Raw genomic sequence first — 60,948 nt, 5'->3', positions numbered from 1 at the left:
GAGCAAAGGTGACGTGAACTGTGATTGCACCAAGCTGATGGGTTTCCCAATGGCTTACAGTTCAGCCTCAGTTGTGATGTCATGATTTGATAAAAACATTCGCTCATTCGTTGTCATCATCACACCCTTACAAAGCATCACAGCCAATTCTGTTAAAATCACTTTGCAGGAAGCAACAGTAGTAAAAAAAAAAAGCCACTGCATTACAGTGTTCATCTGCCTATTTCTCAAATTAATTGTGCCCAGGCTTCAAACAGGGTTTTCTGTGGTGTTTTACAAGAGACAGCTTGCCATGAATAATGGTCTCTGGGCTGTGTAACAGGCGGCTCGCACATAGCAGACTGTATGTGTCACAGGGGGATAGGAATAGCAATTTAGATGGTGAAATTTATAAAGGGAAAGCAAAGTTGTGACGTTTTTCATTCAATGGAAGTGCATCAAATGGGGAACGGATGAGGAAGGTCGATGAGAGACAGACGTGGATCTGGACCTGCTTTGCTTAATGTTCCTGTTTTTATGAGAGCTGTTAAATTGTCTATGTAGAGTGGTTGGCAGGCCTGAACATACACAGAGTGCTACATACACTCACAACTCTTTACCTGTCTACTTTTAACATTCGACTGAATGCTGGAGTTGGAATCGGTTATTTCCCCGAGTGCCTATTTGTCAACGGCAATATTTTTTTTCTGTCTGCATCAGCCTCGATCAATTACACACAACTACATTTTAGCTTTTAATTGCTCTAAGGTTGGGTTTTATGACTAATAGTAGATTTTTCTTGCCAGTGTAGGAATTTCCTCTTTGGAATAGCTGGCTTGCTTTGATATGTGGGTCAAAGGAGGTAAAGTTATCCTGTATCGGGAAAGAACACCAACTGTTTTATTTGTTCAGTCTCCATGGAAATGAATGCACATCATTGTGTACAGAATCAAAAGGGTCCACGGGGCGAATCACTTTACATGGCATCTGAGTTACAATTCAATCTCCAGTTTTAAATATGAAGCTTTGTTTGTTCTGGACCTGTCAGTTTGTGATTATGTCATGTTAAAACACCTTTGCCCAAGTGATTTGTGCCACCAGGGAGTTTGATTTAGTTGCCCTGCATGTCTCTAAAGAACAATGACTCCAGCGGGACTTGTCTCACTCTTTGGTTTGTCAGACGCAGTTCATTCGGGTTCATCTTATTTCTAGTTTAAATTAGTGGAGCTAAACTTTGTTTTCTCTTCAGAGCAGCTCCCCTGGGCTCTCTGTTGCCTGGATGCTTTGGTCTCCCAGAAACAGCATGAGGAGAGGCAGTAAAGCTATGCTAACATCATCATTATTGTTATCATGATTATTACTAACCCGCTGCAGACAGCAAATGGCCAGTCTGAGCTGGGCACTTCTAACATTTCTCTCATTTACCAGCCTGAACAAACAGATCTTAAACAGATGGTCGTTTGTGAGTGACAGCCTAAGCAGATGAGAGTGGGTGTTAAGTGTTTCGGACGGGCCTTTAAAGGAGGAACTTTTTAGGGGAATCTGGGGCAGTTCTGTTCTCCCTCTCTCTGGTCTTTCCACCCTGCCCAGGAGGATGGTTTACAGTGTGGAGTGACAGGTCCCACTGCAAGAGGCTGGAGATGGGTTCAGCATAGTGAAAACGAGTAAGTTTGGCTTCTAAAAATAAAATTAAATAAAAATACTGAGTTCCCCCCTTCCTTCTATTCAACACAAAATAATTGCTCTCTCTCTTTTCTTTTATTACAGTATTGTTTCTGTCACTCTCCAAGCACTTTTCTCAGGGGACAGGGTTGGTGACAACTGACGCAGACGAGAAAGAAACCCAGTCCCTATACCCAGACCAGAGGGAGGGGGGGCTGAATGTCACCTTCAAATCCAGCAGGCGGATTGATTCAAGGCCTTCGGGGAGCAGCGGGAAATACCTCGGCCTGACAGGAGACACTAAACTAAACAACCGGCGTTCCCCTGGGAGAGCGTTAAACTGCAACACACTATGAGTTATGGGCTCAAGGCAATTTCTTTTTACATCGTACTTTGTTTTATATGGCAGAAAATGTGTTTATCTTTGAAATGTACATTTCAATAAACAAAACACTTACCCTTCTATATGAGATGTTTCCTTCGGATTTCTGGGACAAATCTAAAAATAGTGCAGATGACTGATGTGGAAATATATCAACACAGGTTTTTATGGTAACACATCGTTCATCACATGAAGGTCGTTTCAGTGTGTCTGTTAATGTATATGTTATATTTTGATCATATGGTAAGTACGTAATGGCACATTTATTTGATACAGTGTGACCTCTATTTATTATTCACCTCTGTCACTATCTAGACTTGACAACCCTGACCACGTACTCACAAACAAGACTAACAGACTAGATCCATGCTGATCACTATGTCAGGCTGTACATAGACAAAGCAGTGCTTTGAGCTAAATGCTAACATCGGTTAAAGTTACATTTTCACAAGGAAGATTCCAACATGGTGAGGTTTAGCCAGTAAACCTCATTTACTAGTTAGTACTAAACACAAAATACAGCTGAGTCTGATGGCAGGTAGGAATTTGGTCCAAACAATTCAACAACAATTTTTGAGAAGCTACGGGATCACAAAAGTTCATAGAATTTAGAGGTTTCATTGTCCGGGACTCATGAATGTCAAAATAAACGAACCAAAGCAGATTGTACAACCAACATTTCCAAACTTTGACCTTTTAGGGTGGTTACATTTTTAGGATCATCCTCTGGGTATCATGAATATTATTTTATGGTTGTCCATCTAGTAGTTGTCAATATATGTCACTTAAAGCCACATTATGTAAGAAGCGATTTAGTGATTTATTATGATTAGGTTAATTATAATCAAAAACCAGCAAGTCAAAAACTTTGCTAACAGCCAACATCAGCCCTTTTTTCACAAAACTCTTGCCAATGACTTCTCATCTGCTGGCCTCTTACTTGGTTATTCTCTTCATCTCCATTGACGTCCTCTTTAGTTTCTTTGCCTCTGCCACGCTCTGCCACTAATAAACCTGGTTCTGGTGCCTATTTGACATCAATCGTCATATGCTTTCCCCTGGCCCTGAAGTCCCCTTCTTCACTGTGGTCAAAACTACCTGTGGTACCAGTGTAAACACTAACACTCCCCTGGTACAGTCCAGGCAGCACAGCTAACTAATAAGCTGACATTAGTTAACAGCAGCTACGCATTAGTTACTTTACTGTCCATCAGGAAGCTCTGAAAATCATAGAGTTGGGCAGAGGAGGAGGACATCAGAGGGAAAACATATGATCCAGTTTTACCAAAATAAATTAGCATGACTGTAAAACGTTACATACTTCTCACAGAACATCGTGCCTGGAGCCCAAAGTTACAAATAGCAAAAACAGGTGTACAGGGCTCAGGGTGGATAAAGGTCAAAAGAGACAAGATTCACCCAATTACAGGGCAGTGTAGCATCCAAATGATTTAGTTTAAGGTAGAAAAGTTGGACAACTATGAAGCTATGAAACCAAAAATGTCAAGCTCTTTGGGGTTATCAAAATCAGAACGTTTCATCCACTTGGGACCATGAATATCTGTACAAAATGACATGCTAATCTATCAAATAGAAATCTCTAGAGCCATGCTGCTAACATGGCTAAAATATCCATGCAGTGTATATGTGAAATATGTGAGAAAGAGAAGAGAGCATGTTTAAGTGTCAGTTCCACATGTATCCAGCTCACCTGCAAGCACATATATATATTATGTGAGATACTATACGTGAGTGTTTGAGAATGGGACGTAGGCCTGGTTTATGAGCGGTTATTCGTTTCATGAAAGAAATTTGGAAAGCAGTCAAACTCCTCTCAGCACACAGCACTTTTTTACTTTCACTCATACTCAGTTGCGTAACTGAAAGCAGACTCTGTTTAATATTAAATATTTACTCTCATGTTGTGATTGCACGCTGGAAACAGTCAGATGATACATAGTGTGTATCTGGATGCACAAAAGACCTCAGGCAGTTTAATTGTTCAAGCATCTCTATAAATAATCATTTCGATACATCGATATACAGAGTGACTTGCTTAGATTGTTTTTTTTCTGTTCAGTCCTGTTCTTTGCCAAAAAGATCTGATCCCATCTTCCGTTTCGGTCTGTCCTTATATGAAAAACTAAGTGCAATAAAATGTGAAAGTGCTCTTCTTATTCTCCAGAAAGAGGCCACAAGGGGAACAACGTTCAGAGTTTTCCCTCTGGAGATTACAGTGTCAGTGAGTTTGCACGAGATCATTACTTAGTCGTGTCCTGTTACCCAATACACTTGCTACGTCCATCTTTCATTTCACTCCATACAAGTTTCACATGTAAATATCTTTTACACATAAAAACAGCAGCATACTTGTGCCTGTGCATAAATCATCTCAGTGGGAAAACCTTTTTTTCCCCTTGTGTTGCTCATATCTAATTTTCCAGATTTCCGCAATTGCAAGACAGCACTGAACATCTATGACCTCTGATTATTCATAGCAAGAAGTATTACTTCAGGGAAATTCCTCTTGCCACAAACAGTAGTTGGAAGTCTTTTAATTTAATCAACGTACATGAATTTGTCTGACCAATGTCTACAGAGAGACGCTGTGTAGAACGACACAAAACCACACCATAGCTCAAAGCTGAGGTAACCCATTAATGAAAATCAATCAATTGTGCTCTGTTCGCAAGGTGGGTACTGTATATACAGTTGAGTTGATGCATATTGCTATAGAAGTCATTGCTATGCTGAGTGATGGGGCCACACACTGGGTTTTAAAGCTGCTGGATCATTAAGTGTCCACACAAGAGCGGCTGTGTGGAATGCTCATCATGCTTGGGAGATAAGGGCTAAAACCACATAAAGCAAGATTAAAACTTTCATACTATACACTTGTATCCTAATGCATTATTAACATGGGAAAAAAGTCAAAAGAGCTCAGGACGACAAAAAGAAAATGTTGAATTTGAAAGTCTAATATTGGGTTGTAGCTCTTTGGGAGTATTGATCACAGGAAGCAAACAAACAGCTTTCATGTCGCTTGTGTGACAGGCCAACTTCCTCTCTTGTTATCCTTTGAGAGTTTTTATTTTGCTTGTTTGAGTCAGTGGTACTTGATCACTGTCACAGGAGAGTATTGAAAAGGAGCAGGATGTATTAAAAGTGAGTTTGGTCACCGCAGTAACTATGTCCATTCAGACTATGATTAAGTGGACACTCTGTTACAGCGTGGACTGAATGTTTTATAGCACAGCGAGAGATAAGACCAGAAAGACATTTACGATGCATCAGAACATAGTAGCGATATGAATAAAACAATAATCTTGTAGATGGAGGAAATGGAGAGTGATTGAGAGGCAGGTTTGGCTGACAATGTGAGAGAAAGAGTGAGAGAGAACATCCCCAGAGTCCACAGAAACAGAAGAAATAGGTGATGCCAAGCTAAATTAGGCCAATTTCTAATTTTAATGAGAATCTGGAAAAGCAATAAAGTTCTATAAACACTTAAAAGGCACCAAACCCAACTCCTACCATTGATAACGTTGTGCTGGCAACAAGAGAAGATAGAAAAAAAATCTAATCCAGCTGGTCTTGATTGTCTGGTGTTGACAAAGTTGAACTGAAATCAAAATGTATTTTTGCTATAAAATGACTACATGTGTCCTTGGTCGTTAGTTAAATTAGTGTTCTGAATGACAATGTCTGTACTCAATTTAATTGGCACAATATCTATGTGCATAGCTCACTAAAACTACTAAAAACAAAAAAGATAACTGGCTAGGAAAGTGACCTTGCGGCTGCTATAGTCACATCCTTGATTTCAACACCCCGTACATTACGTGATTATCTGAGTCATGATTCTGAACACGGAGTGCTAAGGTTGCAGGGCAACATTTTCGATTATTACAACTGAATCCATAAAATAGGCACAAACACAACGCAGCAAGCGGGAGCTGGACAATGACTCAGCAAGTGTTAAAATAGCCTAAATACTTGACATAATGAGAAATGGTTCCTTCCATTTGCAGAGCTTTGTAAAGAGACAACTTAAATTACTAACAGGTGACAATAACTCAATAGGTAAGCATTGCTTGGGGCTGGACAATGACAATGACCCAACTAGTTTCAACTTTCTGAGTAGAAGCTTGTTAACCCATTTTGCAAGCTTCGACGTTTTAAATTGATTACAAACATCACAATAAAATGGCTCCTGCCAGTCGCAGAGTTTGCAGAGAGACAGCTTAAATTGCTAACAGCTGATGGCCAACACTATATGGTCTATTCAGTCAACAACAAGAGGAAAAGACAGAGTGACACATATAACACAATGCAGCCTGCATGTGTAAAAACAGAACAAAGTTCTTCACCATAATAAACTCCAGTACCAAGAATTTGATGCATTTTCATACAAAAAAAAAACAAGCAACATGAAACAGCAACTTGTGTCAGAGCATGTAACAACACCTCTTCCTACCTGCTGTTTTTTTTATTTATTTATGTTTCCTTCCATGGCTCTCACCTTTAATATTATATTATAATTACAATCTTATTATAATCTCACAACAGCTAAGAAGCTTTTTTTTCCCCAGCTTTCAGCAACATCTCACAGCCTTTTCTGAATGATACAGTAATAACAAACATGTTTTAAATCATCATACTTTCATTATTTTACCTTTTTAAGGTATGACATGATTTTGCAGAACTGTACTTTATGCAATTAATTAATGCTCATGCCAATAAAGGAAATATGAACTGAGAGAGAGTGTGTGTGTCTGTGTGTGTGTGTGAGAGAGAGAGAGAGAGAGAGAGGATGGGAGGGAGCAAAAAAGTTGTCAGAGAAAGTTTTGCTCTTGTGGTGAGCAGTGTGTATTTTTGTAGCTTCCCTCGTCTAACCCCCAGCAAACAGGAGTAAAGAGGGAGGGAGAAAGTCAAAGAAGGAAGAGTGCTTGAGTGATTATGTGCTAAGGAGGTGCAGTCTGTGTATATGTGTGTGTGTGTGTGTGTGTGTGTGTGTGTGTGTATGTGTGTGGAGAGGTACGCCACACTCTCCCTCTACTTTAAGAGCTTTACCACTTCAGCCAACATCCTAAAGCGGACCACTCCACCCCTCCTCTCCCCTCTCCTCTGGACCAACGCATGGACTCCAGCAGCTTGAAAAGAAGGCAGTGAGAAAAGCAAGTTTTCAGAAGAGAGATAAATGGTGGGAGGGAAGTCTGTTTTTGGTTTCCTGTACCGAGCTGCATGTGCTGGCTGTTGGAGTTACAATAGGAGGCAAGCCCCTTTTCCTGTGTGTGTGTGTTTTCTGTCTGCCCTCACGAGGAACAGCGGGAGCAGGAACTGGCTCAAGAAGACTTCTGGATGCAACAGCAAAGAGGAGGGCCAGCCAAAAGAGGAGAAGAGAAAGTGATAAAGCAGAGAAAGGAGCAGCAGGGGTTGGACTGAGAAGACAGCAGGAAGACAGAGTCAGAGTCTTGAGGGACACTTTGGCAAGAGACGGTAAAAGATATAGGCAAAGTAGAACACCAGAGGTGGAAGCTCACCTGACCCACTTCTCTGTGCTGCCAGGTGAAGTGACCTTCTTCCTCCCCTCACCTCCCTCCCTCCCCATTCCCTCTCCTTCCCCTGACATGGGCCGCCTGCTGGCCCTTACCCTTGCCTACCTGGCCTACCTGCTGGCCACCGCGATCGGCTCAGAGCGCCAACAGCACCGTGTGCAGCACGGCCCCTGCAGCTACACCTTCATCCTCCCCGAGGTGGAGCACTGCCATCCCTTAAAGGACTTCCAGGTCACCAACACCCTCCAGAGGGACTCTCCACCTGAGGCAGTGCCGGATCCAAGCCAATCCAAGCCAGGCAAGGCCCAAAAGGAGAGGCCTTCCTGGCAGGAGAGGAAGCTGGAGAGTCTGGAGAGTGCCATGGAGAATAACACCCAGTGGCTACAGAAGGTATAGTTCCTCTTATATGTCATAATTTAGCCTGCACACCTTCAAACATGAGATGTCCATGATACACTAATAACATCTGTTGGCAAGCCCTCACTATTGTTTGGTGTTTGGTTTGGTGCTTAGTTGGGATTTCCTAGATGTTTGCTGTTTGAATATCTGGCTCCATTACAATGCCTAGTGTATGAGTGTGTCTGTATTTAAGACCACTGGGATGCCAGAACTCCCTGTTGCATGCGAGAAGAGAAAGACATGGTGCAATAAGTTTGCTAGTATCAAACGGTTCCAAATATATCTCTCACTGTTAAACTTGCTAAATTAGTATCCTCCCCCCGCTGGCAACAAGTACACAGAAATTCTTAAGTTATAGCTCATTTAAAAACTCTACCAAGCTCTGCTGATCCAAAAATATAACACTTTCCTCAAAAATGTTTATCAGCTGGAGACACATTTCAGCGTTTCTCTTCTCCAGGCCCGGTGGCCTTTGCAATTCCATTTATCCCGGATTATGACTAAAATGAAATGATGCGATTAAACGTGGCTTCAAAATAGTGCTTTCATTGCAAAGGTCATCAGGGCACATAATCAGTGTTGGCCCATTGTCTAGGAGAGACTGACTGACATGCCACCCCTCTCCACCCGTCTCTCTATTCTTGTCTGCATCACTCAGAGAATATTTATGGTATACACTAATCCTCTGATTATAAGATTATAAGAGTCTGTGTTGAGTGTTTAGATTGGACTTCTGAGAGCAAACATGATTATATATTAGGATTTTAAAAAACGGGGCATTATGAATGCTGTGCTTATGTCACTTCCCACTCTCACTCGCCACAAAATTATCTTCCTTTCCTTTCCCCGGCCTCCTTTTTTCTTATGACACCCTGTTCCCTTCTATCCATCTCCTTTTGCTTCTATCTGAGCCGCTGCACCTCTGGGATGATGAATGTGTCTCATCTCACACCTTGACTTGTCGACCATCAGATCTCGAGCTCTTTGTCTATCTTGCTCACGCTCTCTCGACACGCACATATGAAAACACGTACACAGACACACGCTCAATTCCCCTGTGCACACTCTGTCTGATGCTCAGTCTGTGAACTGGAGACCTAGCTTCAATGGGAAGCATCCCATGAGGCCACACTGTATGTGTATTTGAGAGACTTTGAGGATTTGAGAGCGAGGAAGAAAGAGTGAGAAGGTTCACACACTTTCCCTTATGCGTGTAGTATATTATTAAGGTATAGTCTGCAAAGCGCAGACAAACTTGAGCATACAGAATCATCACGTATTGCACATATTCTGGGTATATTCTCGTCTGTACACTCTCCACTAAAGCTGCGATTCGAGTGGTCATAAGACACAGTTTAAAATTAGAAATAGCTCTGCTGACACATATCTTGCTCTGTTGCCAAACTTCTTTCACATAACTTGTGGAATGAACACAAAGATCCCACCTTTCAACAAGTTACTCCCACCAGGCCGTAGTGATGCATAAACGATCACACTGTAGGTGGGATTTCCATGTAAACATAGCACGACCCTAGAGAGCTCTTTTAGATGTGCGCAAGGGTTTAATGACCTTTGACCCCAGATGGCAAAACCTTTTCAGCACCTTGTGGAGCTCATTAAGCCTATCTGCATAAGCCCGGGGAGAAATTTGGTGACATGCATGCGGAAGAGCTTGAGGCAAATGTGTGTCAGTGTGTCTGTGAAACTTTATACGATCTCACTGAGAGTTCCCCTGGAGTGGTATGACTCTTTCTGTGAGCCTTCCACCCAAACCCCTTGAAAGAAAACACACACCCACACACACAAATTTAGGAGCGCGCACACACACACACACACTTATCCAGCATGTTCTGCAGAGGAATCTCCAAGCAGACGAATGCAACAGGCCTGTATTAATGCTCAGATTGCTTCTACAGTGTTTCCAGGAAGAAACCAATGTTTGCTCTCTTTTGTTCTAACCCACCACACAAGCCCCCTTCTAATCCCTTTCACATTCTGCTGCCCTGTGGGGTTGGCAAAAAAGGATGTGAGCATGTTCTTGTTTGTGCTTTTAAGAGACTGTGTGGTTTATGCTAATGCAGAAATATTGCACAGAGATCAAGGTGGCTGGGTTACCCTTGGTGACCCGGTTTCCTGGCCCAGTAATATTTCATCAAGCCACTACTTAACCACGTCTCGCATTATTCAATTATTCAATTTATCAAGCCAGGGTTTTGTTATGTTTGCATCTGAAATGACTGGGGTGAATGGAATTTTGTTTGCTGCGCTCACAGCATTGAAAAATTATATTTACATAAGTCCTATCTTACACAGCACAGTGCAAGTGTCATCACTCCAACCAACACAGTTGTCACTTACCCAACGCCCAAATTGTGTAAGTGTTTTAACTCGTCTCTGCACCAGTGGGCCTGAGGTGTGGTCAGGCCAGAAGCTTGCAGCTTGAAAGTCATTGCACCACTGACCAACAAAAAGCTGGTCTAAGCTGACTGAATTAACACATAACATTATTCATAGTTCACATCAAGTGTACACTCAAATGGACTTGTGGATGGGATTTCTGTGCTGCATGGTTGTTTGGTGCTACGTATAACAAGAAGCATGCAAGTCATAGATGTATGAGATGATGTGTAAAGTTATTTTTACAGTGAGCAGAGCGGTTTGTGCAGCAGTCTCCAGTGTTTTAGGCTTTTCTCTATCTTGCAGTGCAAATTGGTCCAGAAAAACACAGCAGTTTGAACTCATTAAGTGAGCAGAGGTGTGCACAATCAAGCAATTTTTATTTATATAATCCATAATTACTACACACAGTTTACCTCAGGGGGGCCTTACAATCTGTACAGTGTGCAACACTCTGTACTTATCCTTGAATGGGGTAAAGATCAAGTGGGTCCTGACCCCTCTCCAGCATGGAGACCTGGAACAGGCTGTGACACAAAAGTAAAACCTTTACCTGCTGGTGATACTAGATGAAATATCAGGGATTTTCAGTTCAGTTTTATTGATATAACGCCATATCATAACAAAATTGATCTCATGACACTTTTCTTACAGAGCAGGTCTAGACCGTACTCTTTATATATTCTAAAAACTTTAGGATCTCTCTGGGGGACATGAATTGTCTGCACAAAATTTAAGAGCATCTACTATTTTTTTTTTTAGATGTTTCTGTATAGACACTGCCATCCCATGATTTAACCCCAGATGAAAACAATTCCACAGTAATATCTTTTTTCCAGAAACAATGTCCTGGTTACTCTGGATAATCACTAGAACATGCAATCATTTTCATTGGGACAAATTCTTAAACAGAAAATAGGTCCAATGAAAACCACAGTGATAAATGTGGATTAGCCACAAACAAAATTTCATTCTCCACCATTGTTTTGCTGTGGAGACAGAAATCCAAATAAAAAACAAACACTATGAGAAGTAAGTGAGAAAACATGTTCTTTGACAAGTCACCATATTCATGGAAACAAGTACTGTTATATTATTACTGTTCCTCATAATAATAACCACCCTAATGCGCCTCAGTCCATCGCTGTCTTTTGCCAGAACACCAGATATGTTCCCGCACGTCTCTGTAATTTAACTGAGAACAAATATGTCCATTGGCCCAACAATTAAGATATCAAGTGATACAATTCCTATGATTTTTCTCAGCACCGAGGCCTACTCTGTCTCTTTTAAATACAATAAAACAGAATTATATTACATCCCGGACTCGATTTATCTGGCTGCATGGAGTAGCATGTGACAGATCTGCAATTAATGCAATTGGCTGTGGGAGATAGAAAGCATCAAGACCTCTGGATTGAGCTCTTTCACAGAAGGCTGTAATAGGAACAGTTTGGACAGGCGGCTGATAGCAGCTTCAATACACGAGGCTATTATGATGCAGGGATCTTTGGTTCTTCCTCTGGAGTTGGCTTTAATCCGCTTGGTAATCTCTTCATAACCTTCGTTATAAGGCGTTTTTTTTTCCCCCTTTTTTTTCTGCTGTCTCAGTTGTCCTAAAGCAGCAAAATGTGAGGGATGGATTTGCAGAGCAAGAAAGAGGAAGAGGGAGATAGAGTGAAAGAGATCAAGGGGAAGTAAGAGACAAAGAGAGAAAGATTACAAGGAGGCAAACAATTTAATTGCCGATTCATCTCTATTTGGTCACTTAGATCAGTACTGCATGAAAAAATAGACAAAGCCCTCTCCTGTGGCAATGCATTATCATAATCGCATTCCTCACTGAAATGGGCATTTGCATTGAAAAAAAATAAAATATAACAAACAATCGTAGTGTCATTTGAATCCTCTTCGATTCTTGCGAATAGCTACTCATTAGCTGGATCATTTTGAATGCTTTCTCCTTGGAGACTTTATTTTCCAGTCATGTGGTTTAATGAGTGAAATCTGAACTCTCCAAAGAAAAGTCATGAATATTATTGTTCGATATTTCCCATTTGCTTTATTGCGAGGCACAGGCCATTGCCCGTTAAACATCAAACACAATTCCATCGTTCAAAGGCAAAGGAAAAGCCTTATTTGTCTTCCACATGGCGTTTTGCTCAAACCAACTGCATTAATAAGAAAATCTATTTATTGGAGCAAGATGGATGTCATCCTATGTATGCCCCCGCTGCAACGTGTTTTGCCAATTCCTCTTTCTCCAAGCTTGCGATTGATTGTCCCAGTCTAGGCGACTGTCCCTGAAGTCTTGCACACGGATATCATGATGTCACCCTCTTGGTGTGTATCATTACTGTTACTGAAATCCCACTGAGACGCCTATACACTGCATATTTTATTAATGCAAAGATTTGTATTAGCCTAAAGCAAACCTGATGATAGATAGATGAGTGGCGCAACACTGCAAGTTCCACAGGGATACTAAATTCAATTATTCCATCACAGTATCTGAAAAGAATGAGCTGAAAAAGACCAAGATTGCTACTTTCACACTACAACAAGATGTCAGCGAACATATAGGGATATCGCATCCTAAAATATGGTTATCACTAGAGTGAAACAGGGGAATCAGACATCCTGGATAATATTCTCAGAGTCTGCTTGTTCTCCTTGCAGCTGGAGAACTTCATCCAGGAGAATGTGCGCTCTGGGATGGAGGAAATGAAGAGAACAGCAGTACACACCCAGACAGCTGCCATGCTGGAGATGGGAACCAACCTCCTAAGCCAATCAGCCGAGCAGACCCGCAAACTGACAGACGTTGAGACCCAGGTGAGTCCACCAGGAAGCATTTCAGTGAGCCTGAGATAACTTTCTTTGCAGCCAATCCAAACGAAGAACAGTGAGGATCACACCCATGCAAAAATAAATGATGTCATTTGCAAAACACTTTGTGAATAGCTAATTAAATTTAAATCAGATGTAACCCACAGAGAAGCCATGCCCAAAGGTGGCGGCAACTGCTTTAAAACAGCTGGTATTTAGCTCTACAGCCTCTGATTGACACAATGAGTTGAGCTCGGCGTGTGACAACAAGCCAATTAAAACATAAAGCTCAGTAGCACAACACAGATGTGTCTTCAATCATGCCACAGAGCTGTTATTACAGATTGGGCTGTTTTGGTCCTCGTGCTTTCTTTTTCTCTTATCAAAGTTGGTATGAAACCGCAACCTGTACAAATATCGCTTTTTCTTTTTTCACGTTTCTGTTTTATCTGTAACTTCAAAACATGTCACACGTGCGTATGGGATAATTCTTGCTCAAGTTTTCATTGTAAGATCAAAGAATGAACTCCATGAGCCTTGTGATGTGCTGTAGGATATTGTTTATCCCCAAGGGTGCTTTTTATGAATTCATGCTGATGGGTGCCCCCTTTTACACCCCACCCCCCACCTTTTCATCAGTATCCCCTTATCGTTCCCTTCCATTCTTCAGCCTACACATACTGTGATAGAGTTTTTTATCTCTTTTTTCTTCTGCTTTTTAATCAATCTATAGGTTTTAAACCAGACAAGTCGCCTGGAGATACAGCTGCTTGAGTATTCGCTCTTCACTAACCGTCTGGAGAAACATATTCTCCTGCAGACTCAGGAGATCTCACGCCTCAGTGATAAAAACAGGTGAAGACACACACATACACACACACTTCAAAAGATCGGGTTTGCTGTGTATAGGCACTTCAATTGCAGATCCATTAGCTAGTTAGTTTCAGTAGTAATTCATAAGTTTTTGGTTTTCAGTTCACAGAAACAATCCGATCGGTCAAAAACTATGGTTTCTTGGATTTTTTAATCTGTAGGTGGCACTATTTTAGTTGCTTCTATTCATTTACAGATTCTAAATGAGCTGGTGGGGCTGCTGTAGGAAACATAAAACACATCTCTTCCTGTGCACCAAAGACCGTTTTCTCCGGAAAAAGCCACTTGACACTGGGTGGGGGGAAAAAAATTGAAGGCCTTCAAAAGTTTAATATATTGTATACATACGTGCAGATATGAAACTGGTCCTTTTTGTAACAGCTGGAAAAGAATACACTGAATGACTCCAGCAGATATAAAAAACAGGGCACTTAGAAACAGTATAATGTGTATTGTGTAAGCATGTGTGTGTGTTTGCCAGTGAATGGGCAGTGCATTTTTGGGAGGGGTTTCCCATTCTTCTCTCTAGGAACACAAGGTCATACAAAGGCCAGCAGGGGTTAAGGACAGGGTGCTGGGTGGTATAAAAGGGAGGGGGTGCTTTCTCTCTTTGTATCTGATTGTTTATCACTTCATCCATCTGTGCCAAGCGTGACTGGGAGAAACTCAATGCCGTCAGCTCCAACACCTGTTACACATCTGGCCCTGTTTGGCCCCACTCGGCCCTTTGACCCTCGTCCTTCAAGTCGGTGTCATGGCTCTGACATATAAATAAATGAATACATCTTCACATGGGTAAACACCATGACGGGACGCATGAAATTAGAAAGGTCATAGAAGATTTGCAGCCAGGCAGCTGTGGAATAAAAGGGAAATGAGGACTGCGGTGGTTGTAGAAGGCTACCTCTGCTGATCCTTGAGGGCATGGAGCGAGTATCTGAACAGCAGCCAACTAAAAAGAGCAGAGAGACATGTTTGTTTTCATAGGCATTACATGTAAAATACTATTGGCAGGAAACAGAGTATGTGGAGATTGTGAGAGCAGTCAAATAGTAATATTACAATAATAATAAATAGCACAAGAGCATAAGCATAACAGTTTAATTACCCGGGTTGCAATGTGATACAGTATGCCATGTTTGTTCTGTCAAACCCTTGAACTGTTTAAACATTACTGTGCTGCTTTACCACCACACTCTACACTTTGACTGTTCCTCAAAGTAAAATACACATAATGGAGAACAATTTGTTAGCTTCCTTTGCCACTTTCATTGAGTGTTCTCCCACAAAGCAAATATGAAATGAAAGCGCTGATAAAAATTATTTGGATTGATCCGACTCTCCTCCAAAAGCCACATACTGAGTCGCTGCCTAAAGTGGGAGATTGAGGATACGCGTTTAGTGCGGCGGCCGTGTGTGCACAGGGCTGAAAAGTAGCTTGTTCAATCTGGGTAGCGGGATTGTTTCAATAAATAACTGCTGCAGAGTCGTTAGTCAAAGCCATAAAGATCAGGCTGCGGGGATTTATGATCTTCATTTGGAGGCGGGAGTGTGGCACACACACACACACACACATTGTCAGACTGTTGCCTCATAGCTATGATCGAAAGGCTCAGCATGCAGGCCCATCTGTGAATGCTGCTGCAGTACAGGTGTTTATATGATGTTAGCCCGATGAGACTGTCTATTAGTCATCCTCATGTAAACGTGCATGTTTGTGCAACCTCCACTGTGAAAGGTAAATCCTGAATGAATGGATTTTCCACATGAACCCACACTCTTCTATCTTCTGACTCTCATACTATTCAGCATTGCACCTTAACGCTTGATATATTATTTTGTCTTGGGATGTTTTTTTGTTTTTTTTTAGGAAAATAGGTTAACACAAGGCTCAAAATGATTTTTTTTATGTTCTTGGTAGTTTTCTGGAAGAGAGGCTCTTAGCGCTGGAGGCACGGTACGGGAGGGAGCTGCAGGGCTTGGAGAGCGAAAAGCAGCAGCTTCAGGAGCTCCTGGAGAGGCAGAGTCGACTGGTCAGTCAGCTCCAGGGTGAACTTGGCAGCTCCACGCTCAACAGCACCTTACTACAGAGACAGCAGGCCGTGCTCGCTGACACTGTTCAGCAGCTGCTGGCTATGGTCAACCACTGCAATGGTAAGTGTACTGCCAACATTTGTTATTTTGACAAGGTACACATTCTCATGGGATTTGTGGTTTAGTCCTAAAAGGATTTTAGAAAATTTTACAAGAAACATACCACCTAGAGCAGTTAGTAATTCAAATATGAGACACACTGCGTACATGCACGCACCGCAGACAGTGCAGGCTTAATCCACAGCTTAACATTACAAAAGAACTCACATATGGGGTTGGGATTTGTGTATAAAACCCATAAGGTTGCCATCTGTAAATAAATGCCTTCATGTTTTTCTTTTTTAATCAGAAATCTCCAACGTGCCCAAGGAGGAACCGCTTAGTTTCAGGGACTGTGCTGAGATCTTTCGATCTGGAGTGACAGAAAGTGGACTATATAGCATACGCCTCCCCAACTCCACCCAGACTGTCAAGGTAGTAAGACTTTAAAGGTCACTGGCCTTTTCTTGCAAATATCACCTAACTGACTGTGACATGGAACTTTTTTGTAAGACATTTTAGCCCATTTCCTTAACACATTTAGCACTGCGATCATTTCACTTTGCCCAGCCTGCGTAATGTAATGCTCACTCACGCTACATAATGACATTCAGTCGGCTTATCATTATTTTTTGGACCGCAGTAAACACTGGGAGGACAAACTAGTCCGATGTAATGGTAATTTGCAGGGGGCTTTGGTATGGAGGTTGATGGAAATGCCATGTTGGGTTACTGAGAGCTAAAATAATAAGCAACAGGAGCATTATGCCCCGCAGGCTTCATGCTGGAGTGAGTGCGCACTGCTGGATTCAAAGTCAGAATAACTTAAGAGCTGACCTGAAGTAGCTAGTTACAATAGATCAACCATGGCACTCACCAGCAGGCTATCTTTTCTTTGAATCACAGATAGCATTATCTTTCTCTCAGAGTTTCCCACACAAGAACAGTTATCTGTGATTCATTACTTTTAGTCTAGTTTGCTGTTTGGCACCATCTCCCAGCGCCTCTGTTTTCTTCCGTTCTTCCTCTTCATTTCCTGTGGGCAAGGCAGCCAGGTGTTAGGCCATGGTGCCATGTGTTTCCTGCCGAATGGGGCCAATGTACGTTTCCATTGATGTGAGTTAGTACTCCCCAAATCATTGCTGCTTTCAATCTATGCCATCTAATTCCAATGTGGCTGGCAATCTGGGTGGCTGTGTAAAAGTGGGGCAGATACAAATTGCCCTATTTTCAAAGCAGAAAGCGGCTTCCTCAGTTGGACAAGAGACAAAAAGCATACACACACACACACACACACACACACAGACACACACACATGTGTAATGTAGATATGACATCTATCCATGCATCTAACTTTTAATCACCAAGGTTTTGAATAAAGATGGTGTTTACACCCCAAATAATTCATAGTTTGGATCAGCTTCTTTTTTTCTCTGTAGTATATAATTTCTGTGCTACAAATGCACAGGGCTCATAAAATTAAACAGGGCTTCTCTCTAAACACATATTAGGGAGTGATTACTCCTCTGAAAGCTCTTTACAAATAACCACTGCATAATCTTTTGTAAAAATCATAATAATACAACAGTTGTCTGGACTTTTGCATTTTATTGTAACTGCTGTGGCCCTAACTGATTTCTTGCTGGCTAATAATAATAATAAGTGAATTTTGAAGTATTAAATACGGAGCTGGTCTGACTTCAATCGAAAATTCTATTTTAAGACACTGTTTTTATATTCAGTGGGATGCCTTTAAGGCCAGATCATTGGCTTAATGTGCCAGAGGATAATCACAGCATTATGCCAGTCTACTCTGATTTTAGAGGTAAAGACCTGAGTGCCTTTTGACCTTGATTTTGCTTTCCTATTCTGGGAAAGAGCTGGAAAGTCTCTTTTCAATTCTAGCAGAAAATAGCCAGTTGGGATGTTGAAATAGAGAGACCCCTTGGGATGCTGCGCACATACCAGCATCTACACTGCACGACTCTTAAGACAGGTCAGGGCGGTTGTTTGGTAGACAACATTCAAGAAACTGGCAAAGCAAGTCAATTTTTGTTTCATCAGTAATTATCCACAGTGCAGTATTTAGAAATGTCTCTGACAATATCTATAATTTGAAGTGACAACACTGCATAGAGATTTAAACACAGTGCCTGAGAAAACAGACAAAATACCACCCCACGGCCTTGAGAAATGCAGGCTGAATACTCTTGTTCAATTAAAAGGGATCTCAGTAACAAAATGCATCTAATCTTACCACCTACAGAAGAAATGTAGTCTTTGAATCATGACACCTAAGGTAAGATGAAATGTGCCCAGTTTAACACATTAAATATGTAAAACAAGTCCCTAAACAAGTCTAAATTTCAATTTCTGTCACTAGATGGATAGATGCAATTCATTCCGATTTGTTCATCCAAACATCTACATATGGCAAAATGTGAAGCCAAGAAAGAAAACAGCGTGTGTAACCAAAAACGCAGATGCCTCCTCCTCAACCCCCCACTCACAAGGGTTTAAGAGAACATGCTGATATGTTAGTTTTTACTTCCCACCTGGGTCACATCATTGCGTGACACCCTGAAATGTTGCCACCATGCCCCCCTGCCCTATTCCTGAGGCTTCCAAGGCATGCTTTAAATAACATAAAACCTAGTGTGTTTCATATTTTCATGTCATTTCTTGACACTTTTCTCTCCACTTTCCACTTGTAAACCACTGATGATCTGACATATTAAAACAAATCTACATTGACATTTACACTGAGGAATGCATAAAAAAATAGGAAAGACTACATGTATATTGACATGTTTTCGCACATTTTTTCTTAAATTTACTTAAGACCAGCAAGTATTGTTTTAAAGAATAGAACCTTGTCTATATAAATTATACTTTAAGCTGCACTCGGAAAATCAGTATTTTCATATGAACAATGAATTTAAGTGTCAATAAAACAATGAAAATTAGGGTTAGGGTTAGGGTGAAGTGCCTTTCGGCGCATTGTTTTGGTTTTTACATCCCACAACTCTTGTTTTGGTTCAGTCTCACCACCATTCATCAACCTGTTAGCAACTAGGTGATAGCCAGATTTTTCCCACTAGTTGGTAGAGACCCAAGTTGAGTTTGCCAGAGGACTTGAAACAGATGACTTGAAACAACTCAAAATTAATGCTCTACATCTGGTGAATGTTTGAAATGATAGTGGCTGCCCCCAAGTGGCAAAACATTGAATTATTTACAGTTTTAAAAAATAGGAAATATCTATTTGACTAAAAAAAAACAAAAAAAAAATCTAACCAAGCAAAACTTTTTTAATTCAGACACATTTTCTTAAAGTTCCAGTGTGTAAGATTTAGGAGTATTTATTGGCAGGAATAGAATATACAATATTTATTAGTATGTTTCCATTAGTGTAAAATAACCTGAAAATAAGAATTGTTGTGTTTTCACAGTCTTAAAATAAGCCCTTTATATCGATTATCATTGAACCACCATTTTTCTATAGTAGCCCAGAACAGACACACAAAACACTGATCTAGATATGGAGTTTTGTTTTTAATGTGAATTTGGCAGCCACAGTTTTTCCTACAAGCTTGGAAGGAGAGCGTGATGCGGGAGAGTTTTCATTTGGTTGCCATCTGCAACTTCACCACTAGATGCAACTAAATCCTACACACTGGACCTTTAAGTACTTAAAACTTAACATTTTATTGCAAGCTTTTTAATCAAACTTTATTTCCACAGGTATTCTGTGATATGAAGACTAGAGGTGGCGGCTGGACAGTGCTGCAGCATCGGATAAATGGCTCTGTTGACTTCCATCGTGGGTGGAAGGACTATAAAATGGTGAGTTCTGCAGCGGGCAGGGTCAGAGTTCATCGTTATCAGTATAGGTAGTATGGATCAGTATCGCAGGACTGGACAGGAGGTTCCAATAACGATCCATGGGTTGTTTGGCACGGAGAGGCGTGGGATACCGGCTTGCCTGTGATCCCAGGTGACCTGCGGTTGTTGTATTTGGCCGCCCTCATGTTCTCCACCACCCCCCATGTTATTGCACCTGCTCTCGCTCCCTTTCCCTGTCATACTCCCACACATCTATATACACACACTCATGCACTAACACACACACACACACATCATGTACTTCATTGACCCACAGAGCACTACTGTTTGTATCTATCTTTAAGATCCCAATAGGTCTCCTGCATAGGGAAATGAGTGTGCGGTGATGAAAGTAATATAATTTCCAAATACAAATTAGATATAACACAATTATACACATGAGACTACTGGAGACGTTGCTCCAGTGTTCTGGCTGAATCACATGTTTTAAAACATTTGGCTCTTGTTTTGTTTGGACTTACATTTAGATAATGTTTTTTGGAACCTCATCACAAAGTTTTCTCAAGATTCCATTTTGCGCAATCGAGAAAAACATATGCTTGCAAGATTCTTTCGACTGTGTTAAATTACACACAAGAACAAATGAGTGAGGCTAGTTTGGGATTGAGCGGAGTAGCAATTTGTCTCTCAACCATGCCAACAAATCAATTGCCACAGCTTGAAATGGAAATAAAATGTAGAGAGAACTGTGACTGCAAACAGCAGGAGTGAGAAGAGTGACCAAAAAAAAGCCAAATTCATCCTTTTCAAGAGCAATATTTGTACAAGTGGATGATAAATATTTGGTTCCAGTTGGGGTGGGCATGGGAGCACAGGGCCCCGTGTAGATGGCAGATAACATATGTACTAAAATGCTTCACTGCACTCACTTCATAATCTCAGAAACTGCGGTCAGTGTTGATCAAACGCTGCACCCAGGCCTGCTGGTCAAATGATAAATTCTCTAAGGCTTTCATTATATATTCACTTTCACTTAAAACCAATAACAAACAGAGAGTTTGATAGCTAGACAAAGTGACTTAGAATTCAGAGGTAAACAAGGAGAAAATGTCCTTCTGTTGGGACTGAACAAAGAATGGGTAATATCTGTAGATGTAGAGTTGTATTGTTCACTGTGCCTTTAAAATGTAATTAGTAAGTAGTAATCAGTCTTAATGGTTATATGCTTTATTAACTGCCAGTTAACATATGCATACTCATATTAGTCATTTGACCTGTTCGCACTGTGGATCCACCCATCACATTTGCTTGTGTCAGTCAAGCAATAATTAATAGCCCTCTATGAGATTAATTAACCAAGGCTGTATCTGTTGCTCTTTTTGAAAATGTCTTTGATTAGTAAATTGCATGTTTACTGTCATTTACCTTGAGTCACCACTTTCTATCAAAGCCATCATGCCCATATGGTACAATGTTTTCATTGAGTGTTGCAGTTTCCTTTGTGAAATCATGTTCACATTGGGCCTTGCACCTTCTAACATCATTTAACACATCTGATGCAGAGTTAGATCCTTCATAATTCTCTTTTATATATTGTACCAATCAAAAGTTTGGATGCATCTCATTAAATGGTTTAATTACGTTCTACATTGTTAGAAGACAATTGGAAGACATCAAAACCTTTAAGTAACACATATAAAATTAGATGAACAAAGAAAACAAAAATAGCCATGAGCTTGATGAGGTAGTTAGTTATCATTATTAGATTATTTAATATAATAAATTATACAATATTAATTATACACAGACATTTAACTAATTAAAAACAAACCTTTAAGTGTATATGTGTCTAAAAAAGCAGACACTGTAGTTGCCAAATAGTGATAATACTGTATCTACATTACTGGGATCAATATGAAATAGGTTTCTCATTATTGAAATTATATATCAGATAGAGAGATATAGTATATATATATATAGATATATATATATATATATATATATATATATATATATATATATATATATATATATATATATAACATTAGGTAATTTGCTGACAGACAGCATCACTTTGTGTGAACAGCACACAGTGTTTGTGAACAATAAAAGCTTAATAATATCAAATCAATACAGAATGGCATTTTAGTAATTTTACTTTTCAGTTTGAATTTTGGCAAACACACAAAAGCATTTATATAGCTCATATAATCAGTGTTAATCCAGCACTTGATTTTGTGGGGGACAACCGGGTACAGACAAGTTGTAGCGATGAGGTCATTGTTGCAATGGCAAGGGTTCAGAAAGGCTCAAATCCTGTAGTGCAGTAGGTGTTTAATTTGGCTGAGTAACAATATACAACTCTAATCTAATTTACATTTACATCTCTTATTTTGTTTCTCCTGTCTGTGTTATCTGGTAGCATACAATTAAATGACTCTCTTATGTTCTCTTTTAGTGATAAATCAGTGTTGTTTGCTGTCATCACAGCCAGGTTTTATTTTACTTTAAGTGTTTCAGACACAGATGGATCATTGGTAGGATGTTACGGAAAATTAAATGGAAAATTAAAGTCTCAATTGACTGACCCCTAGCTTTGGGAGTATTTCCCTTCAAAACTCAAGGTCTTTCTTAAGCCATGAGAATGAGAAATGTGATTTCTTAAACTGAGGTCTACTTTCATATTAACTCCAAAAACACTTGGCAGGTTCTCGGTTAAATCCCCCCCCTTTGTTAGAATATTTTCGTATTCTTTTGTTTCTCTGTCTTTGTGTCTAATCCAGGGCTTTGGAGAGCCATCTGGGGAACACTGGCTGGGGAATGATATCATCCACAAGCTGACCAGCTCCCAAGAATACAGTCTGCACGTCCAGCTAAAAGACAGAGAGGGGAACGAAGCCTTCTCACATTACGATCGCTTCTACATAGATGGAGAGGACAACAACTACAGGTATTCTAACAGCATGAAATATAGTTATAATTTCTAACTGATGATGCAGGGTTTAGTCTGGGTCATAATGATGTAATGCTCAGATCAAAATGCACTATTTTAATTATTCCATTTTAATCATCTAATTACCAAAAGTAATTGATAGCACAAGATATGACAAAAGATGAGCTAAAACACTTCTAATACACTCAGACCTTCAATTAAATTCTTTCACTTTGTCAGAAATCAGACATGAATAGGACTATAATGAAGGTGCTTAATTTCAGCAAAGTGTTTTAAGGGCCGTCTATTGTGAAAGGCATAATTGCAATCCAGTAACAACCCTTTCAATTGTGGCCTTCCCTCTGGGTATAAGACTTAATATCACGACAGATTAGAAACCGTTATCAACAGTTCAAATTCCTTTCTATTTTCTCTAAGCTTCCTTATCCCCAAGCCCTGAAGTTAAAGAACCACTTGGACCATTTTTAAGAATGTCATTCAAAATGATGAGCTCGGCGGAGGGCACGAAGCCACTTTCGTCTGCCTCCGTTCTTCTTTTCCCATCACGGCGGCTACCGCTGCCCCTGAAAAACCCCCGAAGGGAAGCCACATCCACTGGAGTCTAACAACAACGCTCAGCAATACCTGCCCCTGCCAGGAACTGACAACTCGAACCAAGCTCCTCGGTAACCCTGCAATCACTAACAAGATTATGTGGGGGTGTGCTGAAGCTGTGCTTCCTCCGTAAAACAGACAGAAATAAAATATGAACCAAAATAGTTCAGTTTAGATTTCATTTAAATCCGCAGGAATTTGCTCTTGTTTTGTGAAAGTTTATGGAGACTGATGCTCTGAGAGATGACAAATCATAATCATATGTGTGGGTGTATGCCTTCCAAGATCCCTAATAGTGCAGCAAATTGCATTTGCCTGAGTTTGTTCCACATAATTAGCGCGATGAAACTGAATGTTTCACAACGTTGCTGTAGGCTACACCGTGTGAGGTGATGCACCTGAACGAATATAATCACCTCTGTAGCTTCTTACCTCTGAGATCATGTTCTGTGTAACTAGTTCAATATGTAGCAGCTTTACTAGCATGCTGAAGACGTACTGGCTTTGTCTGTGGGTTTATATTATAACTCCCAGCCAGCAACTGCATCCAGCGTGCTCCCTAGAGCAACATGGAGGTCTTCACCTAAAATTCAGTAACATTATTCATACATTAATCATCAGTATGACAGACCACTTTCCCTTAAGAGGTTTCCAAGAATAGCCATTCTTATAGTAAAACCAACGGTAGGCATTTCTTTTCATGTAACACTATAGCTGTCATTAAAGGATACAAAAACAATATAAAAAGACAGTCACCTTTAAAAGAATTAGCTTGTGGTCTGTGGTATTGACGGACTAGCAGAACTAATACATCTGGAAGTCATGGCTAATGCAAATGTTTTGCGTAGGGTAGGAAGAGCTGGCACAGTCCACAGGCTGCTCTTTCCAATAGGATATCCTGCAGACCGTGGTTGCCATCCTGTCTAATTTGATAGCTTTTAATTTTCTCCACATCACCGATCCATCATGAAGAGAAAAGTTAAGTCTTCTAACAAACTCCTGTATTACTCAGGCCTCTCTCCACCAGCTCTGCCGTCATTATCCCCATCCCCAACACTGTCATTTGAAACTCTCCTCTAGCTGCCCCTCATGAAGTGTTGCCCTGCCCTGTGAACTTACAAATTCAAGAGGAGGATCCTCCATTTAGTCATCACAGACAGTGTGCCCCGGGCTACAGCACGGGGGTCACATAACTCAGGGGAGAGTCCCGTACTAACTAGACAGAATGACAGGGCAGAGGAGAGGCCAGACAGCAGGGCTGACCTCCTCGTCCATTCTCTTCAACCCAGAACTGAAACACACACACACAAACGGACAAACAGGCACAGCACTGTGTGTGTGTGTGTGTGTGTGTGTCTGCGTGTGTATGCAGACACACACACACAGATGCTGCTGGACCGCTGTATGAAAATAATTGAGCGAATCAATTTATCCTGGGCAGAGACTTCTTTCAGACTGTTTGGGTTGTTACACAAAGCACAGCATGGAGGGAAAATAATGAGAAGTTTTTAACGTGTCTTAACTGATGTTTGGCAACAACGGGAAACTAGGGGAGACAGTACCTTGTATTCAAAAGTATTGTGCAAATATTAAAAAGGCTATGATCTCCTCCAGTCGTTTACAGGTGTTATTTTAAGTTTATATTCTATATTTATTTTTTGGATTTATCTTTTACTGCAAGCTGATTTGTAATGTTTTTATTTTATTTTTTTATTTTATACTGCACACTTTATCCAAGAGCTGGAGCATTGGATCTTGCCCTACTTAAGATACTGTCTATTTGCTCTGTTTGCCAAAATTAAATTCTAATGTCAGATATGCCCTCAGGCAAATGAAACAAAGAGGAAAAAATTGAAAGTGGACTACAAACGCTCCAGCTCCAAGTTAGATATAGAGATATAGTTTGTCTCATTCCTTTGGTTCCCTAACCCTAATCCTAAATTTACATACATAACATTAGGTGACATCAGAGGAACTGAAGTTCAAATAGTTTTGAACTGCCAAGAAATTGCCCAACACAGTTTCAATAATAATTACACATTTTTCTTTTTTTTCTGCTTTCCCAAATCCAGCCTTCATGCCGAGGGCTTCGGCGGGTCAGCTGGACGGACCAGCAGCCTCACCCACACTGGCACCCAGTTTAGCACCAAGGACAGAGACAACGACCGCTGCACCTGCAAGTGCGCCCAACTCGCATCCGGAGGTACGCAGCCTCCCCGAACTTATGCTACTCATCTACCCTGCCCGTCTCAATCTGTCTCTCCTTATAACCTTGTTAAACATTTCTATCCACCCCCTTGTAAATGTCCTGAAGTGCATTTCATTTTCCCTCTGCGCCAATATAAAGTTACTGCTGACTTACAGCTGTACATTTGGGTGTTACATTTCATGAGCACGAATTCAATTAATTCAGACTTCTTCCTTGAACTCTCTGACACATTTCCTGCAGGTTGGTGGTTTGAAGCTTGCGGTCCGTCTAACCTGAATGGCATATATTACCCAGCATCTTCCAGTGTGGTTCGCTACAATGGCATTAAGTGGTACTACTGGAAGGGTCCAAATCTGATGGCTACCATGACAACCATGATGGTCCGCCCGACACACTTCTGATGCATGATGAAGGAAAAGTCACCTCCGATGTACATAATGAAAAATATCCAGGAAATGGTGTATTTTAGGAGGAATCAGACTGTTGGTGGTTTCAGCTTCTGGACATCTTGGAGGTGTGCTTAAGCAACTGCCTGGGGACATGTGCATAATGTCAGTATATGACTGTGGTTTCAGTGATTGAGAAAATTCCACTGACAATATCTATTCACAAAGGTGTCCAGACTATATTTTAATAAGGATTGTTGAGGTGAGATAGGAGAAGGGGGGGTATGAACTTTTCTACAGATTACAAAAAAAAACACAGCTGATCACCTACAATTATGCACTTACATATGACCAGTTATTTAACCAAAAATTAATTCCAATTAATTAACAGATAAACCTTTAGAGAAAGCATCACCTATTTTTATATTAAAGTATAAAAAATTATGTTGTGTGTTTGTCTGTTTGCTGTAAATATATTTTTTCCAAGCAATGTGACCAAACTGCAATGATTCACAGACACAGTATTATGTATAAGTTTACACAAAGTCAACTAATCAACAACACTCTTTACTATCAAGTCCTAATTCCACGCTGAATGTTTTATTAACTTGGAGCTTTGTGACATATGTAATGTCTGATACTAAGTTATGAATCTCCTATGCACTGCCCTGGTTGTAACTTTATCCCTGTGTCATTGCCCGGCTGTAAAATATCAGTACTTCAATCCATGCACAATATAACAAGATAACCTACAGTGAATTCAATGGTTTACCACTGTCAATAAAACAACACCATAAAGAACAGCAACAATAACAACCCGTGCCCTTTGATGTATCTTACAAAGGGCTTTTCAGAAAGGAATATCCGTGATTCTTTCCAGACACACCTCTCGTAAAACTTTATTTGTGAGAGATTTGGCTCGTAAAAGTACATGATACACTCCTCCTGGTGTGATTTACTTTCAAAAACTGAAACATTTTGTAATAACATCTGGGAACAAAGTTGTAAATTCATTTTTTTACTTTCTTTAAACAATAAAATTGTCTTTGGTGCTTATAATCCACAGTGCCAGGTGCTTGTTACCATGTAAGCTACATAAACTCCAACAAGCTACACTGGATGAGAACATCCTACCATTGATCTGATGAATCATCCAAGAACACAGGTCCCTGTGGTACCCATTAGAAAACGGATGGGTTCCACCTCGACTAACAATGACCTGGATGTCCTAGTATACGCTGGGGACGGCAGCCGTTGCTAACTGGAAGACAGCACTCAAGTACGTGGGCAGGACTTGTCTACTATGATGCGTTGCTTTCACTGAAGGTCTCATTTTCTTTGCTGAACGTAACTCCCAAGTGTGATTCACTTTGCAACTGCTGCAAATTTAATACAACTGCAGAAATTAGACAATAAGTGTAATGAACTGTGCACCAAGCGTTGGTGTTTTGACATTTTCTGCTGCTCTCGAAAAATACTTAAGGAGAAAAATATTTGGTTTCTGATTATGAAAAAAGAAATACTAAACAAAACAGAAAATGACCCATGTCTTACAAATAAATATATTTTCTGTGCATGCCTTCACTGAATCTCTGAAGGTTTTTCCCGCACTCAACTGCCTTTGACTTACTATTCTATTCGGAAATATGCAGGAGCTGCTCATGGAAGTAAAACTACTCAAAGGGATAACAACGCTGCTGCTGTGCCTGACCACTGCGTCAATGTGCCTATAAATTTATGATGCAATCATGCTTGAATCTGTGAGAAAACTACAAATATCATCACAAGTGGCAGCAGCTATGGATCTGCAACACATGCGATGACACGCCTGAGCCACAGAACATACTCTACAAGCAGAAAAGCACACACACACACACACACACACACATGTACATGCTCTGCTTGCATGCAGTGACCCCATTGCTAAACAAGTTTATTACGACCTCCAAGGGCCGGAGAGGCGATAGATCACAGCGGGGGAGGCCAGGGGTGAATCCATCAAAGCGACTTTAATAAAGACCACTTGATTTGGCCTGCTGGCTCAACAGATGAAATGGTTGTGTTCAGGTTCAGTGAAGCAGACCAAAGTCTGGGCTGCATTGCTTCACGACTCATCCCAGTCCCCGTTTATTAGATGGGTTATTTGTAGGCACAGAGGCAGAGAGACAGGGAGATAGTTACTTTAGGTGTGTTGCAATATTATCAATATTTGTGACAGTCTGTTATTAGTTCTCAGTGTTAAAGTAACTGGGGAATAGTTTATTTTACTGTTCTAAGGAACAAAGAATCTCTAAAATAGACTCTTATAACTAGAGATTTGACTTTCATCCCTACAAGCTCATTGCGCTCAGTGTAAACAGCTCTACAATCAAATACTTAAGCTCTTGTTTGGCAGGTCCATCATTACAAATCCATGTTGTTAGGACAAGCATTGCTCAATCCCACAAGACTTAATTTAGAATTCTAGTAGGATCCAGAGGTTTTTTAACCAAGTACGAAATATGCCACGCACAGAGACTGCTTATTAAACGATGCAAAACACATGTAAAGTTTCCATTTGCTGTGAAGACGATGAGATGAGACTTTTTTTGTTTGTTTTGTTTTTACTCAATGTCGTATGACTTCAATAGGCCAATGGCACAAGCAGATACAAGACATAAAGTGTATGTGATAGTGTTAAACAACGGGGACATTGTATTACCCAGCTTTGAGGCCACTTAGAGGAATAGTTTGGCATATTTTGGGAAGTGTGATTTTTCACTCCTCTTCTGAGAGTTAAATGAGAAGAACTCTACCACATAATGAATATGCAAATATGCCATTGTTATTATGGTGTAAAAATTACATTTTCTATGCACACAAATAACAAAAATCACAAAACATTTCCATTCCTTATTTATGAAGATGTTTTAAACTCACAGACACCTCCATCTCCCCACTGTCTGCAGTGTGAACAACTGAACTAAAAAAATAAATTATGGTTCCTAGCTTCACCTGGGATGTCAATGGAAAATGTGACAAATAATAGACATCTGTTAAGCACAGATGTCACTGTTTTGAGGGAGGAAGTTACTTCAGAAAAAACAACAACCAACATACACTGCTGGAGAGCAACTAGAGTATTATCCGAGACCAGTGGCCAAGTCCTAGACATAAGAGTTTGAGTTTGAGACAAAACAATCAGTTCAAGACAAGTTTGAGACAAAACAACTCCAAGTCCTACAGCACTATCATTAGGTCTAAACTTGCCAGTCAAAAATTGACTGTGTGTGTGAGAGTGTGGTATGAGCTGGATATTTTGTTTCCGAAGTTTCGTAAAGATTAAAGCACTGGGATATAGGTATGTAGTGAGCTTTACAGCTGATGCAAGGTGTTTTTGTTACTTATGAACAGAGCCAGGGCAGCTGCTGGCTGTAGCCAAGCGGCAACCTCTGTTGCTATGAAGTGAAGCCAGTGTGGAAGCTGCAGTTCCTTGAACGATCACTTGAGGCTGGCTGCAGAACATTTCAATCTCCATAAGCACCCATATTAAACGTCCAACTTCACAGCAGAAATAAACATGTTTACAGCCTGGTACGAAAACAGTTTTGGTCTCTAAAGCTAATTTCCATGTTCATGACAACTCTTTTTTTTTTTTTTTAACTCACCTGTTCAAATTATATTAAGGCTTAAAGTTATACATAATTAACAGCGTGGATGCTTTGATTGACAGGTGGGTGCTGTTACATATGGCAGCCAGAGCCACTGCTCTTCAGAAACCCACATACACTGTCCATTCGTTATACTGTCACTGGCTTTAGTTTTATATTTAAAGGTTCCTATAAACCTCATCTAGTTGTTCTGTGGAAAGAAAATGCCGTAAAACATTAAACTATTACTCTGAGGAGTCATTTAAAATCAATATTGATAATTTGGGGAAACTCAGAACAGAATGTCCAAATTAAAACAAGAATGTTTCGAAGCCAATAAAATGATGTGAATGTTCAGCATGAGCTCTTGTTTTGTTGCCTTCTTGCATGCTGTGTCAGCAGTATTTTTCAATAAACCAACCCAATTTAACTAAGTTGAAAGAGACATAGAGAAAGAGAAATGTGTTTGTGAGTGGATGGAAGACAGAGGAGAGGGCGAGCACGCACGTATTCTCGTAAATGTTGACCTGTTATGTATATTAACTGATGTGATCGGAGTGTAACCTGGGCAGTTTCTGCTCCGCTGGTGTTTTAAACCTTGCCTGAGGATTTATCATCCAACCCAGCTAGACAGATAAATGCAGGAGAGGGGAGAGAAGAATGTACAGTCTGCAGGAGGGAGAGAAAGAGAGAGAGAGTGAGAGGAGAAAATAGGGAGGCAGTGCCAAGTGCTCATAAGTCCTTGTCTCTGCCTACTTCTGCTCCAGTGTCTTTGATTCATAAGGGGTATGATGGCTGGCCAGGGCAAGGGCCAGGTATGGCATTTTGGCAGGAGGAGGAAAGGGGGCAGGGCTGGGGACTGATTTGTAATAGTCGTCCTTGCTTTGTGGTTTACTGTGTCAGCATGCAGCCCGTTTAACAGTGGTCATCGAAAAAGCAATACCATCCGTATATCAGCCTGTCACGTGCGATTCATCAGCTCCTATGTCTCTTGGGTTTTTCTTTATAGAAAGAGAAAAGGCAAAGCAGCAGTTGTCATGTCAGGTTTGAAAAGGTGAAGAAAGAAGGGAAGGAAAATGCCACCACAGGCCACTTGGGGGCACTGGTGGCATAAAGAATCTCCTCACCTTTCTCTCTTATACTTTGTCAAAAGATGTGGATCTGGCTGCCGCTTCCTGTCTCTGTCTTTCCCCCCTCTACCACAGGTCTGGATTATATAACTACGCATTCATTAACACGTCTTCTGCCATGAGCTCTGTTCTCAGCAGATGGTTAACTGAAGGCTACAGAGGACATTACGCAGGAGAGAGGGCTTCCTCTGGAAAATCATATTAGAATCTCTCACAAGGAAAAATGGACACTGTTCAATAAGGTGTTTGGTGTAGTCGTGAGAATCAAAGTCATAGCTGACTACCACGTAATAAGGTGTTTAGAAACTCTTATTGAGGGTGGAATCCAATTATTAATAAAAGCATTCTGACATCGGCGGAACTGTCTGGTATTTCTGGTTGTCATATCAGCTTGCAGGCTATACTTCCCTCTGTTTTTATGTCTCTATACATCTCTATCTTTCCCAAAAAATAGTCTCACAGTGTACCTCCCTTTTTTATGCAAACAGCATGCTTTACCAGGCTGAGTGATGTGTAAATAAGACATAAGGACATAAGGGACGCAGGCGTGCCGTTGCTGCTCAACTTAACGTTGGAATGGGCGAGACGTGAGATTTCAGTCACTTTGAATACAGTATGATCATTACAGACACGTCAATTCCAGAATCTGACAAACAGCTGCCACATGGGGATATTTACGCATTACTGACTTAACAGAGGATAGCACAAATAAAACAACAACAACAAAACTATCTGACAGAGAGCAGCAATTCACCGGACACAAAAAAAAATATCATTTTAAGAGAAAAGAGGCCAGAGGGGAGTGGTAAGATGTGTTCAGACTACTAGCTGACAGGCCTCAAATGTAAACTCACAACAGTGATGCACATAGGGATGTCTCAGAACACTCCGATTGGGTAAAGCACATAGACAAGGAACTAGAAGATGAAGCCATATACTATGTGATATCCAATAACTGGAAACTGAAAATAAGAAAAATGTCACCTTGTTCAACAGATCCCATCACATAGCACAAACTGAGCTTCATCTGCGCTTCGCAGTGTACTCACAGATTCTTGCTGACCAAAGTCCAGCCATTTATTACCGCAGTCTACTCTTTTTCAAATGGATGCTTCCACCAGGATAATGTGCTATCAGATGCATTAATGTGCGCCAGAAATATTCGCAAGAACTGTGTGATGCAATCAAGTCAGCGTGGGCCAAGATCCCTGTGGAAAGTTTCCAGCATCTCGTTGAGTCAATGCTTCAAAGAATTCAAGGTTGTTTAAGAGACAAAAAGAAGTCCTGTCTTTAGAAGGAAAAGTCTAGTGTTATTGTATCGTTTTCATAATGACAATGAATCTCATGTAAAGAACAAAACCAACGATAGGTTCATGTTGAAATAAAACATTTATTCCTCTTTGCCATACAATGATAGAAGAAGTACTGAAATATCTTGCTTAACAATACCACAGTGCAGAAATACTAAAAATACTAACATTATGGGGGGCTTTCTCACCTTTATTTGACAGTGCAGCTGATGGCAGACAGGAAAAATGGGAGAGAAAGAGGGGTGGACATGCAGCTGCGGGGGCCACAGGTTAGAATCAAACCCAGGCTGCTGCAGTAAGAACTTCAGCCCTGGTACTGTATATGGGGCGCACGCTCTACCTGGTAAGTTACTGGGATGCCCCCTGATTATAATTATTGCTGTATTAATGTGTAAGCCTCACTTTTTTGTTGCAGGTGGAGCAAAGTAACTAGTGACTAATGCTGTCAAAGTCAAGTGTAGTGGGGTAAAAAGTGCAACACTGACTCTTGAAATGTTGTGGAGTTGTCATATAAAGTAGAATAAAATGGAAATACCCATGTAATGTACAAGAAATTGGATTGAAGTACGGTTCAACCCCACACCATTCTGCTGCAGTAAATACAAATGCAAAGATGTGCGTCTCCATGGAGACTTGGGAATGAGTGGCCTTGTGGCAGAGAGCTACGAGCAGGCAAGTCAGAAAGCAGAAGTTAAAGAAACGTCTATTGTCTCCACCGAGCATTAAAGTAAGTTCTCATTCAACCAAGATTGTCAGTGCTATCTTGACCCTTAAGTGTGCTTGTCATTTATTAATCAAGACAAGGAGGAATGCTTTAAGCAGTAATTTAATAATTTATATGAATTGTCACCATCTTAACACTATATATGCACTTCTTACAGAAGCATATGCAGCCATTTGCTAGTATGCCTCTTTTAATGTGTGTCTGCACAGAAAAACCATGCATACATGTATATATCTGTATTTGTGTGAATGCGAAGTACTGTGTGTGGGTGTGTTTGCGTGCACCTCAGTGTTCAAGTCTGTGGAAATGGCAGCTTGTCTCTCGGGCAGTGTGTCTGGCCAGGTCCTCTAGTATGTGGGCAGAAAACAGAGAAGCTGCTTTCTGAAGCCATCACAGTCTTGACAGCGAGAAAAGTCACTGCGGAAAACATGGCACTGTGAGAGAAATGTTTGCAGACGGATAGAAGTTTACCTATAGCAAAGGCGCGCCAGTCCACCACACTGCTTACCAATCATTACGTGTTGGGTTTTTATGTAATTTACTTGACTTACCTGACAATTATGAATTGACTTCATAATTGTTTCTTCCCCTTCTTAGAGTAAAAACCATTTAAATCTAACTTTTAAGACCAAGCCAGTCCCTCAAACACAAATGGATATCTGCTAAAGTGGTCTATTTCTGTCCCTTTCTGTTCGGTACCTGACCTGGCCAATCAGAACAGGTTTCTCTCCTCATAAGCCCAAATGGTAAAAGCTCTGCAATTACTGCTATAATTGGCCATTAGTACTCAGCTTGAATCAGAGTCCAAAACACACATCTACAGACAGATGTGAATTCATTCAAATGACCTCTGTCTCTCACTAATACACTGACAGGAAACTTCACAGAGATTATAACAGCGTGTGCTGTTCTTTTGATGAGTGGAGGTTTGAAAAATACTGGAGGTTTCATCACTTCAGTGTCTGAAAATGTTTTAAGAAAATTTTCTGAAAGAATTAATGGATTCTACAATGACCATGGAGGTGGGTGTCAAGATGTTGGTGATAGGATGAAAAGATGTAGCACTGAACAAGACATAACGCACAGTACCCAGAAAAAACTTTTCGAACTATATTAGCATTTTAAATGATGTAGTGCAAGGTTCATTATTTTCTTTAATTGTACTTATACTGCCAATTGTCATTACAGTCCCTGACACTCTTCATAACATCTAATACTTTTAATCAAGTGTTATTGTGTGTGTTGATTGTGGTCAGATGTAACAGGTGTCTGAGTTTACAAGTGCCAATCATAACTGAACAGGCTTAGAGCTAATGATCACTCACTGGTATTAAAGCCCAACTGTTGTGATTTCATTATGTGCAGCAGCAAACAGAGTCCTTTAGGTGCCCATTACTAGAACCTAAAGCACCGCACTGTAAATCCATTTTCAAGGGCTGTGAGGGCTCCTGGTTTCCAAGAAAATTCAAGTGGAGCTGGCTGATGTGTTGTTCATTGCTTATCAAGATAATGTGTCATCCAACGTGCAAACATGAAGTATTCCTAGCAAGCCGCCCAAGCCAACCATCTATTTTGAAAAACTGATATGGTAAAGTGATGGAAAATGAAAGATTAACATTTAAAGAGGTAACAACAACGCATTATTGTATTGTATTGTAAAACAGTGGTTGCAATGTTTCTTTTATGTCATTGACAAGGTGTAAAAGACACTTAGAACATACTTGGTTATAACATAATTGAATAATTTTTACAGAACAACAATTCACTGGCACTTAAAGCCAGCATTCATCTGCAGAGCTGCAGCTCCACTAGTTTGAGGCATAAATAAATCTGACGAACACTGAAATTGACTAATAATTGAACAAATAATGCTTTATTATTCCGTTTACTTCTCTTGTTTTATACATCATCTCCTCCTTATCATATCACGACTAGGCAATCAAATGTGCTCATAGTCTGCAGTGTGTGTGCGGTGCATACATTCTCACTGACTGTTTCCCTTTTGTAATTAGCAGAGTACCGTGTGCCATGTGGTTTATGTGTTTAGGCATTAATACATGTGCCCCCTACAGTTCTTGACCAACCTGTCGAGCCTTAAAGAGTAGACATGCTCATGAGCACCGTCTACAGGAGAGAAAAGCAACTTAAGTAAGTTTCTGCAATTTTGACTTGTCCCATTGCAGTAAAAAAGTTAATACTAATGCAACTTCTCTCTTTTTGGACAGATTTATTATGTATTTAGATTATATTTACATGTAACCAGATAATTAAAGGTACACATGTTCATGAATTTATAAGGCACTTTTGCCTTACACATTATCACGACTGCTCTTAACATAGCACTCTCTTACACGAGCATCTGCTCGACAACAATAATTTGCATATTTAAGAAATCTAAATCACATGAAACATGCATTTGCATATCAAAGGCCATGCTCCATATTTAAAGTAAAATAGTATAAATCAGACTATACCCATAGGTAAACTCTGCTAAAAAAAGACTAATCTGTTTATACATATGAAAAACTAAAATATATCCCAAGGATATAAATACATTCCTATTTAATAAACATAACACAAAATCAAACACCCCTCCAAGTACTGTTTATTCTTTTGTCCCAGTGCTGATTGTACTGTCACCACCTGTTCATTCCCCTACCACTACGTATTATTAGTTTCCTTGTAAATTAAATCTTCCTAATATTTCCATAATCCTGAGCTGTTCATTTCAATTTTTTTTAACTTGACCAAGTCTCTGCTTAAGCTGGCCAGCAGAGAGACAAGACTGCGGTATATGATTTACAAGTCCTGGAGCTGCTCCACAGTCAGTTAATAATAGAACAAATCCCATGACGGTATGACAGCACCCATTGTGATTTACTGGGATATAAGAAGATGTTCTGATTCAGTCCTATTTTCAAATAAAACTCATTTGGAGGTAATATATCTTATCACCTTACATTTTATAAGGCCAAGGAGTCAGGCACAAATTCTGTGTCAGTGGACCGAAGCAAAAAAGTGTCACCTAGTGACATTATCAGTCCAGTTCTTGCTATGATTTTCCATTTTAGGGCGACAGTAATCTGTGCTTGAAATCACAAATGTATTTTAAGGGTGTTCATCCCTGTTAAGGTTGACCTGAGGTTTTTAACAATTCAGGTAAAAGTGGCAGAAAAATAAAGTAATTAGCTAGAGATTTCTTTTCCTCACATCTGAAAATGCTTTTAAAAAAGGCTGAAATACATCTCAGTTCCGTCTATGAAGCCATACAAACGTGCCTCACTTTTTTCTTCCCTTTATTTCTGTCTTTTTGTTTCTTCATCTCTTTTCTCTCTCTATCTGTATGCCACTCCTCTTTCTACCATTCTCTTCCCCCGCCACACAAACAGAAACGCACTCCAATTCACACCGACACCACCAATCATCACACACACACACACACACGGGACTTTTTCGCAGAGCTTTGTAATGGCTTTGATCAATAATTGATCAAGGGAATGTTCTGACTGTTCAAAGAGTGTAAGGCAACCAGTTTTTACTTTCTTCCAAGAATCATGCAAAGAGGAGCCCCGTCAAGCAGAGCTCCGCAGCCACTGCCGAAGCACCCAACACAAACTTGTTCCACAATACCATAGCATCTCTGCATGTCTGACATTACCTGAAGCTCTAGGACCTGCCAAGTCATATACATCCAAACGCCAGACAGCAGACCAAGGTAACATGTCACCTACTGAGATCTTAAATGTCTCGGGAAGTGAGATCTAAAATGTCATGGCCTCAGGGTTTGACTGCTTTCTGATAGGCAATTCTGCTTGAGAAATCTGTCCGGGTTCAATGGCTTGGCTGTGGCACTGCCACTTGACAGCTCTATTTTCTAGCTCATGAAAAGGACATGTCAGGTTGTCTTATACGCCGTCATTGTTTGTCTGTTGTGTGCGCATGGATGCAGAAGCGATGCATAAGGTGGATGACAGAAGTAAAAAACATTCTTTGCTTCTTGTGTACTCTTTCATGTGCCCGTCTTATCTGTGCAGCTCAGGTTAGATGGATTGAATCACTCAATCTTTGCAGGCTTCTTCACTTTTAAAATATCTGTCAACCACTCCTTACGGCCTGCAAAGTAAACACAAAGTGCTACAAGCAGATTTGTGAACACTGGCTCGGCTAGGTTGCCTGTTAGCTGATGCAGTGCTGCTGAGTGTTGGTCTTCGCTCTCCTCTGTAGTGCCTAGTAAATGAATGTGTGCAATTTCGGTGTGCACTCGCTCATGCTGTACTCTACAGCAGAAAGGATTCATCTGCCCTCTCCACACATGCCCAGCCTCTGGGAGCCCGAGAAGAAGGAGAGGAAGGAGAAAAATAAAAAGGAAAAAAAAAACCTGGAAAGAAGAATACCAAGTGCTGTTATCTAGGAGCTGTTTATTCTGTCTTCAGGCTACATGCTGTGTTTGAGCAAGTGTGAATGTGTGTGCCTCTCTCTCTCTCTCTCTCTTGTGTGTTTGTGTGTGTTGCACACTTTTGTGTTTACTCCCCCTGCTTGTACGGGTACCAGGTGTGCTATTGCAGACCGAGCAAGAGACAATACTTGTCAGTGAGAGAGGGAGAGGACTAGTGAGAGCCAGAAAAAAAAAAAAAAAAGAAAGAAGAGAGGGGGCGAGTGTTGGCGGAGGAAAGTGAATGAAAAATTCATACGGCTGCAGGTCCCAAAAGCCCTTCTGTCTTTGCCAGGAGTCCTCAGCTTCAAACTGCTGGGCAGGGGCAGAGGGACCGTGCCAAAGAGATGGTAGTCACACACACACACACACACGCACACACACACACACACACACGTATAAGAAGCAAATAGAAGAACAGGGCCAGAGGAGGTGTTATCTAGGAATCAGGAGTAAGCTGAAAGAAGAGTCAACAGCACAACAGCAGTATCCCTTAACATCAACAGGGTGCGCAGGACAGCATCCTAATAGCATCCTCTTCTAGTGGCAGCCATTACAACCAACCCACAGTCACTCCTGTAGGTGAGGAGTGTGTTGCAGTGTGTTCGACTCTACTGTGCTGAAATAAAGTTGATCTGATTTAACCATTGTCCTTCATAATAACCCATCCCACTGAAACGGTGTACTAAAGTGATTTGATCCAAATGAGGTTAAATGAGATGCTCACTGCTGAGAGAAATCCCAATGCAGCCACGTTAAATCAATCACAAGATACGGAGCGTTGTCATTATAAAGACCACGTCTAGATGCATACCTGTGAACAGCTTTGAGATGACAAAAAGAAAGATAGAGAAATAAAGGGAAAAAGAAGCGAGTGAAAAGAAGAACTACTGCAGTGTTGTCATAGCCACTGCTGCATCCTTAGGATGCCAGGGCAGAGCGAGTTAGAGGAGGTAGAGCAGAGGAAGGAAGGGTGGGGGGAAACTTTTACAGCTCTACCTCTCACACTCTGTGAAAGTGGGTCAACAAACACACCACCAAACTGCTCAGTTCTACTTGTGTGTGAGCAAGGATCAAGGCACTTGGTGAGGTGGGGTCTTGAAGAAATCTGGCTTTTCTCCAGGGGCACATGAAGACGAGCAGAGAGGCAGAAGACAGACATGGTGTGTTTGACATGGATTGCCTAACTCATCTGAGATGTGCATCCATAGTAAATCCAATCAGGCTTGTCAACACACTCAGCATGAGAACATTTGATTCTTTTCATTTTGCCACACTGTGTTGTCAGGAACAAAGAAATCAATACTTTCAGGGATTCATTAAAGGTCCTGACATTATAAAATAATTAAACAGTACTTGACCAGATAATACTGGATTTTTAAGTGTCTGACATTTTATTGTTGCTTTTACTAAACAGCAATTGCTTGTTTTAAGTCACAAACGTTACATTATTTATGTATTTATTAGTATTTACTTGATTTCTATTTCCCAACCTGAGAAGTTTGATATCTTGCTGCAGAAGACGCACATATGTATAGCACTTCCAGTGAAACTGCAGCAGCCTTGTATGGAAATACAAGTGTGTTTATTATGTTAATTGAATATTGCTGATCGTTACTGCATTAGCTGCTGCATGACCTAGAATGTTCTTTATGCAAATCAAATAAGGCTGCAATGATGTGAAGTATTAGGAATACAGAAGGGAATATTGTAGGTGATTTTCAGATAATTGGGCCTCATTAATGAAACATTTGCGGATATGTATGCATTTAAAAAAAATGGAGGGATGTATAAATATGTCTAAATTATTCTCAGAAATGTCGTACATGCATTAAATTAACACAATTTTCATGTCAATGGGACTGCTCATCAACCTGTATGCAACAATAAACTGCTGCTATGCAACTGTCTGTTTGTTTTATTTGTTTTACAGCATCGAATGACAAATAAAACAAAACCAAATACAGTTTATATTCATATATAAAATCTAGCATAATATAATCATTTTAAAATAATGACTTTTGAGACACATGAACACAGTTCTCTTGTGTTTGTGGTAAAGTCTGTGTTTCACTCATTTTCAGTCTTTTTATTTCATCACCCAGACAGAGCAGAGAGCAAGACTGTGTCAAATATATGACCATATTCGACTGTCTGTGTTTGGTTTGGATGTAGGGGCTTTTGAGAAAACACTGCCTAGAACTGTATTGTTAATTTATTTCGATTTATTTGACATTACATTAAGGCAATGACACTTTCTCTGCTACACAGTTCAAACCCATTTTTTTCTCCAGGTGGAAGGTAGTTCCAAAAGACCCCAAGCCCCGCAGACTTAATCTTGGCTGGGCAATAAGAAATAGTGTAAACAGAAAACTGTGTGTTCTGTCATGCTGGAAAAGGAGGATAGTGAAACATAGTTTAATGTTAAGGTGCAAATATACACACAGAAACAATATTTAAACATCTGCAGTTTTATAGGTTTTTAATGAGTTCACTTATCAAATACTTGATACTACAGTAAAAGTTTCCATCTACATTACCGGTTCTGCATACCTCACTGCACACGTATAATATTTTAGTATAGCATTTAAAACTGTGGTTGAAGGGTGTGATATGCACAAGAAGACCAGCAGCATCGAGCAGTACAGAGCAGATCGAGCTGACTTGAAGTCAGAGAAACAGCATAAAGAACCTGGTTACATTTTTTAACTTCAAGCACCCCGTGCACACTCACGATGATACAAACAAAGACTGAGGGGCAACAATCCAACCACATGACCTATTTACCCATTGTAAAAGCAAATTAAAGTCTGGTGGGCAAAATGCTCTCTGAAACACTCATGTTGGGGTATGAATCCACATTGGGAGTGAGCTGTGTCAGTGATCTCACAGAGACATGTTTGGTGGAATTTAGGGGTTAGGGTTTGAGGTGTATTTGTATTGTGAGGGTATCATGGCTGTGTGAAAAGGACAAAACCCTCTTCATGCTGTGTTGACTCCCCAACCTCCAATTTCACTGTTGGTTTAGATGTAGGTCATGAAGTCCTTTCATCACCAAGAGTGCAGACATCCATCTGGAAGGAGTATTGGTTTATCCTCACGGTCAGGATGGTCGTTTCTCTGTCAGAATGGAATCTGGCCCTGAAGAGCCCGGAGAAGCCATTTACCAACATTGTAAGACATATGGCACATAACCACATAACTGCTCTCATGTGCACACACATACACAAACATTTGAGCCATTTACCAACATGACACACACACAAGAGTGATGAGAACAGACCTAGATGTCAAGGAAAATCACATATAAGCTGAGGAACTGTGCGTGTACGAGTGTGTGTTTTCATGTGTGTGCTCTTCCCCCGCATCCACATTTCTCTTGGTGACATGATGAGCATGTGACAGGAGCAAGGGATCACTGAACTGAGTCATAGTCCCCAGGGGGCAAGTGTGATGATCAAGAGGACCTTTGGGAGAGCAACTGAAGCTTTACCCAAACATCCTTCCAGTCATCTCCTTTACCACTCACTAACCTGGCCCCATAAATTCAACACTCGGGTCCCTGTGGACCCATACTGATGACAGACCTCAAGGAGTAAAAGTTATCATAGACTATTATTCTGGTGGGGCTAGTGGAAGATATGTGTGATCTCATAATGTGAGACAAAGCCTGCATAGCAGACAGAAATATATGGTATTCTTGTGACGATGTTCTTTCTTATTCTGTTTTTTTCCGTCCCCCTGTGGCCTTATTATGCTCTTATGGCTTCACTCTGGACACCACAATCCAGACGGGGTCACAGTTGGAAGACAAAGATTCTGTGTGGGTGAAGAGATAGAACAGAGTTGAGGCCTAAAGCCTGAAGCATCACCAGCAGGCACCAAGTCAGCAGCTGTGCATGACACATGTTCATCAAATAAACTTCTGTTTGCTTCATTTCAATCTTTCTCACCCTCCATTTCACTCTTCCTCTTCCAAGCCACCCGTTCCTTTCCTCCTTTGGCTCCGCCACCACTCAGTTCGGAACAGGTGATCCCCCAGAGGGCCAGTTTTAAACCCTTCACTTACTCTCCATGCTGCTTTCTCCTCCAGCTCTCTCAAACCCCCACTGAAACTCTGTTGTGAGTGACAACCAGAGAGACATCTGTCCCAAGAGCCGGCAGCACAAACCGAGGAGGACACCTCAAAGAAATGCCCAAAGACTGAAAGACAGTGAAAAAGGTCAGCTGCTGAGGAAGACTTTTAAAGATCTTATCCATCAAAGAAGTTTGACAGCATTGTGCAGCATGCTCACAAGTACAAAAATAAAATTTCATTGAAAATAACTGAATTTGTAGATCCATCTTCACCTGACCTTTTTTCCTGACACTGAAAAACAGAGTGCACATCTGCAACGCTCTAATTTTATGTGCTTAACACGCATCAATGCCACACTGGCTTGTAATAGGATGTACGGTACCTCTGTCATTCCCACTCTGCACCCTGTACGACTGTTCTTGCACTATGCAACTTTGCGCCCCGGGTACGATCTCCTGTAAGAAGTACATAATGCTTTTTAGCACTAAGTAAAACTGGATCATATTTTTGGAAGAGAATATTTTCTGTCTTTCCCTCCGACGTCCTCTGGTTGCTCCACCTCAACTCTCTCTGTGATTTACAGAGTTTCCTGACAGTGAAGTAACTGCTGCAAAATGTAGCTGCTGTTATGCCAGAACCAGAGCTTGGCAAGCAGGCAATGGAAGTGGGATCAGTAGCCTCTATGGACATGGCAGAGGTGAAGAGAAGGAAGACATCTATCATCAACTAAATAATAATTTAGTTGCCAGGAGAAGAGATTGAAGGAAAAACAACTGTAAATTTAGTTACCAGTTTGTTGTCAGAGGATGTTTTTTTGTCCTTATTCTTCACAAAAATGACACAAAATCTACTTGTGTGTTAAATTCAATGTAAACATTTCTTTATTATGCTAACTAAAAAACAGTTCTGGTTGCATCACATTTTCTTTTTCAAAAAACATGTTTTTTTACGGCCTAAAATTAGGAATAATACTTTAGGTGGGTCAAAAAAAATATATATATATATATATATTTCCTCACAACTAATCAGCAAGGAAAAAAAAAAACATTCATTATGTGTACGGCTACAAATGGTATCCCATTAGTCTACATTTTACACGAATGATGATTCATACCTAACAACATAACACTTGAGCTTCACAAGAGTATAAGGAAAGCTGGATGTAATGCAGTATCAGAGAGCTTCATCACCCTAAGGTGTGCAGAAATGAAATCCATCAGGTCTAAATCTAGCATCGATATCTCTCAACACTGGGGCCTGACTCCAGCAGTTTGTTCCATTACCATTCCAGCGGGTTTATCTAGAATATGCCTTTTCCAGCTCATTATGCCCACTTTAGGCTCCCATAAGGTCATTAATCCCAATCACTGTGTTCATTTTCACACATGCCAAACCATTATTCCACACTTGGCATATCTTTTTACCCTTCTGTAATGCTCTCTTACACGTATGTGCGCACACACAAATCGCCACGGTCTCCCTCCCTCTACTTAGTCATTCTGTTTGTGTCACACTGTCTGTGATTGCGCAATAAAATACTGTGAGGGGGGGGGTCGGATGATGATCAGAGAAAATCATGCCAAATATAGGCTTATGGACTTGAAATTTATCTGCGATGAAACATTTCAGCACTCTTCAATACTACGAGTTAGATTTGTGAAACAGCTTGCTGGCGTATAGATGATTTGCCCTCATCCAGAATATTTGTCATGCCGGATAGCTTTCCAGCATCAGTGCTCAATGCCTTACAGAGATTACTGCTGTTTTGGGAATATATTTAAAAATCTGCTGAAGTGCCCCTTGGCGCTGAAAACTAACAAAGGAAGGAAACTGTGTACCTCTAATATTTCTTATTCTTTCAGTTGTCTAGTTATTGACCCTGAAACAATGGGATGTCATGCTTACAGAGCAAGAGGAAGAGAGAAGTGGGTTCATTAGCATTCCTTAACAGCAGCAGAGAGCATATTCAAGGTAATATGGTATGCATGAAGTATGTATGCATGTATCTGCTCGCCTTCTAGCCTGAGGTATGGGTCTATATGTGCATATGACAATGAATTTGAGTCTATGTATTTGTGAATGGAGACCTATGATTAATGCCTGAGTGCTGAGCTCAGTTATGCAGAGTGTTGGTGAATCAGTAGCTGGGTTACAAGGATGCTAATAAGGAAAGCAACAGGATGGGGATCAGAACACACAATCAGTGAAAGGAGATAAAGAGGAAAGATGATCAATGAGTGTGATTTGTGCCAATGTTCTGTGCTAGGGGATTCATCGTATTTTTCTTCTGGGGGTGCTCCAGACCGTAAGGTTGGTTGTTAGATAGAAGAAGTAACAAGCATGGTGAAAAAAAGACGTATATAGTCCCAGAGAACAGAATCTAACAACTTATTTGTTTAACAGTAGCATGCAGGCCTACAGCAAACACCTCTCTCTCTCTCTCTCTCTCTCTCTCTCTCTCTCGCTCTCTCTCACTGATGCTGATACGCGCTCCTGGCAGCTTAGTATTCACACGACCACATGGCTGTGAGGGAGTAGCCCTACAGTGGATGGAGAGGAGAAGCATAATAGAAAAACTCATTTGAAGGGAACTCAGGAGCCCAGGACCACATTAAGCTCAGCCGCCGGCCTGAATGAAAGATCATGTCCAACTCGTTGCAGTGACTATGTGTGTGTGTGTGTGTGTGTGTGTGTTTATGTGTGGGGGAGAGAATGAGGGGCAGTGAGAGAATAAAAACAGTATAAATATGATAAGAAAAGATGAAAAAGATGCACAAATCGAATTGAGAAGTCTGAATGTGCAAAAAAAGGGAGCATCCAACACAGTCCCCTGGCTCTTCAGGCTATGAAATTTTCCATCTTTCATTCAATGGATTTCACAGTCCACAATTTTAACAGACAAACTGTTTTCCTGCACTTTTTTAACAGTTATTGATTCTTCTGGATCAAAGCAGTGTACATTTAGACCTAAACATAAAACATATAAAACAGAGAAAGTTTCACTTTATAACAAAAGTTTTGTAACTGAGGGAGTTTGTGTAAATTGAAATAACAGCAGCAGATTTAATCTTTTATGTATCACAGTATCTTAGATCATGATCCCAGTTTTTTTTTTTTTTGCTAGACAATCCCCTGTGTGAATGTCTGCATCTTCCAAAGCCCTAAGTCAGGGGAACACTGCGTCTAATTCCACGGAGGGCACTAACCTCCTTTTTCCACTTCTGCTGTCTGTCTCCGACTTGAATTTCCTACAGGCAATGAGATGAGTTTAGCCCATTTTCTTTCATTTGGTCGAGGTCAGACAGGAGGAACACCTGTGGGATTCAACCTTTGGAAAAAAAAAAAAAAATCAGTTTTTTACTTTCTTATTCTTTGCTTCCTTTGTCCCTCCATGTTTCCCCTATTTAACCAAGGTCAAGGATATTTTTGCCAGCACCCCCCTTTTCCCAGTTGACCCTGCCAGCTGTGTTCCTGTCTCTCAAGCCGAATTGTCATGCAGAAATTGAAAGTATGGACATCCTGGGATGGTCCATCACTGAATTTATGCTGTTTCATACATCCACACTTCCTACTGTTTCTAAAAATGTCAGAGCAGGGGGGTCTCTGAATAAAACATCATCCATCTCTCACTGTTGGGGGATTTACCTTGGAGTGAACTCTATTAAGTTAAATTCTCACAACACATCAACTCGAAGAGTGACTGACCCTTCCAGTGACTTTTGGAAACATATTCAATCACAGGGACGCCCACGATACAGGGCAACCATATGCAGCTAAGAGATGCATCTTACAGATCACGCGTCAAGCTGCTTTAGGTCTTCTTCTTAGCCGAGCAGATTTTGAGCTGTGATATCTTTTTGAAGAATTAGTTGTACGTGACTCAGCATTCCCAGGGTGCACTGCAGTTTTTAAAACCAAGAAGAATAAAAATCACTCTTGACACATGTCCTGCTGGTGTGAGGGTTTCATAACTAATTATATTTGTTTGATTGAATTTAGTTTTAGAGGGCTGACTGAACAGAAGGATCCAAATTAATGGGCAAAAATTCTGACAACTGTAGAAGATTGTGTGTATAAACCTGCTGTACAGATTGGTGCAAATGTTAATTAATGGAAAGAGTAGTACTGCTAACAATATTAACAAGAGTTTTCTTCTTTCAAACTGTTGATAGTATGATAACTCATACAGTATTTAATTGTGTCTTTGCTAAAATTATTATACTTTTTAAAAATTCTATAGTAATCAGGAAAAAATTTGAATGATTAAAAATATCGACAAGTTTATGAAATTAGGTGTCAAAATCAGGTAAAAATTAGCCCACTTATGGAAGCAGTCAAGCAGCAATTTTGAAGTGGTGTGTCAGATGAGTTTAGAAAATGACATGACTAATTTTGAAACACTCTGAGTGAGATGAATTAATCTCTATCTCTCTGCTAGGGATGCAGCAGTATGCTCAGGGTGGCCTCAGTGTGTCATCGAGCCACCCTTTAGGATCGCCCCAAAGGGTAAGTATTAGATTTTGCATGCAAAGTTGTGGCGAGACTTCCAAGAACCATACAACATCTGGCAAAAGACCACAGCAGTCAAAACCATACAATTAAAGGGTTAAGTCTGTAGCGATTTTACAACAAACAGAAATGAGTCTGTGATGTATGCTTCTTCCATACTCTAATATTGAATGATCGATTAAGGAAAGCTCACAGATGTAACATGTGTTTTTCGACCGTTGCTCTCTCAATAGCTGCTGCTCAAACTACAATTAGGTCTTATAATGTCTAACCCCCACGACTTAGCTTAAACAATCAATTCCAGTAGTGAGTTCCTATTGAGTTTTAATCAAGATTTCTACTTTGTTCTGTCTTCTCTCACGGTTGCCTGGCCTGTAGATTTCACAGGTCAAGGAACCATTCAGAAAGCTTTAATTAGCTTTCTCAAGCTAATGAGTTCTCAGGCATCATACAAATTGTTCTGTCAAACCCTGACTTTGAGCCAGTTCCTGCCAGCTTGGATTGTTTGGGTGTGAGCTCAACAGAATAAAGGACTTTTAATCATGTTCAAATTCATTACCCCCCAAATGAATAATGTTTTGTTCTTCTCAGTCATTTTTCCGCTTATTCCTAGATAAAGCTGCCCCTCTGCCCGTGACCGACACCGCTGACATGTTTAGTGTGACTTCCATCATCATTACATTGGATAGATCCAGCCCATTTTGAGGGAAAATTGTAATATCAAGTCGAGGCTGATGGACTGAGAGCAGGAAAAGGAGGCGACACAGAAGGAAGGTAATTTTGGACTTGGAGTAAATTCAAGCATCCAGTGCCTTCATGAAGACAGCTGGGCAGTGAGGAAGCTCAGACAAAAATATGAGCTTTGGTTTAAAGATGAAATATGGTCATATGACCCCATTTCCGTCTCCCCAGATCTCATTCAGCTCAGCCTAAATGGGTATGGGTATTGCCTAAACTGATAACTTGCTGGACCTAAAGTGTCTTTTCGGAACCAGTTTCCGGGGAATTGAATTTCAATCGTGTGAGCAGTAAATGAGGAGATTTATGTGGTTGTGCGTGGGAAAAGGGTATAACAAGGCAGCAGCAGCAGCAGTTGCTTTACACTTTGTCACATTCACAAAGAAGGCATTAGTGCTTTGACCCACTTCAAGCCGGGCTGGAATAGTGCTGCTGGTCTGTAATACTGCCATAATAGTGGTTGTCACCATTTTTGTCAACTTTATTCTCACTGTCATTGACATTATATTGAGGAGTTAAATTTTGTTTCCTCCTATTCATTTGTTCATGTACTGTGTGGAGTCTGCATCGTGCTATTTGATACTGTTATCGCTTGGGGACGAGTGCTTTAAAAAAAAAGAGTCATACAGTAAAAGGACCAGCCGTTATTTACCTCTCTCCGTCTCTTTCTCCCTATTTCTCCATCTCTCTTTCCCCCACTAGCATCTGATGTGAGACTGATAGAGCTTGGAGCACAGCCACCCGCTGTCAGGTCCAAGCTAATGGAATCAACATGGTTGACGGATAAACCCGCTGAAAATAAGTTGTCAGAGAGCTGCGGGCCCTTCATCAACCTCCCTGCCGTGTGTGGCACCGCCTTGACCCCTCCCAGTGCCATATCAGGACGGTGTTTTATCTTCAGCTTGCTGAAATTACGTTTCAAGTTTTTATTTATTAATGCATACTTTTTGTTCTCTGTGACATGAAAAAAGAAAAAAATTGGGTTACAAAATTGTTTTTGGGGTCAGAAAGATGCTCTGAGGCAGGGCTTGAAATTTACTTTTTTTTCCCTCAGTGTTCTGCAAATGTCCTGACTTCTACCTTCACCCATCTCACACTTTATAACCATTGTCCTGAACTAAAGTTTAGGTTTTTTTTCGATTCGAAAATTACTGAATATTAACTGCATACCATTAAAGCTTTGAATTCAGAAAGCACATACATTTTAACAGTGCAATTACACTGCACATAAGATGACAAGAGAACACATGTACTGACTGATACGGTTAGAAACTAACTTAGAAAGTTAACATGTGCTGCAACTTTTCTGGCATAAATATTATGACTAAAGTAATCTCAAACAACACTGCATATCATCATTTTGACAGTGTTCAATTTGTGTGACCATTTATACACAGAGATTCAAATATTACATACCTGCTCTGCCTACCAAGGGTGGCAACATGTGAGAAAATACTCATCTTTACAGATAGATATATGCATATGAATGCTACGTCGTCATTATATGGTAACCAGCGGGAAAATAGATTCTGCTGTCGTCAGGTTAACTGCTGCAAGCTTGATGGATGCACCTTAGAAATACTAAAGACACAACAAAATGTAACACTGTGTATCTTTCAAAAAGTTGTATATTGCCTATATTGCCTAAATATTGCCTACTTGTAAAACTGGATCTGACATTTTTGTAATGATAAGTTTCTCTGCTGTCCCAGAAATGTCCCAGACACTGTATCTTCGTGTCCCAGGTGCTATTTCTATTGTCCCCAGGACAATAGGACCTTTATTTTTGAACACTGCTCAAGGGGTGGGTTTACCCTCTATAATCATGAGTCTAGTAATTTAGCTGTGTGTACATTGTACAATGAGGGAATAGTTTGATATTATGGGGGATTTGCTTATTCACTTTCTTGCCAGGAGTTAGAGGATGGAGAGCTGATCCACCTATGAGCACTGCCTTTAGCTCACTAATTAACACATATTATATATATCATATTTACTGTACAGACAGGAGAGTGGTATCAAACCTCTCAAACTATTCCTTTAACATGAGCAGCAGGATGCATTGCACTGCAAATACACAGTCTGACTCCAGAGGAAGAGACATGCATTAAAAAAAGGAAATGAAGAAGCCAACGCTGCAGATTTAAGCTAATTTATATGAGAATAAATTTATGTGGAATGCCAGCAGAAAAACTAGAGGTAAGACTAGAAGGGCACTCAGCACAGACGTGCTGCTCAACAATCCAGTCTTTTATGATCCACCCATCCATCCATGATCTATAACTGCTTTGCGATGAAAATTTGCAAGCACAGACCTCAACATATGTCTGTATTACAGTTGACCTTCATTACATTGTTACCAAAAATAAAATAAAAAATTGTGATTTGGCAGAGGTTATAAGACAACTGAGACCAACGTAAACGTAGTTTACATTATAAACACTGGGCCAAATACCAAGCGCATAAACAATGACCTTATGTTTGTCCAGTTAAATAATTATCAGACTGTGTGATGTGTACCTTTCCACAGGGTAGCGCAAAATTCCCTAGACCACCTCTGGCCAGCAGAGATAGAGGGAAAGGGAATAAATGAAGAGAGTGAACTGCTTCTGAGCAGAAACATGATGACTTTCTGTGCTCTCTCTCTCTTGAATGAACCAAAAGCTTTACTTGCCTAATGCCATAAAGGACCTAATGTTCTGTGCAGGAATTTCCCCCATATACTAATTTAATCAATACTGGATGTGAGTAAAAGAAATCTCTCACCAGGACTGTATTCACCATAGACTTATTATATGAACAATACATCTCCCACAGTTGTCCCCAAGAGGTGGAATCGAACACAGAAATAGCGTCTACAGTACTTTTTTTTCTTGTAGGCCTGCCTACAAGGAAAAAAAATCCTTATGAATAGATTTTTTAAAACCTTTTTTTTTCCACATCCACTGTGCAGTATGTTAGAGTTTTTCTCATATGACGTAACCCTCACCCTGTTGCCAGAATCCATGAAAGCGTTCATGCTCAGTGCCAGCTTACTGCTATAATGTCTATACTCAGAATCGATGGATCTGAGCTAATCTGTCAAACCGGGGGAGGCTGCTCTAGTCTCCTTCATCCGCTATTCATTTAGAGAAAGGTCTACCAGTTTTCCAAACATTGATTTCATTAACAAGAGGCATGTGATGTAGACAAGCAAGAAGAACTAGGTCAAGGATTTCACACATCCACTGCATCACTGATCCTTCTGCTCAGTACTTCAGAGCTCCACTAGGAGCCACTGTAGATCCATCTTTGCTCCACAGACAGGCAAACAGAGAAAAAAAGAGTGGGGGGCATGCAGGGAGGTAAAAAGAGCTCAATGTATTAGATCAGCCACCCCACTGGTTTTGTATACCGACAGCTGTGCTCTATAACCCACTTGACAAGATTAAAAGTCCAAACATATAAACAAATAGACAATCTGCATCCTTACTTGCAGAAGCTCAGTCATCAAGCCCTGCTCCCTCCCTCCATCATCTTCTGCACCTTGCGAACCGCAGATGTGACGGGGGAAGAGTGTTGGAGCCTAATTTAGGGCCGCTTATAAGATCACAAAATGTGACCCACTTCGGTGTTGCGCTGACTAAAAGACACAAGATTGGAACAACATTTCAGGAGACACTTCTACATAAATCTTGAATAATATCCCAGGCGAGTGGATGGATAGAATTCCTAACCTCTCCGTGTTTGGCTTGTGGATGCTGGTGCATGGCTGTGCCATTGTTTGCAGACAGAAAGAGAAAAAGAAAAGCGAGACAGAGAGAAATGACTGATGACAGATCCACAATGCTCAGCAGTACATCTCTCACTACACAGCCACGCAGCTAGTCCTCCTCCAAGCTAAGGCATCCATCCATCCATCCATCCATCCCCTTGCTCGCTGGTGCTTTGTGTTTTTTGTTTAGTTTGTTTGTTCTGACATGTTAATGGGACAGCTGATGGACTGGCAGTCTGATCCAGCCAGAGGGGCAGGTGCTGCTGGGTTTATTTTATTCTGACAGCGAGCGGGAAGGTCAGCGTGCTCATAGCTCACCTACCTTCTCCTCTCTTTCTCTCTGTCTGCCTTTCTGCTCTCTCTCATCCTTCCAACCTGATTTCTGCCTTTGTCTCATTTGCTTCCATCTCCCATGGTGTGTTTTTGGCACATCCGTCTCATCTCATTTCCTCTCTTATGTTTAGAGCTCATCTGAAACATTTCCCCAACGATTGACCGGCGGCTGCAAGGGAAATAGGGACAACAAATTAGATGAACTTTGATGCAATACTGAAAGTAATACCCTGCAACAAAAGTAAGAAATGCTCAAATAACACCTTCTGAAAAAGGAAAAAAAAAAAGAGGCTAAAGGCAACAAAAGCATTATGAAACACACAGGACTAATCTCTAGAAGAGTTTCTACAGCCTGCAAACTGCCAGGAGGAAAAATGTTTGAAAGAAACACTGAAAGAAAACACAAACTAAACATAGACAGAGGGAGACACATACATTTGCATGTGCATACACTTGTACTGTACTACAAGTAGAAATCTTTTAAGTACGGCAAACAAAATGCACACACAGCACACAGAAACTTTCACTCGGTTTTGAAGCTGCAACATAATTTAAGTTTCACAAATTAAAAATCATCTGGAAAACAATTCTCTCCATGCTTTTCCATGGCTTAACAGCTGCCTGAAAATGGGGTCGGTATTAATGGCTGACCAGGTAGGCCGGTGTGCTGCATGCCACAACAAGCCCAGACCACATTAGGCTGGTGAGACAGGGGGGTGATGGAGGAGGTGGATAACTCACTGTGAGCAGGGGCGAGCCACAGCAAAGCCACGCACCGTTAATGGTGCTGAGAAGTGCAGCAACACTCCACAAGTCCCCCTTTCACAACGCTTTCACCTGCTGCAGGCAGATCAAGCAGCAACAGGGAACGTTGACCCGTGACACAGACAGCTCTGTGACACAGACAGGTCACATGGGTGTCTGTCTATTTTTCGGTTACTGTAGTGCAAACAAATCCAACTGTGGAACGTCTCGGCTTCGTGCATCTAAAAGCAGTAATTTGCAGGTTAAAATGAATACTTTGTTTCAAAAGTGTGGGATCCTTTTGCTGATGTCAAAGGAAGTCACCTCAGCTTGTGTGGAGTCTCTATGTTCTGTGGTAAAAGTCAAAGCTTGTAATTCTGGCATTTTGGTTCTGAGTCAAAGAGAAAATTAGATGTAATATTTCCAGCCAGTCTCTGTAATATTTGAGCGTTTAAGGATTATAGCAGATGGACAAAAAGATGCTCTGTACAATGCTGTGATATACATAAAAGCTTTGTCTTTTTAGGACTGAGACAATAATATACAACCTCTTTTCTAAGTAAGATATGTAAGAGATCCCGTGTGCTGTGTGCAATCAGTATAATGAACAAGCAGCACTAAACTGTCCCCATGCCAGGAGATTTAATTAACTTTTGCATATGCTGCATTAGCTGATATTTCGTGATACACTTTGTGTTTCTTATTTTTATTGTGTTTTGTTTATTGTTTTTAATTGTATTTATAGTTTTGATTGGTGGTGCTGTGGTTAGCACCGTTGCCTCACAGCAAGAAGGTTTCTGGTTGGAATAGGTTAATTGGTGACTCTAAATTGCCCCTAATGAGGATAAGTGGTTAAAGAAGACGGATGGATGGTTTTGGTTGAAAACACATTTCTTGCTCTGGTGGGATAATAAAGTTCAGTTCGAAGAGTCCAATTCAACTGGACTAAACACCCTAAAACTGGGTCTTGGTCCACTTCTTCTCTGGTTCAGGTTGTGGTGTAAAAGAAAAACAGACCAACCACAAGATTTTTTGTTAGTAAATACATGATTTTAGGATAAATTCAGAAGCTATAATACTACTTTATCCATTTGCTGATCGTAGACTATAAAGAAAGAAGTCACCTCAGTATAGGCGACGTACACAAGAGCATTGTTAAACCACAGTGGCATATGTACACAAAAAAGTAAAAAAGGAATGGAAACAAAGATGTGTTGAGCTTTTGCCCAACATCTATTTTAGAAGTTCCCCAATAAAAGTCTAACTAGTATCTTTCCTGTAATATTACAACACAGGATGCAGGATTTTTTTGTCAGTAGTTTTGCTAGACCAGGTTCAGTTGCAATCTTGACTAATAATGCTCATAATCAGTTATTTCCCTTTTTTAAATATTCTTTTGGGCTTCTATAGTTATTTCTCTTGAAGCTCTTTGTGATGCTGAGCAGGTAAAACTATCAAATGAATGTGTTAGCTGTCAGTCAGCATGACTTCATGTTTATGCCTCTTGTAATAAGTCATTGTGAATGCAAACCAGACCAGGAATAAAAGGCTGAATGAAGCCCACTAAAATGCAAAGCAGAGATGGTTGATTGATGGCGTTAAAGTTAGCAGCAATGTGTTCGTTCATGTGCATGCTGGATAAGTCCTTATGTTGCAGACTTTTTTTGGATAGCCAGTGATAAATGACAGAATTCTGCCCCAGTGAATGTGATTCTGGAAATCATGAGGTATAGACTTTCTCAAATTGTGTAACAAGTCTATAAAAATGTTAAGAATATAAATGGGTCTCTAATGCAGCCATCAGCCAGACCATTAGCAATAGCCAGTAGACCCAAAATGGATGAATATTTTCAGCTCTCAATCACTGAGAAGACACAAAATAGTACAATGGAGAAAATAGCACAGACTCTCCAGATAACATATAAACAATCATTAGAGAGTGAAGTCATGAGAGGAATAGCGAAATGGAAAGACTGATAGAAAGAGAGCAAAAAGGAGAGAGAGAGAGAGAGAAAATAAAGCTTGTTGTTTTCTGCCAATCCTTAATTATCTCTCTCCGTTTATTTACTCTCCATCCATCCCTTTAAAGCTGCAGGGCCTTTAACACCCTTAATCAACCTCTCTCCCCGGCAGGGCCTGTAGCAGGCATCTTCACTCGCCTACGTAATTGACTCTTTCGTGTTTGAGAGGCAATAAAAGTTTATGACTATTAAACATAACATCAAGCGGGCTGTCTTTTCACCAAACTATTAGCGGGGGGAAGGCACGTTGTGAACCGATAATTAATTGCTTACTCTAGGGATGCCTAATTACCAATTGTTGGTGTTATTAGCTGATTAGCGGGTGGATCTGACAGCCCTGAAAGGCTGTCAGTTGACAGTAGAGAGGATGGGGCATCCATTGGTGCTTGGAGGTGCTGACATAATTGGTCTTTATTTTTTGAAGCACGCAGCTTACACACTCACATGGAGAGCAGGAAGTGGCAGAGCTCATGTGTGAATCCCAAGGCTCCTGGTTGATTTAATAGTGGTGGACTGGAAATAAAGAGGCTAAAGGATAATTGACTGCTTGTTTAAGCTCTGACGACATGACTCACGTGTTGGAATTCTTATGTGAATTATGCAATATGTTAGACGTACGGTATGGCAAGTGACATTTAATCAAGTGTTTCCCCGTGTGTTCCAGCCCTCCAGCACATTCTATATTCGACACAATCTCATCCAGGTGACACCTTGAGGTCAGAACATATAGAAAGCGACAATAACCACTTTCCTCTCCTCTGTATAATTGGGTGTATTTTTAGGGTTTGGTTTGAAATTGATATGGGAGACAGGGGCGCTGCTCAGTGATCCATCCTTTGGTGCCAACCTTGGTGGCCGCAGTGACAAATTTAGACATAGAGTGTTCTCTTCTACCAAATTAGATCAGGCCAATGGGCCATGAAAAACTTGTCTCCGTGTCCCTAGAAACAAGTGAAAGCCAAAATGTTCAAGAAATTAACTTCTCAAGTCAGAAATATTATAAAGACGTCTACACTCAACCAGATTTTGTCTTACTGTATAACATTATGATAGCACAAGCTACCCAAACATGGATAAATGATGTTACAAACATTTTATTATGGCATTTAAGTGTAGGTTGGTTTTGCCTAAGTACTTACTAACTTTTTTGCTTTGCTTTACTGTCACCTTAAAATGATGTTATGGATTCTATATGTAATACTTCTAACCCAAACCCTTACACAAAGAGAGGAAGCTTGCCTAATTTTAATGTATTAGTAATTGCTTTCCATAACAATATCTTGAAATCCAGTAAAAGAAAATATAATCTACTCATCAGCATACTGTCTGTAAAACAGCACAAATGCACAAAATATTATTTCTGTGTTGCAGCTTGTGGGGAACCCCCCCCCCCCCACACACACACACACACACACACAATATATGAGGAGTTCACATCTATGGGCATACATATATGCATTTTTTATTGTTTGGGTATAAATAAACTGGTTACTTATCTGGATGGTGCATGAACTGAATATATTTATTTTATGATTAAGATGAAGTTTCTTGCTTCCATTTTTTTTTTTTTTTACTACTACTTTTTCATTTTTGATGATTTTTTTTTTTTCTGGTTGTTAATCACCAACAAGTTCCAGGATACAGTTTAAGGGTCACAGCCACAAATGTCTCTGAAATGCTGAGGAAAGCTTTGGGCTGATGTGCAACATTAAAAGTGTTACATAATTATCTGTGAGTCCTATGGTTACCATCAGCTCTCTATCGTGAGACACAAACTAGGGCTACGATCAAACAGTGTTCTGCTATTTATAGTTCGAATTTTTCAAATTCCAGCAAACACATACAAACCAATTATGAGCAGACTAAATGGTGGCATTATCTAAACTTGAAAGAACAAACACCAAAATAACATGGATGAAGCTCACTGGCAGGGCTCGGCAGTAACAGTTGGCAACAAAACGTGCACATGCCACATCATCATTATTGAGCTGACATTTCACTGCACATCTTAGTTATTTACTAAAAATGTAAAAAAAAAACATATTTTTGGTTTCTTAAAAAAAAAAAAAAAAAGCTGATGCCTGGATGTCAGCCGAGCATCCACTTAGGCTCGTCTATGCAACATTCAATTGGCTGTTTTGCTCTCCATCACCAGTTGAAATTATATAGTTTATTAGTTAGTGATACAATGTATCAGTTAAATATAGACATGAATGCACACGAACTCCATAAATAACTCTTGTTCGGATCTCTTTCTACATTACAAGCATGGTACATGTCTGGGGCAGCATGATGACAGAGGTAAAGAAAAGCAAGCCCACAAGAGATAATGAAGGCAAGGGGGCTGGCAACAGAGCAATAACAGAAAAAGGGAATGAATAATAACAGGCTAAGAGACATTCTTTTTCCCTTTTCTCTGCACAGGCTGCAATTCCAGAGCAGATTATTTCTCTAAGTGCTCCGTAAGAGGTAGTGTGGAGGCTTAAGAGAACTTGTTGCATTATTCAAAGGGAGAAAGGGAAGTCCAGTCTCTGCTTCTCTGATTCCTAAGAATAAACAGTCAACAGATAAAAATTGCTTTTGCATGTGTGTGTGTGTGTGTGTGTGTGTGTGTGTGTGTGTGCATGTGTACAGATGTGAACAGATTTTAGTTGGCAGAAGGAAGGCGGTGAGTCACCCTATTTCCAAATTCAGGGATAGAGTGAGAGTAGGAATTATTTTTGACAGGGGAATTGGTATCTGAATGAAGCTTCCTTTTATCAGTTAGTTAGCCAAATCCGATAATTCTACAGTTGCAAATTTGACTCGGTCACAGCCACGTTTGATCAAACTTTGTCACAACTCAGAGCATATTTTCAACATCTTCAGTATGTCAGAGCAGTACTGGAAGTTGATGATATATAAATAGGCATTGGCATGCTATTTTTCGGCTCTACAGTGAAGCAGAAGCTTTACTACATGTTTGAATCACATGTTTCATGTATGTCATGATTTACTCACCTGTTTCTGTATTCTTCAGATCAGAATCATGAGCTCTATTTCTGTCCGAGAATAGTAGAGACAGGGATGTGCTCAGTGTCTGTTGAAGGTTATGGTATCTTAAAAAATGCAAACATACAGTATGTAAATTATTTGTGATAAAAGATTTTGCTGGTAAGTTCAGGGGCTGCCTGAATCCCTCAGATATTTTTCTGCCTCACAACATGTGGTCACATAATTAGTGCATTTAAGTATTGCTGGTTGAAAGTATTCTTGATGATCAAGGCTTATCTGACTAGAAATCTTGTTTTTATGAGGGTAACACAGCTTGCCTTGAGGCAGGGTTAAAGACTTCAAATAGGGGTTTGCTGGTGATCAGCTTCCTAAATATTGTCTGTTTCTTGAAAAAGAAAATGAGGACACAAGGTTAAAATATAAATCGGCTGGGAGCTGAAAGAGAGAGAACGAAGTGATTAGGGCCAGCAGCGGATAGAAACAAGTTCTGGTTTTTGTAGATCTGATGGCCATAAACTAGCAAAGCAGGACTACCTGCGGGACAAGCGAGCCAGAGCCCTAAGGGCCATGTCTCTTCTTAACAACAGAAAGCAGTCTTGTTCAATTACCGTTAACTTACAATCAATAAGATGACCTACAACACATGAGTGGAACTTGGCTGCCTTCACTGATGCCTCCATTTTGGAGAAAAAGAAAATCGTCTTCCACTATAGATTTTCCTTGTCCTGAGGCTGGTCAATTACATCAATAACTCGCAACAACAACACCAACGGAAGAAAATAAGGTGAAGTAGCTCCTCTGTGAGTTCAGTCTCCCTTCTTTCTTGACGTTCTGCCAGGCAGGTTGTAATTTTTTTTTTTCTTGCTCCCCTTTTTCCTTTCACAGCCTTCCTGCAATTTTGTAGCCGTCAGAGCCTGGCAGCCTGGCAGTTTTAGTGCACTCCCTCACTGCGTATCACGACAAGATGGAATCACTGCCTAAAGGTTGGAAGTCAGTGAGACATGGCCTGTATGCTAATGACAGCACGGGTGGGGTTTGGGAGTGGGGGAAGGGGCCACTAAACCCAGGCAGAGCTGGTGCCAAGCCTCCATGCCAGTGTGAGTTACAGAAGCAGCAGTTTGCTGAGAGCAGTGGGAGGTCTCCGTGTAATCACTTCACTTTGTATTCAGCAGACAGCAAAGTCACAAAAAATAAGTTTTTTGAGTTGAGAGTTGATGCATCTGAAGGGGAACGGGAAGTTGGTGGGGTAGTGTTGGAGGTTAGAGATGGAGTATGTCTCAGCATACACATTTATGAGTCTACATGTACAGCATCCATCAATCACAGGGAGCGGTATTGCTGCAAAGCTGACATTCCTATTTTTATTAAAATACATGCTGTGAGAGTGTGATATGAACCTTTTTTTTTTATACCTGGGAGTTATACTAAAGAGCAGGATTAATAAAATCTCATCCATAATCAAGTACTGCAGAGGTCACATATCACAATGGAGGGCCTTCCCTGCTGTGCATCATTAGCATCCCTTGTTACTAATCCCTCTATCCTTGCCTTAGTGAAGTTTAAAGGGAACTCCTAAAGCAGCCCGCTTTCATTTATCTTGAGTAATATCCCCTTTGTGGCACTTTCAAGATGATTTGTAATTGTTCAGGCTCTAAAGTAATAGGGTGTGGGGTGCAGGCTTGGACAAAAGGTTTGTTGGAGCCCAGCTGTTGGGCAGAGAAAAGACTAAAGACATGAACGGGGTGAGACTTGCTGCATATGAGTGGAATAGTGCAGAAATAAGGTCTAAAATGCAAAAAGGTTCTGGCAGTTCAGACTCAGAGACTAAAACTGGCGCTGGTACGCCAAGCAAGAATACACCCTGGCCTTTATTCCTTTAGGGATATTTAATGATGCAGGTCATGTGGAGAGATACTGGCAGGCTATGTGCACACTCAAAATAATGAAACTTGTTATTCCACCTACCTTTGTTTCTGCCTGCCAAGCAAAGAAATGGTGGATAGCTATTGATCAGGCTGTGTCTGCCTGTATCTTAGCTGATACCTCAAATAGCACTAGTCTGCGCACTGTGTAATGAAAAAAGTTCAGCTTAGACAGATTTGTGACTGGTGGCTTTACAAAGACTTTGCTAAGACTGGATATTCAGTCTCACAGTTCAGTTGGAAAGGTTCTGTGTCAACACATGACCTTTTCTAAACTATTCAACGTGTTTATCAGTGGAAAAAGTGGGGTTTGATAAAAGAAACGATTGTGTCAAACTCCTGTGATGAAGAACGGGGTGAGGTTAAGGTGCTCAATATCAATTTCAATATACCTATGTTTACTAATGATCATGAGCTATGGGTGATAATGAGAAAAACGAGATTGTGTATACAAGTAGTCAAAATGAGTTTCCTTTAGAGGTCTTCATGGGACCAGAGCTAATTATCCCCTATTCAAATTATTTTTGACTGTCCTCAGTTTGTCTTCAGATGGCATCTCTCTTTATTAAAAATACATTTATGGAGACCAGGTTTTACACATTTGTTTCTGATCTGGACCTATAAATGCCTTTAGTTTCTTTTGCAGGGACAGGGTTAGGAGTTTGGCAAACTGGAAGGAGGTAGGACAGCTACTCCTCAATACTGAAAGAAGCAATTTAAGGTGGTTCAAGCATGTGATCGGGATACCTATATTGGTCCCTAGCTGTAAACATATTCCAAACACATCACACTAGACCCTGGGGCAGACCTAGAAGCACAAAATGGAAGACATATTCTATCTAACCTGGAAATGCCCTGGGTTCTCTCAGGATCAGGGGAGGATACGGCAGGGGAGAAGGACTACTCTGCTTTGCCTCCTTGCCTCTGCAACCCACAACAATATAAATGGTGGAAAATGGACTGATGATTACACTGCGCACATCAACCACCATGGTTGAGGTGGTGTCTGTACTTTATATTTCAACACTGAGATCCATCATCCCCCGAACAAATTACATGCAGCAGTTTGTGCAGTTATTAACAAGAAATGGACGCTGCACTAACAAATTGGACAATTTGCTTTTTCTACTCCCACCATCAACATTAAAATGAGACTGTGATTTTGTGGAATGCTCTCTTAACGTAAACACTCAACCCACATTGGCCACACTGGCTCCTTGCCAATAAAACATATAGGTTAGTAAAATGAAAATGTTTTCAAGAGCAGGCAATGATGCAAGGAAAACACCTCTTCCCTCTTACGGAGTATGTCAGATGTGATGAAATGAAACAAGGGACATTAGCAGAGCAAATAGATGCAGGCAGACTTGCATGTGACACACAGTGGAATTATATGGATAGCACTGGCAAGGAAATGGAGACAGATCTGCATGCCAAACAATTGATTGTTATCCCCTGGCTCAGTTGAACACGACCCTTCATTTCTATGATAAACAGCTAAATTTAATCCAAGCACTTGTCTTTCGCTTTCCTTCCATCCCCTCTCATTTAGCGGTGCTGTTGCGTTATCTATCATCCCTCTGTGCTTGCGTTTGTAGCTCTTTTCTCACTTTTTTTCTCTCTAAACTTACACGTCGCCATACTATCACTCTGTCTGTTTCAAACAGCGGTCAGATGGAGATGGGGAACCATATGCAGAATGTACCGTCTAATTGGCTTCCTGTAGCGTTACAAGACACCTCGGCTGTGTGTTTCTTGGTGTTTTAGTCGTGTTAACATGTGGCATCGCCTGTGGGTACGAGAAAGGTGTCTGGTTTTGTGTGCACATCGCAGCATGAATTTGTGTTTGGGGGTGTAATTTACATTACTACATGACTGCCCCATGCTAGTAACCCCACATACACACACACACACACACACAGGCCCATACGCAACCTCGGCCCCAGTCCCAGTGAGTTTAGTGTGACCAGTACAGCCCCCAGCACAGTTATGAATAATATTATATTAACTAGCATGAAGTCAATTAGACACAATGACTAAGCTAGACCTCTGTGAAGGTGAAAATACTGATACCATGCCAGCTGTAATTACTCTGCCAAAAGATTGTTGAAGAATGTGTTCAGCCATGTCCATGAGCATCTGTGAGTGTGTTGGGTGTGTGCAGATAAGTTGTGTGTGTAGGGTATTATAATATTCATAAATAAAAATATTTTTTTTGCTGCAATGTGCAGCCACATTTTTCTTTTTGTTCATTTATGGGACCTATTAATAGGCCAGTGTTTGTCTAACAAATTACAGATATTTTTCCAACAGTTTCCAAAGTGCAGAAAAAATGTGTCCCAAACCTTTCACCAAGCACAGCTAATGAATCACGACACACAAGCACATACACAAACACAAAGGCAAAGAGAGGCTGGGAGAAATAGTCAC

The 60,948-nt window shown here is 40.6% G+C and overlaps 1 protein-coding gene across 1 annotated transcript; it reads left to right on the top strand.

Moving 5' to 3' along the window:
* The first annotated feature begins 6,874 nt into the window (after positions 1-6,874).
* angpt2b (angiopoietin 2b) lies at positions 6,875-27,742 on the top strand. The gene is made up of 9 exons (XM_010732707.3): positions 6,875-7,971; positions 13,057-13,212; positions 13,940-14,061; positions 16,001-16,233; positions 16,523-16,647; positions 19,957-20,058; positions 22,842-23,008; positions 25,678-25,808; positions 26,055-27,742. Exons 1-9 carry the CDS (start codon positions 7,654-7,656, stop codon positions 26,213-26,215), a joined length of 1,515 nt encoding a protein of 504 aa, XP_010731009.2. The 5' UTR covers positions 6,875-7,653; the 3' UTR covers positions 26,216-27,742.
* Positions 27,743-60,948: the final 33,206 nt, after the last annotated feature.

Source organism: Larimichthys crocea, chromosome XIII, assembly GCF_000972845.2.
Source record: "Larimichthys crocea isolate SSNF chromosome XIII, L_crocea_2.0, whole genome shotgun sequence".
Lineage (NCBI taxonomy): Eukaryota > Metazoa > Chordata > Actinopteri > Sciaenidae > Larimichthys > Larimichthys crocea.
The sequence above is the reverse complement of the archived record's forward strand: the minus strand, read 5'-3'. Positions and strand labels throughout refer to the sequence as shown.

Bases quoted from the DNA above. Each gene is read 5' to 3' on its own strand.
- angpt2b (XM_010732707.3), top strand. From the start codon at position 7,654: ATGGGCCGCCTGCTGGCCCTTACCCTTGCCTACCTGGCCTACCTGCTG. The intron at 16,648-19,956 runs GTAGTAAGACTT...TTATTTCCACAG, and splicing joins ACTCCACCCAGACTGTCAAG to GTATTCTGTGATATGAAGAC. The intron at 25,809-26,054 runs GTACGCAGCCTC...CATTTCCTGCAG, and splicing joins CGCCCAACTCGCATCCGGAG to GTTGGTGGTTTGAAGCTTGC.